Here is a 60948-nt window from a genome sequence, read left to right on the forward strand (position 1 = left end):
AAGGCCTGCCTCTAATAAAAGCCTGCTTCAAATAAAAGCCGGCTACCATCTGCAGTTCAGGTAAATAAAGGCCCCGGCCTTTATTTGAGGAATTACGGTAAGTGCACGTACTGTAAAATAAAATGCGACCAGATTTTCTAAAGAAAATGTAGGGAGTGCTTGCCCACACCAAAACTGAAGAGAAACGATCCAGGGAAGAGTGCGGCATTGAGTGGAGAGAGGGATGTCTAATCCACACTCGTTCCCTTCATAAGCATCACTCATGTCTGACAAATGACCCTCAACGGAGCGCCGGCGGGACAGAGATGTCATCAAACTGCTGTGCTAAATCATGAGAACCATCGCTCACCTTCAAATCTGCAGACCACAGGCTAAGGGGAGCTCCGGGGGAAAGCCCTGGCTTCATGGCATTCACTATTTTAGATAAGAAAAATTAGATTTTTGACCCCTCTAATCTTCCAGGGAAGCATCTGTTGAAGTGTATCCTTTCCCTCCAAGAGGTAATGATGAACCTGGGCCTCTCCTGCGATCTAAAGATAAACAGGAAAATAATGATCAGTGATGCAAACAGAATTCAATTCTGCTGTAAAGAAGCTCTCAAAAAGACACTAGTGCCATTCAGCCGAAGTCAGTTCAGTGTCGATTCAGTTCAGTTCAACAATTCAGTTATCAATTATGAGATAAGATCAGTTCTACGGTAGACACAGTGTCATTATTCACTTTGAGTCAGTTCATCATTGATTCATTTCAGTTCAATAAATGAGTCAATGTAGCAAAAATTCGTCAACCGAAGTTGAATCAATAAAGCAGCAAAAGACATTTTGACTTCTGAGAGATTAGTTAGATTTAGTTTACTTTCGTTTTTTTATTAGGCATGCATATTAAAGTTCTTGCCGATACTGCAAAAGCTGACAATGTTCTGGATACAAAACGATCAATTCCGATAAATTCTATACTATTTTGTAATAAATACAATACAAATTCAATCAGTTTAAATGCTGAATTTAGGCAAACATGTAAATCACATAACAATCGTGTGAATTTATGCATAACGAAATTATAATGTAGTGTACAGTATGAAATTTGTTTTTGAAGTATAAAAATGAGGGCTTTTTAATTCACTTTAATTGAGTGTCAGCAAAGGTAACACAAATGTTGAAATAGAATAAATGAACATGCACAATTAAATAAACAACATAGACCAACACTGATGTCCAGCTGACGTAACCAAGCTCAGCAAGCTGTTTACAAGTGAAAACCGTTGTTGTTGTGGTTAGATTTTTACAATGATATTGTAAAATCATGACATTCATTAAAAAATACATCCAAAGATCTGTTCCAGCATTTAGAATGGCATCTTCATTCTCTCAGTATGCACAGGGGATATAACAGAAGGATCAAATACTAAATTAAATCTGTGCTTTTGATTAAGACATTTAAGATTAATCATCGCAGGACAGCGGTGAACTGAACAGTGTGCCAATCAAATTAAAATTCCGTCAGCAGGACCCAATATATTAAAATTTAATTCAGAAAGGAGTGTGTATTTTAAAAACGCACTCTGAACCCTGGAGGTTTGAGAGAGAGAGAGAGAGAGAGAGAGAGAGAGAGAGAGAGAGAGAGAGAGAGAGAGAGAGAGAGAGAGAGAGAGAGAGAGAGAGAGAGAGAGAGAGAGAGAGAGAGAGAGAGAGAGAGAGAGAGAGAGAGAGAGAGAGAGAGACGGCCAAAAGTAAGCAACAATACCATCAATGAACAGTACATGTGCAAAGTGAATCAGCCTCTTCTAACTGTGTCCTGTCACATCACGTTATCGTCGTCACATAGAAGAATTCCTTCTTTATATTGTCAAGACTTATAATTAGCCATGACATTCAGAAACAGGCGGTTCAAGAATCGTGTCCTTTAGTAAATATAGCTTCAAACTATTTTTGCACACAGACCTAATGAACAAGACTTAAAGGCATATTTCACCCACAAATTAAGGTTCTGTCATAATTTGCTCACCTTAACGTAATTTGCATACTTTCAATGTTACTACAGATTTTGTGTGTGTTCTGTATAAATGGTTCATGAGGACACAAATGTGTATAATGACATGGGTATTACAAAGTAAATGTGGTTTACGAGGACACTTCCTGTGTCCTTTGTTTAATTCAATAAAACTAAATATATATATTTAAAAAATGCCAAAAGTTTTCTGTGATGGGAAGTTTTAGAGGTCTCAGTTTTCAGTGATAGGTACATGACTAGTGGCTGATCTGTGTGTGCAATTCCATAAATCTGGTAAACCTTCTGAAAGTATATAAGCAGTAAGGCCTTGTCCACTCTAAATAAAATGATCCTGCCAGAAGAATGTGCGTGATAACTTTATTATGTCTGTTCGTATCATCTCAGTGAGCTTTTATGAGGTTTTACGCATGCGCTGTAAGGTGAATTTTGATATTTTTTTCCCCACGTTTCAGCGTGGATGAGAAAATTTTGGAAAACGCCTGAAAACGCTTGTGTGGACGGAGAGCGTTTTGAAACGAAAACGCCATTTTCAAAAGTATCCGTCTGAATGTAGACGTAGCCTAAGTGTAACGTGTATATGTTCTCGTTTTGTTCCGTTTTCACTGTTTCCTGTGCTCCCTTGCCTGTGTTATGTGTCAGTTTCCTTGGCTGTTAATGAACCAAGTTCCTAGTTCTGTTTATTATATCAAGTCAGGGGGTAACAGATTTTATCTACATTCAAAACTATATATTATATAACTGTATATTCATGTGTGCCCACTCTGCCCATCTCTAGATGCTCACCAGTGCCAGATGGCCAATAAACACAGGCTTGAACTTACTTGGGAGATTTTGCAACCTCTAGTGTTCAGTTATTAACATAAAGCGAGAAATGGATCATTAACCTTTTAAAGAAATTAAAGTGGATTGCTTCTATAAACGCATATGCTCAATTAATTCTAGTTCATCTGAAAGCGCTGATGATGGTTGTGGGCTATATTCAATTTTGGGTCATGCATCTAGAGGTTTTCTAATCCCTGTCTGCGCTGTTGACCCGTAGACGAGGTTTTAGAAGATTACTAGTTCAAAGGGAGAAAAATGTTTAGAGCAGAAGACTAGCATACTGCTGTAAACACTGTAAAACAAACTGCTATAGGCCTACTCTTACAAATAGTATGTGAAACAGTATGCAATGCTAAACATTTCAAAAAAGCAATACACTGTCCAGTACTACACTCTACAAGGCAGTCTGGATCAATCATCACACTACAAATGACAAAGCTGAGCACATCATGCTCATCATAGGGAACTTTCTCAGAATCAAAGTTATGAACAAACATTCCTCCAGTAACCTTCCTTGAATGTTCATTCAAAGATATCTGGTCTAATAATGTTCTCAAAACATTAGCACAAAAAATATTGTTTATACATTGTTCATGGAAGGTTCTGAAACATTTTAGTTTGACATTCATCTAACATTTTTTTCAGAGAACATTCAAATAATGTTTGTATGTAATCAAATGTATAACAAATGTTTATATATATATATTAGTAGGTCTTCTATGCACAGAGAAGTGTGTGTGTGTGTGTGTGTGTGTGTGTGTGTGTGTGTGTGTGTGTGTGTGTGTGTGTGTGTGTGTGTGTGTGTGTGTGTGTGTGTGTGTGTGTGTGTGTGTGTGTGTGTGTGTGTGTGAAGGAAACGACACCCTTTTAAATTTTATGGTTTTAAGGACGTAACAGGACATAAATAAAAAAATCATCTGGTCTTTAGCAGGTCTAAATATTAGGCAAATACAGCCTCAGACGAACAACAACACATGACATATTACACTGTGTCATTGTTTATTTAACAAAAATAAAGCAAAAATGGAGAAGTGTGTCAAACTAAGTACACCCATATTTATTTGTTCTTACGTTCATCCATTGTAGCCTACATACCATAGACTGTAAAGGTACATACCCTTAGCTGGCGGGTGCATTACATTTCGTTTGGGAGTTTTTCCTGAAGCAATCGGCAACCCAGCATCCCTGGCACAGTTCAACCAGGCATCCTGCCATTTGAGTACCTGCCATTGAGCATGCCAACTTCTTTCTCCAAGTATATAGACACACACTTACGTCTGTGCATCATGAATATGTAACGTTACACGCATACGCAAAATAGCGCTTTAAACAGGTAACTGCGTCTTTAAATGTCTGGCGCGCTAGCCGAACAGGAAGTGGCGTGAAAGGAAAACGCTCTGCATCTGCGGAAGTGTCAGTCTCCGTGTTTTCTGCGATGCGTTGTGTGTGATTGTGAATTTATTGCTTTGATTGTGATGTCGGTGCTCTACATGGATAAAATAAGTCGTGTTTATGAGCGTTATCAGGAGTATGTGAGGACGAACCCGGCGGCCGCGTCTCATCTGGAGAGCACAGTGCGCGCGCTGAGTTACCTGATCGCAGGTGAGACACTGAATGTCTGTCAAAGTGAAAGTAAACATACTCTCTCGCGTCTTGTAAAACAGTGTCGCGCAAGACCGAAGCTAGATGTATGTTTATTCGGTTATTGTATTTCATTCGGCAGTTGTCTGTATTGTGTTGTTATCTTCTGTATTTGGGTCCTTGTTTTTTTATTTCAAAAACATTCAAATTCATCAAATTTATGTGGGATTGGATTTGCATGCCTCGTACACATTTCTAAACGCACAAATATTTCATGTAGCCTAATTAACATGAGATATAAAAACAATGCAGAAAATGTTCTTTTAATAGTTTGAGATTTAACTTTGTCATGCCACAATGTAGAACACAACTGTCACTGTTTGACCTGTCATGCCAAATACCCATTAACTGTATTATGTATTATTTACTATTCAAACCTTTTTGGACACACCTACTCATTCTTTATTATTATCTACTATGTTCCGCATTTTAGAATAAAAGTAATAAAAACTATGAAATAACAGAATTTGGAGTATGGAAACTATGACTAAAAGGGTACGCAAATCTATGTAAATATATATTTTATATTATAACTCTCTAGATTATAACTCTAGATAGTTTTAGGGGACATTTTTTGATTACATAGAATTATAACTTCAATGTATTTTTCTCATTACAGGTCGCTTCTCAGACTCTCATGAAATCTCAGAGTTGGGTAGGATTCACTACTTTATATAGTCTTCTTTGTTTTATTTTTGCATTAATGTCCTTCTAGCCTATATTCTGTTGTGTTTTATGTGTTTCTCACTTTGATTTGCAGTCTACTCAGCATCTAACCTGCTAGTGCTGCTGAATGATGGCATCTTAAGGAAGAATCTTTCTCGGACGTTGACTGTGGTAATGTCCCTTAATCTCACATTATACATTGTATTTTTTTTCTTTACGGTCTTCTTATTGTCAGTGAAGGGTTTTTTGGTTTCATTTTCCACCTCCTCTCTGACTCTTGAAAATAAATGGTCCATTTTTGTTGCCGTGCCTTTAGTAAGTGCCCCTTTCACACATGGTCCACTCACATTGACACATAAAATGATCCACTTTGTATGACGTTGCAAAAACAATTAGTCAGGTTGAAATGATGAAAGACCTTGTTAAAATTAAACTTCAACTGCTAGTTGACATCAAAATATTTGTTTCTAGTGTAGTAGAGAGTAAGTTTTGAGTTCTGACAGTAGGGGTGTGCAATACTGACAAAAAATTATATCTCAATATCATCATGATAATTTTTTTTTTTTTTTTTTGTGCTGGTACCTTGACTTGTTTCGGCCTGTTGTGGACAGCTGACTCACAGCTTTTAATATTTTTCATTTTCTGTGCTGTGTTTAGTTCTCTGCAGTGACTGAAATTATCTTTTTAATTAAGGGGTGACATTTGCTAACCTGACTCCGCCAGATGGATTTGCTCCGCATATCCATCTGGAAACCTTCCGTTGAAGTAGTTTTGGTAAGGGGCGAAAATACTGGTTAGCTGATTGGCCTATGTTGGTGATAGACGGGCCAAATCAACCAATCAGATCAACGAAGCATATGACGTACTAACAGAGCGTATCTTTTCCTCTGAGAAAAGCCTCCAGAGCAGTGTTTTGCTCTTCTTTCAGTGAAGAAATACTCTGTAATTCCGATAAAACTTGCTCGATAGCCACGCTGATGCTAGTTTCATCCGCTGAAGCCGACATGTTCTTTAGACTGAACTGACGCGCTTCTCGTTGCGTCACACCTCAACACGCCTCAAAGCCAACGCTGATTGGACGTTCGTTTGGTGAACTGCTCCCAAATTTTCTTTAACGGAAAGTATCCAGACTGATCTGCGAGTGAAACCTTGAAAGCTCGCGAGATCAGGATGGTCTCACGAGGCTAGACATTTGCCACCTTAAATTGATTTCCATGGGCATTTTTACTTTTGTAAGGGCATTTTTTTTTTGTTCTAACCACCTTACTAGATGTGTGCATCATCGTTAATGCCAAATTCTTGCATTTAATCAATAAGTTAGAATAATGAGACACTACAGGCTGTTACCAGTCAAATGAAATCAGTAACAACGAAATCCATTTTTGCACTGCATCTAAAGCAGCATTTAGATGCATTTACTTTGGAATTATAATTGCATAAATAAATAATGCTATAGTTTTAAATAATTTTGAATATTGAAATATAAATTTAAAAAATATATAATAATAATAATAAACATTTATTTGTATAGCACTTTTCATACATAGAATGCAACTCAAAGTGCTTCACATGCATAAAATCAAATAATACAATCACATAATGTAAATATAAAAATATTCAAAAACAACTATAAAGGTTCAGCGTGTAAAATAAAGTAAATTGGCAATATAGTTCAACCTCAATATCGATATAAAATAAAATAAATAAACATAAAACTGACTTACACACAGCTTTGTTATATTACAACACCATATTATATTGATAAGCAACTTTAAAAAGATATGTCTTAACCCGCTTTTTAAAAATATGAATGCTAGTAGCCTGTTTTACTTCATCTACCATTCCAAATTTTTGGAGCATAGTGGCTAAAAGAAGTACCACCAGATCGCTTATGCTTTACTGTATAATGTGCCAGAAGGCTAGCACTAGAGGATCTTGAACTACGATTTGGGACATATCTCAACAGACAGTCTGTATAGAGTATAGAGGTGCCAGATTGTACAGTGTTTTATAAACTAATAAAATAACCTTAAAATCAATTCTTTGATGAACTGGTAACCAATGCAATTCCATTAAAACCTGTGTAATATGCTCTCTCTTTGTAAATTTCATTAGTACTCTGGCTGCTGCATTTTGTATCAATTGCAACTTCGCTATAGAACCAACTGATATTTAACAGTAATAATAATAATACTTTAAATATATAACTAAAACTGCCACTAGGTGGCAGCAAGTCACTTTCTTAATGAGTGAGTCAGTGGCTGCTGCATCCGAAATTGCGTACTTCTCTACTACGTGGTAGATGAAAAACATCATGTGACAAAAGAAGTATGTCCAAATTCACAGTACTCATAAAAGTGTAGGCAAAAACTACCCAGATGACCTACGACGGACACTTTACTATCCCACGAGGCCACGGGACAGGATTTGTAAATGGCAGTGAAGTGACATAACTGACACGGGTAGGTCAAGTGATCATGACAACATGGCGAATTCCATTCATACAACTCACATTTATACTATATAGAACATACTCAAAAACATACTATAGAAGTTATTCAAAATAACTACCTATTTGAGAGTATGCGATTTCGGACACAGCCTCTGATGAAAAAACAGCATTGCTTAACTATGGCATATACAAATATAAGACACAAACATTTTTGCCCTCAAATATTGAATTTTGAGCTCATTATACATGTTATTGTTGAGTGACACTCAATAATGTCAGCTTCCACATAGTTAAAACAATGTCACTCACTCCTATCTGACAGTTATGTTTTCATGGTACATCAAGTTCTTTTATCTATTTAAAGATCCAGGAAACTTTGATTTCTCATAAAATGACTCTTCTAAGCCAGTTTTCTCTTTCTCTTCTTAATCATCACACTTGCACAAGGGACTGATATGTGCATGTGCAGTTGGCATGGCAACCACCATAAAGTTATCTAGGAATGAGAGCTTTCTATGGTGAAACTTGTGAAACAGCACAGTCTGTGTGTCTGCTTCAAGAGAGAAGATTCAAAGTTGTAGCAAGCTTGATGTGTTCAAAGTCGCTGCCAGCTGCTTTCTTTTGACCGCACATTGTCAAAGAATTTATTTCCCAAGTCTTTCGCCCCAACTCTGCCACTGTGCCGCAATAGATTATTTGTTATCCACATTGTCGCCCCACTGATGACAGCCTCGTATTGCTCGAGGTGGCTTTGAAATGGGCAGCTTGTGAAATACGCCTGACCCCTTCACAGTCTACAAAGATCCATTGTTTTTTTTTCTGCTCTTTTATGTTTGTACTTTAGAGACATATTTGGCTTTGTGGGCTCCATTGGCAGTGCACAGGAATAAACACATTTAAAGACAGGTACTTTCAGAGCAGCTCAGCCACGGGGACAAGAAGAATGAGTTTGCGTTTACAGCCATGGGCTTTCGAGCCGTGACCTCCACGGACCTCCTCAGAGGCTGTTTGACGTTATATTGAGTTTGTGATAGTCCTACTAGTCTAGTATACGACATCAACTCTAGTCCTCTTTCTCATTCTGGCTTATTCTAGCCTAAAACCACCACTTAGAGAGGAAGAGACTGATATTGTAAAGCGCCCATCCACAGTTCATTTTGTCCCATTAGGGAAGTCAATCACCCAAAATTGACACTTCAAAACGTTTATAAAGAGATTGTAAAATAAATCCATACGAATCAAATGTGGTTTAATCCTTAAGTCTCCTGAAGAGATATGATAGCTTTAACACATTTTATACACATTTTATTCACACACATTGATAAGCAAACACACAAAGAGGATTCAAATATGGGATCGAAAGCTCATCCCTTATTGGTTCTCGTGCATCAACAAGCGTTTGAGATGCATGTTGCTGAAAAACAAAAATACTAAATGAAATGTGTTCATTATATAAAGCGTTTGTGTGATTCTTGTCTCTTTAGAAGATGTGGATTAAACCGCTCAATTTATATGGATTTCTTTTACGATCTCTTTATGAATGCTTTAAAGCATCAGAGTTTTGGGTGAACAACAGACTTTCAGTGGAGAACAGAAATCTCTCAAGATGATATCTTCATTTGATGAATGAAAGTCTTATGGGTTTGGAAAGACATGAGGGTAAGTTACTAATTTTCATTTTTGGTTGATCTATCACTTTAATCTAAAATGGATTAAACCACAGTAATAAAGAAATGATGAATTTTAATAATGACACACCAAGGCTGAGACTACAGTACGGCTAACCTCTTTTCTTTTAGACCAAACTGAACAGAAAAATATGAAACATTTCTCTGCATTTTATCCTGATCGTGTGTGTGTGTGTGTGTGTGTGTGTGTGTGTGTGTGTGTGTGTGTGTGTGTGTGTGTAGTCTCTTTCTCAACAGAAGCTGTTAACCTGGCTGTCAGTATTGGAGTATGTGGAGGTTTTCACTGAGATGGGGGCCGCCAAGCTGTGGGGGGACGCTGGACGTTGGCTTGTTATTGTTCTTATTCAGATTGCCAAGTAAGGACCCTGTTTCAGATGTGGTATGCTTACAGGAGTAGTTCACCAAGAGGACATATCGTCATCATTTATGCACCGTCATGTCATTTCATTTATGACTTTCTCTTTTCTGTGGGATGTAAAATGTTTAGCCGAATGTTCTGAGTGCTCTTTTCCATTCAATGAAAGTGCACATGCACTCCAAAACAAGCTCAAAAAAGGACACAAAGAGAACCATTAAAGTATCATAACAATAGTCCATATGACTCCAACACCATTTTCTAAGTTTTCTGAAGCCATACAATAGCTTTGTGTAAAACACAAATATTTAAGTTGTTGTTTTATGAATATTCATATCTGCTGAAGCTCTCATTGATGACAAGAATTGTCATGTTCAGTTGTACTAGCAGTTAATCGAATTATTGCTGCGTCCTCATTTCCATCGTTCCAATTCGTCATTCTCTCCTGTGTTTTCAGAGCGATTCTGCGCTGTCTCCTGCTTTTCTGGTACAAATCAGGCATCCAGACATCACCCCCTATAATTCCTCTGGACAGGGACTCTCAGCTCTGTAGTCAAGGTGAGATTAGACAAGAACCACAGGCAGATTCATATTTCAAAAATAACTAGAAAAGTTCAAGACAAACTATTGAGTCAACAAAGCCTTGGATGAAGATTTTTATTGAGCTGAATATGAAAGAATCAAGTGTGGTCTATGTGAAAATAGCCTTTTTATCCTACAATTATTTCTGATGATCATTCCGGGGCTCTTTAGCACTCGCGCCACCGGCCTCGCTCATGGACTGTAAAAAGAGATGGACGACGCCCCTTCGCTCTTTTCAATCGGAGAGAACTGAAGCCGCCAGTGTCCCGATATGGCGCTGACGTCTTGGGGCTTGAGTTTTGCGCAGTAGCGTTTTCGGGACCAGTCATGCGCAGTCGTGAGCAGGAAGTAAAGCAAAATCAAGGCCCCGCCCTCACTCTCGCTGAATCAATCGCAAGCACACGCCCTGCACTTTTCTTAAGTGGCCTCTGTCTGCTCCGTTCCTCTCCAATGCTGTCTGCTGATTGCAGTACCTCGTTAAAATAAGGTAAATACAACTACTAACCACATAGTCAACATTATGAAAAAAAGTCCGTTGGTGCTTCAGTGACTACTTCGCACAGAGAACCTGTCAATCACAGCTGTCAATCATGATGTCACAGCACCGTTTTTATAGCATCAAATAACTAACTAAAAACAAACTTATTTTAAAAACAAACACTTGAAATTACATCAACGTGATAGAAACTACAGTAAATGACAGAAACTATCTTTGGAAAAGGATATGTGATGAAGTGTAATTTAATTCGCCTTTGGCTAAGCCACACCCTTGAATGTAGATTGACCAATCACAGCGCAGCCAAGAACTAGCTCCCACAGTGCTCCGACATTTTTTCACAGCGCTCCATTGACTTTAACACAGGCGTCTCATATTTTTGGTCTCGGCAGGCTATTACCATCGTAGTTTTATCAAAAATATGGTTAAACGTTGTGGCTGGGGCATTTGTAACACAGATACGCGTTTCCCAGAGAGGTTGGAGGGGGGTGTCTGTTTTTTTCCCTTCCCAAAACCGAAGTCAAATCCTGACAAGTGTAGCTCACGCTGCTAATAAATACAACGTTATACTCGCGTAGTCCGTTTGCGTTGTAATAACGATTATAGAAGTGAATAGAGACCTACCCAGCTTTGCATGAACAGTGTTGCTCCTTGATATTGTTAGTCCCAGCCTCCGTCTCGATTAGTAAGATATGCGGTGGTTCATTTTTTGACTGTGACCGGTATGCTTTTGCCTTTGGATGCCTTGTTGTTCCTTGCGTTTCACCTGTATGTCGTGAATATAGCCTTCGAACGTATTGCAGCCCCTTTTGCCTACTTCTATCGGACACTTTATTTGCTGCTTTATAAAAGTTTGATAAAATTGCAGCAGGAAGAGCTGTCACAGCATAAGCCATGTTGATACCAGAGCCCAGATGAAGTTTGTTTGTCGGACGTAGCAACAGTAACTAAGGGGGGCGGGGCTTAGCCAAAGCCGAATTGTTTAGTTCGTCTCACGTCCCGTTGATTAACACGGGGAGGCGGGGTTTATGACCTATACTAGGGCCGGTCAGTGGGGGGCGATCGAGACATTTTGGCTTCACTTTTGAGGGCTTGTGCGGCACGCTTGGCCTCGCTCTGTTCCCGCGGCTCTCGGCCCCGTCCTGCTTGCCACACTCATTTATAATGAACTGAAGACTCTTTGTGCTACCATCATATGAGAAAGCATGTGATGAACTGAGATCTTTTGTTTTACTTAATATAGTTTTAGAAACACAATAGTGATATAAATGAAATACATTGACTCCACCTTGATTGAAGCGAATGGAAATTTGTATTTAAGGTTGTCTGCACACCAACTCCGCTTTGATGATAAAGTCTGTCTTTAAAAAAAAAACAAGACTTCTAGAGTGACAGAAGCCACAACAAATCCTCTGGGGGTCTTTGGTCATAAAAAAAAAAAGATAATGTTTTACTTCTTTGAAATCTATATAGAGGATAGATAGATCGATCGATCTAAATTGGTCCACTGGTTGGTCCAGTTATCAAGTCGCATCCTCTCTGTTGAGGCAAAATCACAAACGTGTTTCCATTGTTGTTTATGCGCATGTCATCTGATCTGATAAAAAATTATCCACCTTAATCAATTGCATACATTTTTAATGCACAATTGTAGAATTTATGCCGTTTCCATCCAGCTTATTTTTAATGCAATATCCCAAATTTCACATACAAATTGGTGGATGGAAACATAGAAGATCTTAGTTACTAAGCGTTCCTGAAGCTCAAAAATCACAGCACAGTGCTAGCAATGCCAAGTTTAGGTTTAATTCCCAAAGAATGCAAGAACTGAGAAAATACAGTACCTATGAATAAAAGTATGCCAAATGCAAAAATCTAAATATTAACACTATGGTTTCAAATTTAAAAGTCAGAGTTAATTTATTGTTATTTTTCCACGGCATGACAGGATGTTAAACCAACTGAAGTGTCTCTGGAAACCGCTGTGCCGGGCATTTAGCACAGTCACAACAAACAATGAACCCACAACAATAAGCACCAGAACACTCCCACTGATGACAATAAATAAACCGTGCGTGAGACAATAAGAGCAGTGTATGGCCTGTGCAGATAAACTGTCATTGTGTTGTTGAGTGTAATGTAAGGCTGAGTAAGAGCCCATGGAGTTACTGCGGTTTGCCCTTGAGCGAAAGGAAACTGCTCCTGCAGTCGGTGTACTGTGGGTTCTTTATGGCGAAAAGTGATTTCCTGCACACCGCTCATACATTGATCTCCCTACACAGAGAACAATACAGAAGAAGATGATGAGGACACGTCTTTCGTGGGCCAGCGTTCAGGAAGAGTGGTCCGTCCACTGGGAAGCGGTAAGACTTGGCAAAAACAGGTCCAAAGCACGCACATCACCGGCAAAAAATGCTATGGCAAGCCGTTTTAACTTTTATTCATTTCCAGGATATGAATTGTTGATATCAACAATTACATTTTTGATATCAACAATTATATTTTTTGATATCAACAATTGAATTCTTGATATCAACAATTGTATTTTCACTAGTGAAATGTCACCATAGGCTGCCATTCAAAATCAATTGTTGATATCAAGAATTGATTTCTTACTAGTAGAAATATAATTTTTGATATCAATAATTACATTGTTACTAGTAAAAATGTGAATTCCTGATATCAATAATTAAATTGTCACTAGTCTAAATGTCTATTCATGATATCAACAACTGAATTGCTACTAGTAAAATTTTTCATTTTTGATATCTGAAAATGTATTTCTGATATCAATATTATTTCAAATATCTAAAATGGCTTTCTTACTAGTAACAATCACATTCATGATATCAGAAATTAACATTGTCACTAGTGAAAATTGAATTATTGATATCAAAAATGAACATTGTTACTAGTAGCAATTCAATTGTTGATATCAAGATTAGACATTTCAACTAGTGACAATTTAATTCTTGATATCAAAAATAAAGGTTTTTACTAGTAAGAATTGTATTTCTGATATGTGAAATTGGAATTTCAACTAGTAAGAAATCAATTCTTGATATCAAGAATTGATTTTGAATGGCAGCCTATGGTGACATTTCACTAGTGAAAATACAATTACAGATATCAAGAATTATAGTTTTAACTAGTTGAAATTCAATTGTTGATATCAAGAATTATCATTTTAACTAGTGAAAATGTAAATGTTGATATCAAGAATAAGCATTGTTACTAGTGAAAATGTAATTCCTGATATCCAAAATTGCCATTGTTACTAGTAGAAATATTATTCCTGATATCAATAATTATCATTTTAACTAGTGAAAATGTAATTGTTGTTATCAAGGAGTCATATCCTGGAAATTAATAAAAGTTAAAACGGCTTGCCATAAAATGCTCAAATTGGGTGTTTTACAAAGGAAATAATGTGGTATGTTTGAACAACGATTTGTGTACCACCCAGATTGTAACCCTTTCTTACAACATATTGTGCAATGGAAGCGGTACATTGATGTTTTCTGGCTATGGAATGGTACTGAGTCTCAGTAGTTTGAGTTTCATAAACTGTTTAGTGATAACTGCAGTGCACTGAAATTACCATTGAAATACATCAGGAGCATATCAAATTCGTTATCAAATCTGTATCAGGTCTGGAAACCACCTACTGATAGTAATACACTGTTACATGGTACGTTGTATCATCCTGAGTCATTAAAACATTCATTACATATCTTAATTCAGTCGTATGTGCAGTATAGGGGATGATGACTTCCAACATCAAGCAGCAACTTTATCAGATTGGTTTAGAGCAAGAGCATATTAGGAAGAATGGCTTCAGTCTGCTGCGAGTCTTTTTATGAATATGTCACAACGTGTGTGTCTTGTTAAAAGGCCGAAGACTTTTGAACATCGAGTGACCTGCTATATTCAATTCTCACCGTTGGCAAAAGGCATAGAAGGCGTGTTACTTAAACATTGGCATATTGTGGGCAGGGACCCAAATTTCAAGAAATGCTTTGAAAAACCACCGCGTGTAGTATCTAAGACCACCTAATCTACACAATATTTTGGTTTTAGCGGATTTAACCCCTCCCTCACATTTTTTTTTAAATTATTAAAATAAAGTGCCTTTTGACAATTATAGATGTCATTTTGTAATATAGATGTCAACAATGTAATTTTACTTATAAAACTCAAACTTTCAAACATACTGCAAAAAATAAGATGTAAAATAAGAAATCGAGATTTCACAAGTCCGGTAACTCGGCTCTTTGCTACTTTTAGACATTCGGTCTCTACCTTACAATACGTAGCAATAGATTAATCGTGTACTTTTGAAACGTGAAACCTTCTGGATTTACACATTAGAAACTATAGCACCTATGGGATTAAATGAAGATTTTGATAATCGTCCGTTTCTTTAAGATTCTTTCTTGGTTTTCTCTTTATGCAGGTATCATTATTTTCTTAATATTATTAATTTTGCATGTTTAAAATTTTACTTTCACATTTAGTATCTTGTAATTTTCTTTTGCCTTTTTGTTCCATGACTTTCTTATCGTTTCTTTATCTTTCCTTTTTTTTCCTCTTGGCATGTGATCATTCATTAATATGTATTGTTTCCTTTTTTTTCTAGCACCATCATTACAGTCTCGTCTTTGGGGTCTCCCTCAGAAAATGAAAATGAGTAGGAATCAGGAAGAGGATCTCCACTCAAGCCCGACCCCTCTGGGTCTGCAGGAAACCATTGCAGAGTCCCTGTACATCGCACGACCGCTTGTTCATTGTATCCTTTCTGCTAATTCTCTTTTATGACAATTTTCACAACAATATCCCAGTGTAATATTATCCCAGGATAGCCGAATAGTTAATTTATTCCCAGGGGTGTGGGAACAATTGGAAAACTCAAGTGGGAATTGGCTTTTGTAAGATTACTACTTACCGCTTGGTTTTTAAGTGTCATTTTATGTGACCAGCTACACATTTTCTTTACAGCATGGTCAAACAAAATAAACTCTTAAAATATAATGAAATACAATTACTCTAAGCAGTCGTTCTCAACGTTTTTTACTCCAATGCCTCCTATTTTCCAATGCAATATTCGAAGGCCGGCACTGGATTCTGTAAATTACTTTTCAGGATTTCAGAAGTTTTAAGAGCTGAATGTTTTCAATGTTACCACTTTTTAACCAATGAATTTACATGGCTTTTTCCAGTTCGTTGTTTACTGGATTAGGATTAAGGATAAGGATAGTTAAAGTCGGCATGAAACGAAAGTTGCGATAGTCTTTCCTTCCCTATTGTGACGTATATCAGAGTGAAACGGCTTCTCGGAGAGGAAAAAAAGGTAGTGCGGGACTTGAATTTGTCCATATGGAATTGGATGGATGTGGTTTGCTATTGGTCGATCTCATGTGATTGACAGGTTGCCCCGCCCTCGCGCCAGTAAACACATCATCAAAGAGATGTCGCTCCAAAAGGGAGATAGAGATATTTTGATTTGGTGAGCATGCGTCTTTCTGTGCGTCGCATGTGTGTCACATAGCCAGGATATTCACAGACAGCGCGTTTCTCGTTTGTCTTGTAACTTGAATTGTTTGTTGAGCATGGTCATAAAAATATTCAAACAATTTCATCACCACTGATCATATTAAAGCTTCATGAGGATTTTATAATGAACATACATTTTACAAGTTTTAAGATGATGGTGATGAATATTTTTTCAGTTTGTCATCCATCATCCTTAACATTTGCAAGTGGCCAGTCTTGGGATTTGCGGAAAACGTTCCTGGAAGCCTTGGATCATCTCTGGTCTCTTAGAGATAACCAGGTACAGAGTGCTTAAGTTTGCTCCTCTCTCTCTTTGCGGTCTTTGTCAGCCTGTCTGTAAAGATTTAAAGAAGTTCAATCTGATGCTGTTTTCTGTCCAGTTTCAGTTTGTTGAGTGACATGAAGGCGCTGAACCGCAGAGAGCGCGCTGAGATGAGGAGACGGGCCTTCCTTCTGCTCTACTACCTGCTCCGCTCACCCTTCTATGACCGATACTCTGAGTCAGTGTCTCCTTTATTGCATCCTCTGCATTAGTGCAGTCTTCTCATATGATGTGCTTCTGGTAGTGTTTTGTTCAAATCCATTGAGCTTAAATATTTAATCATTGGTGAGCAACTCCGCATGCACAATTTGTGCTACGAACATGAATGATTCCTCAAATTGTGCAGTTTTTGAGAGGAGGTTCTGTTTTCTAAGCAGTCAGTTCAAATTTTCATTTGACAGACAATGAAATTGGTCAAATAAAATCTGATATAGGCTTAGCAACACCCTAGCAACCGATTAAGGCCTGATATACTAACTGCAAAGTTTTCGATCTTCGCTTTTAGGGGTAAAAATATGTTTGCATACGATAACTTTGCAGCAATATACTGTTAGCGAACATCCCAGTGCCGATCATTTAGATGAAAATAGCCAAGTTTTTATCGACAAAGTGTATATACGTTAAAAAGAAGATTGCGAAATTTGCTGTCTCCAGCCTGTTTCCATCCAATTGGCCTATTACCGATAAAATGGTGTGCGTAATGACGTCATCTCTAAAAAAAAAAAAAGTTTTATTGTATCGCTAAAAAAATCAGCCCTCGATTTCGTCGTTTCCATACATGATTTAATTTACTGTGTATCGCAAATTATAGAAAATCTGTCGCATCCCAAATTTTTGTAACATGCAGAGAGGAACGAGACAATTGGAATTTGCCAGTTTACTGCTTACTATTTTCACTTATAATAAGCCTATTACTTAATTAGGAAATATTAGTTAATTAAAAATCACTGCGTAGTGGGACAGCTTGTCTGACAGGACTGCATGTAACAGCCTTTATTTGACGAACCCCATGGGTTTGGACACAGGGCAGCTCATTTGTCCTGTAGCCTATATGCAAAATTTTAGAATCCATAAAAAAAATTGGTACAGTCAAATGTTTGGTCATATAGAAACAATCTTTAACATAGGGATGCTGAATAGGTGTCATGTGACACCACATTAATTTGTGTTAAAGCCCTTTTTCTCGACAAAAAGTGTTTCCAAATTAGTTTTGCTGCACACTTTCCTCTCAATAATAAAATAAACAAAAATGACAGCGGTGAGAAAACATCAGTAAAGAAAGCATCGGCATGAATTGGCCAAATCCATTTCATTTCAAAAATTTCATTTGGATTGTAAGGGGTGGTTTAAAAACCTTTTGTAATCTGATCGAGAGGACATGTAAACACTTGATCGGATTGAAAGTACTGCGCATGTTCAATGATGTAGAAATGACGTATGACCAATACACGAGCTGTTGTTGTTGTTGAATGAAGTGTCATAAATGACTGTCGTGTCATTCTAAAATTCTCCTTCCTCTCATCGTCTGTCCTTGTTTTCGGACTCTCATTCACAGACGCTTTGTTTTGGGTGTGGAAAGAGGTGTTTTTACTGCTTGATTAAATATAAGTCATGTGCTCGTGCTTCGAACTTCACACAAACTTTGTTTTGGCCCGATTTTGCTCAAAATGGAGTCATGCCAGTTCGTCTTCGATTTTTTTTTACACGTCATCTATCTAGATTTCACAATGCACACCCTTGTGAATAATGGGGCTTTTTGTTCCCAGATCTAATGTCTCTTTTACACTCACAGGACGAAGATTCTCTTCCTCCTTCGCTTCTTGGCAGATTATGTTCCCGGAGTTGGTTTGGTTGCACGTAAGTGGCGTATCCATCTCACCCAATGGATGTTCAATGCTGTCACACTAAAAGCTTTAAAAAAGCTCAGAGATATGTGCTGACTGGATTTCTTTTCCTGTCCTCTCAGGTCCGCTGACGGAGTACTTGCCCATTTGGCAGAAGATCTACTTCTATAACTGGGGCTGACGTCAAAGTGAATCTTTCACAGGTCTGCGCCGCCAAAATGTTTGTAGAGAATGAGAGGAAGCCATTTAGAGGATGCTACAGCGACACAAGGACTCAATCACACCTGTGCCAGAACATTACCACATTTATTGAGTCAGTGAGTAACACATGCACTGCTGGTCTCTTGAGATATATATATATCTGGATAGTGATTTTCCGATTGCTGTTTTTCTTATCTCTTTTAGCTTTCACATAATTTTATGCATCTGAGCCTTTTTCCACCACATTTTTTGCACTCATAAACATCTGTTGTCAAATGAATTTTGGCCAAACTTCAAGCTCTCTCATCCCGTTATCTATTCCTAAACATGAATGCCTTCTTTCTAATTTAGATGGTTAATTCCAGGGAACGGTTTTATTGAACACAATAATTGACTGGCTGAAATGAATTAAACAGTCTTCCTCTGTTTCTGTCTGATTCATCCTCAAGAGTTTTGTGGCATGGATGGGATGAAGCTGAATCTGATACTTTTAATTGTTGCTACATTTGCTCATTAAATGGAATAATCCATCAATGATGAAGGTCCACCGTTGTTTCACAGGACTCCAATGAGACTTTGGTATCTAAACCGGCATAATGAGCGTGTTTTTACACTGTGAAATAAACTCATTTGAGTCTCTGTTTGAAAAATGCTGAAAGTGGGAAATTGGATAATTGGTTTTGTATATACTTCTGTGCATTTAATAAATCTTTAAATAATAAGAGTCCTCATGCCTCAAGTGTTTTCCATCAGAGAGCAGAATTTATAATGCTGCTAAGAGCTACTTGTACACATATGGGCCATAACTCAAAGTCTGGTCTCACCGTGTTTTCATTCAGCTTTTCAAATCAATGTTTGAATTAAACATAAATGTGATGCATGTCCTCTAGATTCATGGAGTCTCGGCTGTAGTGTATATGCTCATGAAAAAATCCCTGAACTACAGTATCAGCAACGCTGAAGATGATAAACTGCTTCCGGAAGAAAGGCAAAAAATGTCCTCATGGACCTTAGAGCTAGGAACAGCCAAGCTATCCATTATACGTCCCTGTGGGGTTAAAAAAGACATCTCTCTTGAGTTGTGCCCCTAGATACTCACTAGCTCCCAGTGCAATTTATCTATCTCTTTCGCTCTTTTATCTTTATGCTGTGTGCGTATATTCTGGGGTTTACCTGATCCACCAGTGGTTTTGTAAGTTTGCACATAACATACTCATGTATCCTGTCTAACCACTGTATACTGTAATTAGTATATTAAATTCTAAAGCCTTTTCACCACCAGCAAATTACCTTCCATGTTGCGATGGGATCAATATCTAAATCAATTTAAAAACAATTAAACCTTTATAGAGTTCATTAATCACGCCTAGAATTGATTTTCTGATAAAATGCATTTGCTTTTGTTGTTTCCTATAAATTATTTTATTGACACAAATGAATACATGTAAAGTGACACACAGGTGTGTCAAGTATATACAGTGCCTTCTGGGACACTTATCTGGGCTTTAAGGAAGAGTGGCCAGACTCAAACCTCTCCTCAGTGAAGACCTCATAAAAACCCTACTTGGAATTTGCAGAAAAGCACCTAAAGGACTCTCTCAGACTGTGAAAAACAATATTCTGTGGCCTGATGAACCTCAGTTTCAAGCATTATGTCTGGAGGAAACCACTGCTCATCTCCTGCACAATACCATCCTAACAGTAAAGAGTGGTGGAGGAGCTTCATGCAGGGTCTGAGGGACTCGTCAGGGTAGAAGCAATGCTCAACGCAGCAAAATATACAGATAGAAAACCTAGTCCAGAGTATTCAGACCCTCGGTCTGGGCAGAAGATTTACCTTCCAACAGGACAATGACCCTGAGTACACAGCTAAGACAATATAAGAGTAGCTTATGGACAACTCTGTAGCCAGAGCCCGAACTTGAACTTGAACCCAATCGAACATGTCTGGAGAAACCTGAAAATGTCTGTCTATTGACGGTCCCCATCCAACCTGACAGGAAAAGAATGGCAAAAAAAAAAAGGTGAGGCTGTAAAGGTGCTTCAACTAAGTACTGAGTTAAAGGGGACCTATTATGCAAATTTCACTTTTACATGGTGTCTCAGCACAACCACCCTATAATGGTAAAATAATGGTAAAAAAAAAAAAAATCCACCCACTCCAATTTTTTTAAATCCCCATTATAAATTGTAATCAGTGTCTCAGAACAAGCCGTTTGCAGATTGTAGCTTTTGTGATGTGATGCCCACAACTTCTATCAGAGACCCTGCCCTGAGTGAGTTGTACACAGCCCGCCATGTTTATCTCCTCGCCAGAGCATTTAACAGCAGCATTCAAGAAAGAAATGTATTCTTATTAAAGCTAAGTTAATTCAGTCAAGATCAGTGAGTCTATCTATCTATTCCAGTCTGTCTGTCTGTTTGTTTTGTTTTTGTTTTTACCTATTTTAATAACTTTTAGCAGATAAAACACTTAATATAGTTGCTTTTATAAAACAACGATATAAACATAAACACTATATGCAATATGAAAATGTATTAAATTGAATTTGAGCTGGCATGCAACTCCCATTCTACTCATTTTCTCCCTTGTTCTTTTTAATACAGCTTCTTTCTAAGAAAGAAAAGAAGGTACAACTTTTACAATCTCTTGAAATCTTGCTTTTTTGCTTTTCAAATCGATATCCTACTCTAATATTATTATAATGCTGAAAAGTAAGCACTGGTTTGGTAAATCATAATTAATTTATGCTTTATTTATGGTTACTGCATTCTTTTTAATTAGTGGCGGTAGTTACATAGGCTACTGAACTGATAAACTATACTGTTTGTTTGGTAATACAGCCATAAAACTAGTTATGGGCGGAGCAGGAGACGTACAGTACAGGGTTGTTTTGTCTGATAGCCTGGCTACAGTGAGTGCGTGCGCGAGCTCTAATGTCATAGTAAGTACATGCGTCATTTTGTGACCTTTTTGTGACCATTTTTTGCTTTTTACATTAAACACAGGCTATTAAACAGGAAAACGCTATTTTGGTTTAGTAAATCAATATGAAAATGTCTCTGAGTGCTTGTGTCGTAGTCGCGCCGTTTCAAGTAACGTTAGACAACTGTGTATCGACGTTAGCAGGACAAATTCAGTTAGATTTGTTATTTGTTGTTATATTTTTATGTTTAGTACACTTTTATGTTTGCTGTGCAAATGCTAAAAAGAAGTTCCTCGTCTTAACAGTGTTTGAAACCATTTTTTTCCACAGACTCAGAGCAGTTAAACATGTTTATGCATGTTGCTTTTTCAGCGGAGTCATGTAGTGGAATACGTTTATTTGTGGTGTAATATTTTAACTTTCACCTCATGGATAAGTCAGCATAAAATGGGAAACTTCATGGTGGGTCATTTGGTGGTTTCCGCTGATTATTCGCCTCATCCTGCGTCTGTCACGACAGCACACACACTTACTGAGAATAAACTAACACAAACCACACAGATGCACACTGTGAAACCTGCATCTAATGCATTAATGCTTTATAGATATGGTAACCATAGGCATAACACATTATACGTAACACATCTATTCAGAATACTAGGTTATAATGTAGCCTACCTACATACGTCTATATGCACACTAACGTAACTTATTGTATCATTTTGAGTTTAGTGCATTTAAAATCACAATCATCAGTATATTTCACGTGTTACTGTGTGTTAGGTTACATCACAGACCAATTCTCCACAGGTGCAGTCATGAACATAAGTAAAGTTTAAATGTCATACACAATAATAATACTGTTACAGTTAAAATGTATAATGGAGTGCAATGTGTGTTCTATGGCATTAGGAAAACCTTCAGAATGCTTTATAAATACAAGCTTCACAGAAAATATTTGCATGTTTTTTCCCTCCCATCTGATAGTATAAGTACACAGTCTTTCTGGATAAAAAAGGTATTGACTTTCACTTATATCTTCTCTCTCTCTCTCTCTCTCTCTCTCTCTCTCTCTCTCTCTCTCTCTCTCTCTCTCTCTCTCTCTCACAGAGCATATAAAATGAGTGAGGATGTGTATGAGGTCCCTGAGGGGACAGAGTATCGGTATCTAGTGCAGGACGAAGAGGAGGAACAGATAAGGTACGTCCGTCGCCACTACGTCAGTCCATTCCGGGCAGTGTCACGCAGATGCATGTTCCTCATCGGCTGTGCCGTGGTCAGTCTCCTCTCTCTCGCGGGATACCTGGCTTATGTGGCGAAGACTCCTCCTCCAGGGGTGGCAGAGGTGAAGACGGACTGCGGTTGGTTGCGCGGGCGCTGGGAAGGCGGAGCGTACTCTTTCAAGGGCATCCCGTACGCTGTACCGCCAGTGGGTGAACGTCGTTGGCAACCTCCGGCGGATCTAGTGGAGGCGGGAAAGTGTTGGCATGGCATGTACGATGCTACTCAATTCCGCAGCATCTGTGCGCAGGTGCAACCCCTCCGGAAAGATGGGCAGGTCATGGGACAGGAGGACTGTCTGCATCTCAGCGTGTGGACTCCGAGTCTAGAGCCCGCAAAACTCCTGCCCGTCATGGTGTGGATCCACGGAGGGTACCTCCACATGCTGAGCGGCCAGGAGAGAGGCTACTCCCCCACCGAAGAGCTGGCGGCCCGCACACAGACGGTGTATGTCAGTCTGAATTACAGGCTCAATGCTTTCGGCTTCATGGCCCTGAAGGTGCTCAGAGATGGCTCTCCCACCAACTCCTCAGGTAAGGCCCCGTCCCTGTCCACTGTGTCCAGTTCACTTATGACTGCTGTCCATCTCGGACACTTTCGTTCAGTAAAAGTATTGTCATTTAGAGCATTTATTTGCAGAAAATGAAAACTGGTCAAAATAACAAAAAACATTCCATGTTTTTAGACCTGAAATAATGCAAAGAAAACAAGTTTATACAAATTTTTAAACATGTTTTGAAATCAATATGTTGTGGAAAACCCCAGAATTTCCAATCACAGTTTTCATGTGTCTTGGCATGTTCTATACCAGTCTTTCACATTGATGTTGGGTGACTTTATGCCACTCCTGGCACTAAGATTCAAGCAGCTCGGCTTTGTCTGATGTGCTTGTGACCTTGTGTCCTTCCTCTTGATCACATTCCAGAGGTTTTCAATGGGATTCAAGTCTGGAGATTGGGCTAGCCATGACAGGGTCTTGACCTTTTTTGGCCTGGCTGTGTGGCATAGAACATTGTCCTGCGAGAAAACCCAATCTTTGTAATTGGGGAACATTGTCAGAGCAGAAGAAAGCTATTTTTCTTCCAGGCTAACCTTGTACTGTACGTGACTTGAGTCACGCGTCCTTCAAAAAGACGGATCTGTCCAATTCCAGCCTTCCTGAAGAACCCTCAGATCGTCACCGATCCTCCACCAAATTTCATAGAGGGTACGAGAGACTGGGTTGTAGGCTTCTCCAGATCTCTGTCTAACCATTAGAGGACCAGGTGTTGAGCAAAGCTGAAAACTGGACTCATCAGAGAACATCAGAATCAGGCATATCTGTCTTTGTGAAGGACGCTTGACTCAAGCCACGCACAATGTTATCCTTGGTAATGTAGTTTTTCATCACAAATTAAACTTTTAAACATCATTATTTTAAAAATAAGTTGAAATAACACTGGCTGATGGCGTCAACAAAAGCATATACCATCGATTAACAACCTCAGATCTCACAGTAGGTCTGTCTTTAAAGATTTAAATAAGTTATTTTTTTAAATCCATTTCCTTATGGACTCTGTTAGCTCTCTTCTTGTCACTACAGCATATTGAAATTCATCAAATGTCATCAAGCTGTTTTTTTCTGTCTGCTGTCAAAGGGAATTATGGCTTCATGGACCAGATCCAAGCACTTAAGTGGGTCCAACAGAATATCCATAACTTCGGTGGGGATGCAGGGAGAGTTACCATATTTGGTCAAAGCTCAGGTACAACATACAATGAATGACCTCTCAAAGTATTTGGACACTGAAAATGTCTGTTTGTCATTGCATAATCCTGTACCCTTTACTTTTTGAGAACGTGTTATTATAAGGACAACATGTTTCTAAAATTAAACTAGTTTGTAACATATTTCATATATTATAATATAAATGAAATATTTTATATTTTATATACTATATTTTTACTTTACAATATTATCTGGAAAATATTTACTTTCTAATAAGTTTAATGTACATCTTTTTTTTACACTGACCCAAAGGTTTATTCATGTGTAAACGTTTAAAATGACATCTAAATTTGTATTTATTTCTAAATGTTAAATGTGCTGTCAATAGAAAAAGCCAGTAATCATGATCTAAACTCAATCCCAACCAAAAAGAATTCAACCTTACTGTAAATGTGTTCAAAACTACTATGTTAAATGTATTTCATTATATCTTAAGTTGAAATGGGTGGGTGATTTGATCAAAATCACGATATGAGTTAGCGCTGCATAATATATCGTTTTAGCATCGATATTGCGATGTGCGCATCCGCGATAGTCACACCGAAGGATGTGCGATGTCAAGTTGATCCGTGATCCCTAAGGACCAGGCCCCATGGTCCGAAACGCACATGATTCGTAGATTAAAGGGTTAGTTCCATAGATATCCATAATAAAGGCTAGATGTCTTACGGCGGAGTCTCTGTCGTCCTCACCGGCGGCCATCTTGTTACAGGCAAGCTTTCTGGCGGGCTCTGTGGTACCTGATGTAAGATGAGTGATCAGCACGAACACAAATACTCTCATCTCGTTGAAATCTTGACGGATTTACAAACGGTTTGGTTTCTTACAAACGTTATTAACGTGGCTATAATTCTGGATGATTATTTATTGATACACTTATTATTCATAAGTATGCAGTGTCATAACTACATCTCTGACGTTTATAACAAACCAAACAGTTTGAAAATCGGTAGAAAATTGAGCATGTTATGGTTATTTAAAAAGTACATGCACCATTAAAACACAATGTTACGAGTGAGCGAGCTGCCTGTGACAAGATGGCCGCCAGGTGCGGACGTCGACCTCCATTGGCCAGCAGCGCAGACGAGACATCTAGGCTTTATTATGGATATCTATAGTTAGTTCACCCAAAAATGATTTACTCACTCTCAAATTGTTCCAAACCTGTATACGGTAAATGTCTTTGTTCTGCTGAACACAAAGAAAGATATTTAAAAGAATGTTTGTAACCAAGCAGATCTCAGGCCCCATTGACTTCCATAGTATTTTTTCCCCTACTATGGTAGTCATTAAAAAAATATTTCTTAAGATACTTCTTAAGTACATTACTAGTGCACACTCAATATAATTAAGTGTACTTCTTTTTCACAAGGGTTAGCTTTATAGATGTATAATAAGTATCTCTCTCACTGTGTGATCATGAGGAGGAACTTCGGTTTGGACTTTGATGATGTCTCCACTAGCCAAAGGACTCTTTCATCGTGCGATTGACATGAGCGGCTCGTACGTGTATAATGCTTCCCTGGAGTCAGCAGAAAAAGACAACTTGGAATTCCTGAGGAGAACTGGCTGCAAGGACGCCATCTGCCTGAGAGGACTACACATCGCTCAAGTCCTTCAGGTGAGAAATTTATGGCCGAGCTTGTAACCTTCCACAGCAGAGTCATGGCTGACTAACAACAGCCTCAACCTGTTGGCTTCTTCATCCGTAAACACTCTTTAATAAATCATCGAACCTCAACTTCCTGCCAGAACTCACCGAACGCTCAATGAATTCCCAATGAACATCAGAGGAAGGGGTTTAATTTTTCTAAATGGTGGTAATATATCAGAAATGGACCTGTGGTTGAATTAATGTGTGTGATTTGTATCTGACTCAGGCAATCCCATGGCAGAAGTACCCATCATGGGCAGCCGATGACTTAGTCGATCTTCCAGTCAAAGGTATATTTGTTGGTCCAGTTGCTGTGATTGACGGCTATGTTCTCAAAGCTCCTCCGTTTGAGACCTGGGAGAAAGGGGGAGCCTATAATGATGTCCCATTTGTGGTTGGAACAACTGAACAGGAGACTGATTTTAGGTAACCTGCTTTGTTTGATTTTCAGTCAAAAGTTGTCAAATGAAAATACTGTCAGGAATGTGCGCCATTCAGAATTGAGCCGAGAACTTCTTTAAATCCCAAATTGAGTTCACGAATTGGAATTGAGGTTCAAAGAAATATTGAATTGTCTTTTAATTGTAATTTGTAACTATTCATTACAATTCATTATACAATTCCCATAAACTTTATCATACTCAACATGGAGTATTTCGACTGGAGAATTTCCAGCAAAATTAGATGATATTTGACCTATAGAAATTTGTATTTAATTTATTATTTAGTTATAATTGTTTTATTATTTTATTAGAATTATAAAAAATCTATAAAAAAAATAATATATATCGATTTTTTTTTATACATGTAATAAAAATAAATCTTGTAATTATTAGTTTTGTTGTGAAATGTATGTTGGAATAATGACATTTTTCTAATGCAATTCAGTAAATTTCTCTTCCTGTCATTCCTAGTCAAATTCTGGTTCAAACCGGTGGGGAGTATTTTACCCAACCATGGAAACTACATTGTGACCATGGCATCATATATCATATATTTTCTAGTGCTGCAAAAATTGATTAATCGAGAGTAATTGCATCTAACAAAAGTTTGTTTACATAATATATATGTGTGTGTGTGTGTATATATATTATTAATTATATATATTTACACACGAATATGCTGTATACTGCATATGTGTATAAATATGTGTGTGTGTATATACAGTATATGCACACACACACACAAACATATATACAATATATATATAAATGTAATAATATATATATACACACACATTATGTAAACACAAACTTTTATTTTAGATGCGATTCATCCCAAATAATCGATTTGACAGCACTAATATATCATACATCATTCTCTAGTCCTCCATATGAAAACATCTCCACATGGACATGGGGGGACTATCGGTGGATTGTGACGAGTAAGTCGCTCATAACAGACATTTAAAAAAAGAACATTATGAATGAGAGTCTTTATATAAGTGAATGTGTTTTCCTTCATACAGACAAACTGAGCCCTTTCGGAAAGAACCTGAGCGATCAGGCGCTGAGGCTGTATGATAGTTCAGCACCGTGTCCGACCTCTGACCGCTGTCCAGAGAGACTCTTCACCACCATGGTCTCGGACATGAAGGCCACATGCCCCAGGAACGACCTGGCTAAGAGAGCTGCAGGTTCAAATGAATTTTTCATTTCACAATTCAAGGCAATTGAGCTTTATCAGCACTCTGAATATTTGATCATTTGTGAGCTCCAATAAATATTTCATGGTAAGTGGCTGTGTAATAAGCAGGATAGCGTACAGTCATAATTGCAAAATAAACTCCTTCAGGATGACACAAGACCCCTCTGCCACTGACTGTACATTATCCTCAACTGTCTTGCTTATTTTTACAATGGTGTCACATGTATTCCAGGCGCTTTAACGAGCCCAGTGTACCGTTATCTGGTGACTTACACTCCATCAAAACAGGCGAACGCCTCCAGCTGGCTTCCCTTCCCCAGTCGCTTTGCCTTTCATCTTCTAGACAGCTTGGCCTTCTTCGGGGGTCTTGAAATGGTGCTAGGGACCCTGTCACCAGCTGATATGAACTTCCAGGAAATGATCACCAAGTATTTTGTACATTTTGCCAAAGAAGGTAAGCTTATTGCGAGATTTCCCATAATAATAGCACAACAAGATAATAAATCTAACCTGCTTGATTCTTCAACTAGTTTATGAGACATACAGTACACCACTATTTAAAGGTTTGGAGTCAGTATAATGGTTGTTTTTTTTAAGAAAATAAATTATGGATGCACCCATAGGATTTATTTTGGTCGATACCAATTTTTAGCAACAACTGGCCAATTCCGATACCGACGCAACTTTTGTCATTAAAATAGATTACTGTTTTGATTGTTTTAAATTAGCAACGTTTAAAAAGGTATACTAGATAGTTTATTGCTGCATCATCAAATGTGGTACCAATGGTGCGAGGTACTAATAAATAGTACATCTGAAACCTAAGCTGGTGAAAATAAGGCAGTCGATGTTGTGCTCTGACAAATAACTTTTTTGTGTGTGTGAATAATGTGATCAAATCTTGCCCATAACGTTCCAAACCTCTTCATAACGTCACAGGTAGGATGCCGGAGGAGTGGCCGGAGTTCCCCTCAAGCGTCGCCCTGTTGGACAGGAACATTTCTTTCGTGCTAAACTACTCCCGAGAGAGGTGCGACCTGTGGGAGCAGAACGACTTCTACTCGTACGCCTGGATCAACTGAGCCTCATCATCATCACTGGTTGTATCGATCCATCCACTGCATTTTCAACGAGCAAAGCTTTACTGTGTGATTATACAGTATTGACACATTTATAAGACTTCGCAGAGTATGGGGTGGATATCCAGGAAAATAGGTGAAAGCAAAATCGCAGAAATCTCTTCAGTCTCAATTTCTTTCTCCTAGAGAGCAACGAGATTCAAATGGAGACTCGGGTCTTTCTAATGGGGAAAATATCCTAGAAAGATCTCACACTGTGATCAAATTTGCCTACAAAGTTAGAGACCACAATATGAATTTAAACATTTCTAATTAAAAATTTCCAAGCCCAAATTATGGGCTATTTTATAGATGTTTTTTTCTTACTGTATGTCTTCATGTCTTTTTTTTATTTTGGTTCAAACATCTAAGATAGAGTTGATTGGGATAAAAGGGCATCCATCCATCCATCCATCCATCCCCTAAGCTGTGAATTGATTTTGCAAGGCTGTTTTAAGCCATAAATCCCCATTATTCAGGTTTTTTCTTTGTTTGTTTGTTACACTAATCGGCTCCATTCATATATTTACGGAATATAGACCGTCTACTTTCTAACCTGTTATTCTTTGGTTGTGTGACTAAGTAAATCCAAAGCTTTGACATGGATGAGAAGCCAGGGACACAATGAAAGGGATTTAATGCGGCTCTCTGATCGCCCTCTTTTAATTTAACTGCTATGCAAATAAGACTTACGGTTACATTGATCTTTGGTTTGTTTGTAGATGCTGACGCTATCGATGCAATAACAGGGGGTGACATTTATGTGTGTTTTTGTACCTGTGATCAAAGGGTCTTTTACAACTCATGAACAGACTCTGGAATCAAGGCCTGTGGAATCAGGAACATCACACAACCTGGAGCACTACCAAACTAAATCTGATCCAGGAACAGTTGTGTTTTATAATACAGACCCATTTGCCTTGCATGGTTGAATGAATGGAGAGGTCATAGGTCGCCCTGCCCATGCACAACAGGATGAAAGGTGTCCACTGAATGGGAGCACATGAAAGCCCTGACCCATATACAGACTTTTCTTTAACCCTATAAAGCCTGACATAAAATAAAAAGAATCTTTTTTTTTTTTTAAGGTACACTATTGTATGCAGTTTGCAAAAAAACATTGTTTTGGTTTTATGGCTCATATGATATAGGAGAAAATGAAGCCCATACTCACCCAGGAAAAAACACCCAATTTTATTCAGAGGCCCAAACTGAGCAAAAAATATGCAATTTGCTGCAGTTGCTGCTATTTATATTTCTATGTTTATATGGTAAGATGAAATTCTGATAGCTTATAATGTAAATCAATGAGATAACAGTAAAACAGACTACGAACATGAAATGCTTATGCATATCAGTTGTTACTCCATGTTTCCTTTTATTATCAAAGCTGTAGTTTTTATTGTGGTGGGCAAAACACATGATGATTGAAATGTACAAAATAACATTCTTCTAGAGATTGTTGTATCATATTTGGTACATTTTAACATGATTCTAAAAATGATTATATATAATCAAGTAAACCTAAGTTGCTTCAGTCCAGCAAGTGTTCATCTTGAAATATTACTGACAATATAAAATATATACTGGTTGCTTTAAAATATGTAAATTTCACAGCAAAAAGACACGTCATGATGTTTTTACAATCATACTCTTGCTAAAAAAAAAGTATAAACTGTCAATCGGACGACAGAAAGCAAGAAGTAGAAGATTGTGTACAAATTTTTTTAGCAAAGTTTTTATCATGTTGAAATGTTAGATGCCTTAAAAATGTGCATATCAAATGATACAGTAGGCTTTATAGGGTTAACGTCAGCCAGGCCATTAAAGGGTTAACACCTACTCTACTTTGTACTCCGTCTGAATTAACTATATACCACTCTTGTTTGTTTTGCACTTTATCTGTAATCCTTATGAGATAAAATGATTGTGTCGACTGAATCAAAGTCGTAAACAGCTGTTGTGGGGGATTTCATTCTTTATTCACATAATTCTCAACAGGCCACAATAAAAAGCTTTAATTCCAGGCGGTCGTTGGATTGTTGTTCTTTATTTTTTTAATTTAGCAGACAAATACCATCCACCAGTTCCCAGTCTGACATAAACCCAAAAGAAGAGGAAAGAAAGGCTGTAATGCATGTACTAGAAAACAGACGACATCACATCAGTGGGTGAATTTTAAATAAAAAATCTATTTTGTCAGCTGCTGTTTTATCATCTAAACTGAGAGTCGTATTAAATTGTGTCGATTAGATCACATCACTGTAAACCTCCTCAGTCAGCTTGGTTTCTTGAGCAGTTTATCTGTAAATACGACGAGTGAATGCTGGAAATCTGACTCACTGTACAGCACCAGTGTCTACGGCTTATGCTGGCATGCAAAACAAACGTGATTCAGATTCAAATAATCTGTCCTGAAACTCAAACTCCCAGGTATCACTCACACATCCACAAAAAAGCTCAAGAACTCGTCCTTGACATGCGAGGACATATTGCACAATGTTACTGTTATTTCATCACTTAAATCACTCAAACTTTCTCATAATTACGAACAATGTAAAATTATGATAATGCATCAATTTTAAAGATTGTGTTTAGGAAATGGGCTCAATTTATAAATATACCATATGGGGTTCCCTTTCCTTGTTTACTGAATGCACTGAGGTCTCTGGAGAGCGTTAAAATACAAAAAAGAAAGCCATTAGAACATATTAGCACTAGAAGTTCAGTTATACATTTAATTACAGACAGAACACTTTCAAATCCATAACTATTTGAAATCAAAGACCAGTACATGGCATAGAAAACAGGACTGTTATTTCAAACAGAAAGCACTGTGACTCTGAAAACAGACTTTACACTCTGTCAAGCGCTTCTGTTGTTATCTGAAAATAAAACAAGAGTCTTAAAAAAAAAAAAAAAAAAAAAATACTGTCAGCAAGAGTCTACAGTGGTCTGGGGGAGAGAGAGAGGGAGTTCCCAGGTCTTCGTGTTGCTCTCTCGCTCCCTTCTCTCTCTCTCTGATGTGTGTGTTCATGTAGGAAAGACAGACCAGATCCAATCAGCAGTGAGGCGTGTCCTGTTTGATGCAACTTCCATTTCAGTCGAATGCAGTCCTTTCAGTAAGATCCGTAGCGATCCTGAAACGTGTTCGGAGAGAGTTAATACAGCTGACGTACAAGTGTTAAATCAGAATCTAAAGCAAATGTGTACATTCACCTGAATGGTGTTCATAACCCCATTAGCCAGCACTGCCATCTTGCCTGCCACTGTCTTCACACCTTGCTTGAACTGGGCGATGTCTGGACCAGAGGGAAGCACGTTATCGAATCCTGATGAGCCTACAGGGACAACACACACTGAGCGTCGCAGTCAAAGACTCACTACGGCAACATGGCGAGATGGAGAGGGATGCGTTTACCAGAGGAACGCACACTGCCGTCACCAAACAGGTCGGCAGAGCTGATGGAGGTACTTCCAGACATGCCCTCGAGACGAGTCTTTGCTTCATACTAGTAGAGACATTACATATTTATATAAACAACGAAAGAAGTCTCCATATTCTTTCTTGAGTTAAAGGGATACTTCACTTTTTTTGGAAATAGGCTCATTTTACAACTCCCCCAGAGTTAAACTGTTGAGTTTTACCGGTTTTGAATCCATTCAGCCGATCTCCGGTTCTGGCGGTACCACTTTTAGCATAGCTTAGCATACATCATTGAAGTGGACAAGACCATTAGTATTTCTAAAAAAAAAAAATGACCAAAGAGTTTCGATATTTTTCCTATTTAAAACTTGACCCTTCTGTAGTTACATCGTGCACTAAGACCGACGGAAAATGTAAAGTTGTGATTTTCTAGGCTGATATGGCTAGGAACTATACTCTCATTCCTGCGTAATAATCAAGAAACTTCACTGCCGTACCATGAGTGCAGCAGGCGTAATGATATGACGCAGCGCCTGAAAATAGGCCACCTTCCTTCAACACAACTATTTTCAGGCGCTGCGTCATATCATTACGCCTGCTGCTCTCATGGTACGGCAGTAAAGTTTCTTGATTATTACGCAGGAATGAGAGTATGGTTCCTAGCCATATCAGCCTAGAAAATGGCAACTTTACATTTTCCGTCGGTCTTAGTGCACGATGTAACCAGGCTTCTAAATTAACTTTTTTGATCACCAGCCAATGTGGCTGGTAACTTTCTAAAGTTACCAGCCATTTAGAATTTCCACTAGCCAAATTTTTTCCGGTGAAAATAAGAGAAATTATGAGTGCCACTGAATGCATTTGATAATTTTATTAACATTGTTGGCATGAAAAACACATATAAAGTACAATACAAGACAGAAAGTGCAAACATTTCATTTCAAGTTTGGGATCTATCTCTATTAGGGATGTGCACGAATATTCGAATTTTCGCTCTGTAATTATTATTAAAAAAATAAAATACTAATACTAATACTTTTTTTCTTCAATTTTTTTTCGCAGTTATAATTAAATGCACTGGGTGGAGCATTTAACAAGTGGATTGTGTTTTTGATCACATAATGTCGTTGTCTGCCTCGCGAAGTTTGGAATTACTTAGATGAAAATGATAGCCTATTACAAAATGGAATTACGTTTAATCAATTATTAATTATTATTATTATTATCATAATATCACCACCACAATGAGAAATCACATGAAATCCAAAGAAACAGCCGTCGACTGAGGAAGCAGCTGTCCATCACTGCATTAACGACTGCAGGTCAGCAGCTGTACCCCGATATCTTCTGGTAGCAAAATGATTTTGACATATGCTTCCTTTAAGTTTCGTTGAGGGAGACAGGTTTAAGAACAGAAAACGCAAAGTGCTGTTACTTCACTTTGCACACACACACGTGCGCGCGTCTCTGCAACGACTGTGTGTCAGCGCAGCGCGTTTTCTCACTCGAGCATGTGGATATTATTGTTTTTCTCAACATGAACGTGAAACAATATAAACACGATAATCATATGCTGACTCGAGTATGCTGACTACGTTCTGTACGATAACTGCGCAGTCTGCTTTTTTTTTTTTTTTTTCGTTTTTTCCCCGTTTGCACTGCCTGAGCTTAAATGCTTTTGTTATTTATATATTTTGTTTACACATATTGTTTAATGTTTTCAACTAAAAGAAAACCTTAAGATATATAGTAAGCTTGTTGTGTAGGCTATAGGCTATTGCCTAATGTATAAGCTTGTAAGAAATAATGACAAAAACCTTAAACTTAAAAAAAATAACGTAGGCTATCTCTCGTTAAACGACATTTAAATTTAAACCCAGAAGTCTGTCCCAACCACCGCCGCATTTAGTTTAATCTTAACTTTTTACTTTAGCTACTTTACTAGCTCCCTCCTCTTTCAGTCTGCTTCCTGCTCTGGCTCGTTCTTCATCTTCCTTGTGTTTTCTGGTGGACGGACGCGGACGCTCCGTTTGTTTCCATGATCATTTCTCGCACTGGTTTCACTGCAAACTGCGCGCAGCCAATGGGCGTATGAAACGTCATCACATAGCATTACGGCACAGTGTTTATGGGAAATGTAGGAAGTACTGCCAGGGGGATTAAATGACCGAGAACAGAACCTTATGCATCACCGGCCAAACTGGCTAGTACGTTTTTATCAACACCCGCCAAAATGAATTTTAACCCGCATTTGGCGGGTTGGCGGGTGTTAATTTAGAACCCTGGATGTAACTACAGAAGAGTCAAGTTTTAAATAGGAAAAATATCAAAACTCTTTGGTCATTTTTTTTTTTTAGAAATGCTAATGGTCTTGTCCACTTCAATGATGTATGCTAAGCTATGCTAAAAGTGGTACCGCCAGAACCGGAGATCGGCTGAATGGATTCAAAAACGGTAAAACTCAACAGTTTAACTCTGGGGGAGTTGTAAAATGAGCATATTTCCAAAAAAAGTGGAGTATCCCTTTAAATATGACACATTTTTAAATACACAAATAATTTACATAAAACTGTAGGGGTGGGAATCTTTTGGTACCTCATGATTCGATTCAAATCGATTCTTGATTTTGAATCAAATTTCAATTCGATGTGCGCATATATTTGATTGTAGTTTACCGTTTTGTGTTCCTTTTCTTATTTGACTGCGGTAGACAGTTTAGCAGTTTAAAAAAATAAAACACTGTATAGTCTTCACTGTGTGAATTAAATATAAATTGATTCACATTAAAGATAAAAAAGTGATTCAGTCAAAAGCAGTGTTTTTTTTTAATCAACATTAATGAAACGGATAGCAACCGTTTATGAGGCGGCTGTCCCTTTAAGAATGAACGCACGGATCTGTTACACATCCGATTTTCTCCCATTTGTTTTCGTTCGCGTAGGACATAACAGACTCGCTTTACATTGAACAGTCCACACGATTCGCATTTTGACAGTTGTGTGTGTAGCTGTGAAAGAACTGAATTCGAGATCGCATGCATGTGAGAAGCGCCATCTGTCGCTGAGTCCGTCAGCACGAGCACCGCATTTAGCCCTTGTTCGGAGCTTTTCGTGATTAACGTCAATAATTTTAAGTAACTTTAAGTAGTACTGCGAAGTTAAAGAAGTGAAACACTTTAGAAAATCGATTTTTGAAATTTGTGAATCGATGCAAATCGGAAGATAGAATCAAGAATCGATTTTTTTCCCCACACCCCTATAAAATTGTGCAATATAATTTAACACACAATCTAAGGATTACAGTAAATGAACACCTAAACATGTCCAGTTAGTGTCAAAATGAACTCGATGTACTGAAGGTCTAGTGGGCTCATGGTACCTCTGGGTTGCTCTCGCGGCCGAAGAACATGTCCGATGAGATGGCTTTAGCATTGGCGAACTTCTCTCGTGCTTCGCTAGACTCCGCGGCTGGCACAGACACCTCAGGCTTCCGTCGGCTGGGCAACCTGACAAGCATCCGGTCACCAGTCATGAAAGCGGCCACAGATCAAATCACTGACTACTGGATCAGGACGTTATAAAGACAGACCAACCTTTCTCCGATTGGCTGGATGCTTGAGATGGTGACCTCACTGTCTTTAGGTTCATCCTTCTCCAGAGCCCAGGAGGAGAACGATGATCCTCCATCATTGTCCCACCGTGACCCAAAGCTGTCTCCTGATGTGAACGGGTTGTCCTTGTACCTGAGATCACAACGAATGATACGAATTACAAACACACACACACACACACACACACACAAATGGTGTCCGTCACAAACATACTTTGGTGGTCCCGAGGCAAAGCCAGGCTCATCAAACATGTCCAGCTTGGAGCGAGAGGAGGATTTGACTCCCACCGGGGTCTCCTGCTCGATCACTTGCATCTCAGACATCACGGAATGAGACACGGCACTGCAGAAAAACATCACATTAACAAAACTAACATCTGTTCTGGGCTATTAATCTGCTGGAGACGGTGATGTCATGCTTGAGGGGAGTGATGTAATTAATGTGACAGTGGTGTAATAGAGGTTTCCGCTGGGTCTTTACCTCCTGTTCCCGAATCCCATGCCCAGTCTCTCCGCCTGTTGCTTCTTCTTCCCTTCTAGGTTCTGCATTTTCTTCTCCTCTATCTTCCTGTCAATCTCCAGCTCTTTGTAGGCCAGTCGCATCGAGGCCACCCTGTGAGATAAGGGGGAAAGCAATCAGGGGGGAAAATGCTAAAGCTATAGCTCTGATCGCACTGTTAGAAGAGGCATGAGAATGCAATCGTTTGAAGAGAGGGCAAAATCTTTAAAGGTGAAGTATGTAAGATTTTATGTTAAAATACATTCTATTAACCCTGTTTATTGTTCAATGAACGCTTCAATACCATACACTCATTCAGAAAGACACAATGTGTACCCGTTTAAAAAAAAACAGTCGTGGAGCGTTGTCAAAAACGTGCCCGGTGCAGATACATTGGACAGGTTCATGATGAGAAAAACACTCACGTTCGCTCTAGACTAAGCCAACTCTGTTGCTTACTCATGACACATAGCAACACATCAAAAAGTATTCAGAAAATGTTTGACCTTTTCTTGGAAGTAGCCTACTTTTAAAGGGTTGAGAGATGACTTTACTAGCGCCGTAAGAGCTGGACATGATGTTTGCGTTGGGGAAGGTGTGCCGCTTTGAAAGAGTGTTTGCAAGGCTGTTTGAAATAATGCTTTATTTTTTTGTAATTCCACTAGTGAACTACATTCTTCACCTTTAAATAAAGATTTTTTTAAAAGTTTTCCAGCATCTGCAAACATGTCCAACAGTCCTAATCGGACAGATTTTGAGTTAGACTCACATGGACTCTTCAGCTTGTTTCTTGGCTTCAGCGACCTGTTCCTCTCTCATTTTCTCCGCCACCTGGGCTTGCTTCTCCACCTCAGTGAAGCTCTTGCTGCTCACCTTCTGGGCACCGAGACCCTTTTTAACGCCAAGCTAAAAACCAAAGGAAGACATTTTTTACAAATTACCACCTACAAAGATCTGAAACTTCTGCAGATGGTTTACATGTGAAAAAAAAAAAAATCGGAATAGAAAATTCTTATTTTAAGGAATATTGCAGTGTTTATTATATATGATTTATCCATGATAATCCTTAAAAGTATAAAATATTATCCTATTTGATTCCAAAATTAAATATGACGTGGACATGTTGACAGGTTAGTGCTTAAAACACTTTACTGACCGAAACAAACGTTTCATTGGTCTAACTATAGAAGATTTAACATTCAGATTCTGCCATTCCTTGCACATGTCTGCATTGACTTTTGATTTCCTTTAGCTTGAGGCAGAACCACAGTTCTAGATTCTGTAGTAGAAGTCTGACACCTACTGACAAAAACTGAACACTGCAAAATCAGGACAACAATTCCCTGAATAGGAAGTGACCGAGAGCAATGATTGTTCACCTACCCCTTTCTTTGTAGTGGCTGGCTTCTTCTTTCCAATGATGGAGGATTTAATTTCTGAAAACAGAAAGCATAGTCAGAGAAAAGTAAACAAGCTTTTTCCTCCTAGATTATTCCAGAGAACACAACTTCTCTAGATAAGGATCATTAGTGCATGGCGATAGAGGCCACGGCCAATAACGACCTGGGAAATATCATGCCGGCAAAGCCTGAGGAAAGGCAAGAGGTCACACAAATCAATTAGATTATCAGAGCAAGAGTGTGTTGAAAATGTACATGTGAACATTCATGCTGTATTCATTTTGCAAACTGTATCAATGAGCTACAAAAATTTATAGAAAATTGGGGTGACTGGAAGCTTTTTACTAAGACGATGGTTGAAACTGGTCTTAAAGTCACTGCATCCTGATCAACAATGAAAAGCCGCTCTAATCTCATTACAGGGCATAAATCAATCCAGACCGGAAGTACATATCAGAAATACCACAACATAAGCTCTGTGTCTGCGAGCTCTTTATGAGATCAGAAAACCCTACACCTTTTGTATCAGTGAGTGACTTTACACACTGGCTACACATGCCTTCACTTGTGTTAAATTGCAAAAATTAGATTAACAAAAAATAATAACAACAATAATAATATGGGAATGTGTCAAGGAATTCTTAAGATTAAAAGGTGGCATCAATACTTAAGGCCATATGTCCACCAATTAAAGCATATTTTCCTAAGGACAGTATATATTTGAAATGTTTTAATGGGAGAGCCACATATTTAAAAATGGCAGCAGCGTGACGAGCCAGTGAGGCAGCTGCGCACTTAGCGTTTTATTCTTAAATATCAAGAATCGATTAGTCATCCTGTTTTCATTTGATGAATGAATGGAACATTGTAGCGCGCATCCCATCCAATAAATAGCAATAATCTTTGTGCTTTGTTACTATTGATACTAAATAAAGTCTCAAATTACGTCCATTTTCTTACGAAATTCAAAAACATAAATACCGTTTTGGCGCTGTGGCGTGAGATCGCTCTGGCTCAGCTCAGCTCAAGAGAAGCAGCAGCGCGGAGCGCACATGATCTCCTCTTCTGCCTTAATAATACCAGTTACAGCTAGTGATGGGCGGATCGATCCTAAAGTATCGATACTTCGATACTGACGTGGTATCGAAAAGGATCGATCCTCACATAAAAATATCGATCCAAATGTGTATTTTTTTTACCAGTAATTTTTTATTAATTTTGCACGCAATTCAGTGCGAAAAATAAGCGAATGTTAGCGGGTAATTGTGTAGGATAGAACCTTTTCTTCTAGTCATCTGTATAGGCTACAAGACGAAACCAATCAATCACAAAGAGCGTTCGATGCTGGTGCTTCGCTGAGCTCAGAGGCCCAGTGCGTTTGGGAAACGAAGCCTTGCTTAGATGACAGAGAAACAATCGGGAGTTATTTCGCAATAAACAAACCAAAACTGTACATAACGATTTAAAATGTTGACGTCAGTAAGATCTTTTTTATGAAATTAATATTTTTATTCAACAAGGATCGATGCATTAAATTGATCAAAAGTGACAGTCAAGGGTTTTACACTATTAAAAAAAATCTACTTCATATAAATGCTGTTCTTTCAACTTTGTTCATCAAATAATTCTGCATAAAATGTTTCATAGTTTCCGACAAAATATGAAACGGTTTTCAACATTGATAATAATAAGAAATGTTTCCTGAGCAGCAAATCAGCATATTAAAATGAATTATCATCATGACTGGAGTAATGATGCCCAAAATTCAGCCTTGATCACATGAATAAATTACAGTTTACTATGGCATAGAAAACAGATAGCCTATGTTAAATTGTTAAATTGTAATATTACAGTTTTTACTAAGAGAAATAAAAATCTTACAGACCCCAAACTTTTGAACAGTAGGCTAGTACTAGTAGGCTAGTACTATAATTAGGGTAGTTTTGTAAAAGTCACTGACTAATTAAAGGGGAGTTGAGAGCACAAATCACAAAATAGGACTAGTAGTTATGCAAACGTGTTCAGATTTAGCATATTAATGATGCATTCACCTCATAAATCATGACACACTGCTCTAGCACAGGAAAGTGCATACAAGTTCAAATGCATGCTTTTAAAATGAAAAAGTATCGGTATCGGTAACGGCGATACTGCCCCTGTATTTACTTGGTATCAGATCGATACAGAAATTTGCAGTATCGCCCATCACTAGTTACAGCCATAGACTGTAAAAAAAATATGGACGTAGTATCCGTGACGTCACCCGTAGGTTTCTGAAGAGCGTTTTTGAAGCCTAAAGTGGGCGGGGCTAACCGTCGCCATCTTGGCAGCGCGTCACCTCTCGTCACTACCGGATAAAATAAAATGGGCAAAGAGGCGGAACGTGGGTGGAGCAGAGGTGCTAATGCTATATGCTACTGGCCTCGCGCTAAAGTGACAGCTGATTGAAGATTAAAGCCAATAGTTAAAGTTCATTTTTTTTGCCTTTCGAAATATTATAATAGTTAAAAGACGTAACTAAAAGTGAGACTATTTACTTTACTTTTTTTCTCAACTTTATTAATCCCAAAAGGGGCAATTAGTTAAGAGCATGTAGGCTATACAACAGTACATAACACAGATCACACACATTTCTCACAACATACAAGCAGTCAACTATGTGTATCGTGATGCATTATTATTCTGCTAGTTAAAAATGTATTATCATGCAGACAGTTACTTACAATATTGCTCTGAGCTTGTGCGTGTGACAGTGATTCATGCACATACATGTCAGTCAGCATGGCATCGCACGTCAAGTTCAAGTTCGTAAAAGAGCTTTATTCAGTCTGATTTTCATCTGATATCATCTGATTTGGGCCGCCTCTCAATTTCTCAGATGGGTTAAACCAGCTTTTAAACCAGCAATTAAAGATTTTACCTCAGAAGTTCAGTAAATGCACTAGAAATCCGCGCTCATTTAAAGGAGTCATAATGTAGTATTAACTTTGATACCCACGCTCTATTATAGTCATTTCATGCCCTTCTAAAAAAGAAAAATTGGAAAAAAATAAACACAGAGCTCGTTTGACCCTTATTTCTGAATGCATTATTGTCTCGCGAGATCTGATGCGAGGTTTTGGCTGTCGTGGACGGTCATTTTAATAATGCAAATGAGGGGCGCGTTGATTGGTGGCAGGAAGGAGGGGGCTTGACACCGCAGGTAACTTCAGCATATCATTCCAAAAAGAGATCATGGCGCAAGTTGTGAATGAACCCGACCTGGCCGCGACCTACGGGATTCAACCGTATATGTTTGAGCCAGACTCTGAACCAGAGCTGGAAACGGAAGAGGAACAACAGTCAATTGAAGGACGTCGTCTACATCAACATGTCTCTGAATGGTAAAGACAATTTTTTTGACTGAGACATACATTAACATCAGTAACGAGCTAAAACGTTTTTTTTGCTATTTTCTCCCACATAAGTTTAGCTTTTATTTAATGTAGATTACATTAACGGAGATGTAGTCTACTTTATTTTCAGCTTACAGTGGTTATAGAGATTAACGTTTGCTATAATGTGTTGTTTTTGCCTTTTTTGACGTTGTGGTTTTTTAGATATTTAATAATTTTCATCTGCAGACATGTAACGTTATGTTTTTCTTTATGTTTATTAATTCTTGACTGTTTTTTAAATTTATCTATCCTTATCTATTATATAAAAAAATCAATACAATGATATGTTGTCATTGTTATATTATATACGATTATATTAAATAATAGCTAACGTTACTGTAGTGTAAAACAAAGTGGAAAGATGTGGCTAGCATTCGTAGAGTCCATTCCCCGTGTTTACATCACATACATTAACCGCATTAGTAGTTAGCTGCTGTTTGTTACACAAAATATAGTAATAAAAACACAGTCTTACCGTTTCAAATTCAGGCAAGTCCCTGATTGTTGGAATGGCACCTTTTTCCAAACGTAGCTTCGATGCCAACTTCGCCTGATATTGCCCCAAATTTGTAAAAGATTCTTTTGTGAAATGTTTAGCGCAGCACCTAACGTTGAGCAAGTTGAGATGGTTGTTGGAACAGCGTCATTAAAAATAAATTTCATCCACTTGTCCCTTGTAGTTTGGTCAGTTTTGGGTAAAGAAAAAACATTAGAATGTGGATTATGACAGTCAACCACAGAGCAACTCACGTGTGCACTACGTTTCTGCATCTTTCTTGACTGAATATCGCTGAATATGATGGGGAGAGGGGCAGGGCGGGCCTCCTCTGCGGTGTCCATATATGGTATATCCGGCCCCGTCTTGACGTCAAGCCGGGGGAGAAATTGAAATCTCGTATTTGAGTGCGCGTGCACGTTGGCTAGTTTAAGAACCCTGGGGTAAACAAACGCTTCACTTTTGAATATCGACATCCCGGCCAATGTATAATCGTTAGTCAATCATAACATACATTGATTCTCATGGAAAAGTGAAAATTGCACATTATGACTCCTTTAAGTGTGGATGGACGAAGAGAAAGCTCTGACACCTGCAGGATTTCATCTGACGGTACTTTTTATTTTACACTACAAAGTTAAATAAGCATATTTGTTCCGTGAGAGCAACAGTACCGCATGAGTGTGGTCTCTATATCTACAGACGTTTTTAAATCTAAACTCAAAAAAGCAATGAAATTGTCAGACATCCAGATTAGTGCATGCGAGGGAAACAACTGGAAATACAGCGCTGGTTGTTCTCTCCATCCTCGACAACGACGGAATCCAACGGCGTGCATGGGCGAAGGTATAATACGTGTATTAAATTGTATGAAATAATCCCGAAAAAAAGCACAAACACAGCTGAGGGTGACGCTAACAGACAGCAGACAAACGACTAGCAGTGAAAGCAGCGGCAATCCACCTGTCACTCAAGTGGCCACGCCCTTAATTATGCAGAACTTTAAGGCTTAATATAATTTCAACGGATGAGTTGTAAAAAAAATTCACCCCCCTCACAGTCGTCATGAAGGGCAAAATTAGCGATATAGACCAAAAAAACTATTTGCCACCAGGCTGTAAACATGTTTTTTTCTGCTGTGAAGTGAGGCATTTTAACATAGGGGAGATACAGATTTGACTCGCTTTTGCAGTCAGCCTCAAGCGGCCACTCGATGAATTGCAGTTTAATTCACTTCCGTGTTGGTTTCAAGAGAGAGACGGGGAGGTTGAAGCGCGAAATAAACACGAATGAACGTCTGAAAGTGTGTTAAAAGATAGAGTACAACTTATCGAAATCCGTATCATGTCACATGGAATCGCTCAATCAGTGTTTCAACCGTGGAAAGACGTCAGTAAAACAACTTGTAAACAATGTCATGTAACGTCACATTTACCTCAGAAAAAACATATGTGACCATAAACTCGTTAGTCAGCTAGAAAAATTTACTCTAAAAAGGAGCATTTTGCTAAATATATGCACTATATTACATATTCATTATAATTTTTAATGTTCTTCGATATTTAATGCATGTTTGAATAAATCTGGCAAGTTTTTATGACAGCCACCATTTAAATGTTTATATTTCATATAACTTTATTATTATAAAAATAAATAAAAGTGTAATTAAAGTGTTTGTATAGATACAAATCAGTTAATTTTTACCTTCAATATTATAGTAGGCTAATGAAGCCTAGTAGGCTACAACTGACTCCCATAGTTACAGCATTAGTTAAGAGATTTGTTTTCCTTGAGAAAACTTGCCATGTATTGTACCTGATATCCAAAATAATCAATATTGAATCGGAATCGAATTGCAAGCTTGTGAATCGAAATCGAATTGTGAAATTTGTGTCAATAATACCCAGCCCTAATAAATTGTAGAACTTTGTGTCACTGTCACTTTTTACCCAGCTGTCCACAGTGAAAGAGGGGCGGGACAAATACCACACTGACCAAATGTCACATCCTGCTTCTACAATGACAACAACAAGCAGCACAAGAACGGCACAATGGAGGAGAAATTAATATTGCTGGTCTCAGAATATACATAGTATGTATTCAGAAGCAAACTATCTGTGAAATCAGATACTAGTAACACTTCCACGGATATTGCGTATAACCGCAACCAAAGCGTCTCAACTGAAAAAACACTGTGCCACCAAAGTGTACAAATTCTCTCAATCGCCCGCAGCTAGGCGTTTTCAGAAGAGTGCCTGTCGTTTTCAGACAGCTAAAAACACTTGAGGACAATTTTTTGGACAAAAAGCGGTCCAGTGACAAATTGCCGCACCTTAGGAATACGAATTGACAAATCCTTTGTGAATAATAATAGTTTTATAGCATGCAAGTTAGTTCTGCTTTTACATTCAATTACTAAGGATGTCACGTTCTGGCAATTTTTCTAGTTGACTCCTTAAGGCAGGTTAGGTGATTTGCTTCATTTTTTGTTATGCTGCTTGAAAGTCTCTTCACATTTCAATAGCAATCACTAAGATAAGTGGTCTAAATGTATCATCTGTGGAAGGCGTAGGACCATAACATGATAGTCCAATCACAGATCTCATTCCGAGGGCTACGACAGGATGTCCAATCTGCCTGTCAACGTATGTTTTTACATACCCTTGCGCACTCTGTTCGCGCAGACATCATGCGTCATCAGCACGCTTCATGCTATGCAGAGTTAGACAGACGTCAGTCACTGAGCAGCGCAACCGAAACACCAGTCGTCTTTTACAGTTCCTCCTGAACCAAAACAACGAGCTTATGCAGCGTACACAATTGAAAGAGTTGGAAACCTGTAACGTTATACTCGAGGTTGTCCGTGACTCAAATTTATGCGTTTCCATGGCAACACCATCAACGGTGAAATGAACCTGCAGCAGTCAGGTGGTACAGGTCAGTGTTTATGTTCATTATTATTGTAATGGTATGTGCTTTGAGACATGAGGTAGTTTAATGCCATCTCTCGTGAAGCTTTTGTTTGCTCCCTACTGAATGCGTTCATGTGTTTTGGAGGAGGTGTGGCTTTGGAGACGCTCTGAAAGGAGGGTGGGATCTTATGCTTTCAAAGCTAGCTCGCTATTGCTAGCCTCTCCGAAAATCGCCTACCCTACCTTTAAAATGATCAATTCCAAGCAATGTTCAAGGTACAAGAGAAGCCCAAAGTTTATGTGTCCACTAAGGTATATTTACAGCGTGTGTGATGCAATTTTTTCATCATCACAGTATGCATGTATCCATATTTTTCTATACATCCGTGAATTTCGTTTGCACTAATTAGGGGCATTAACAGGCAGCATTCAAAAAATAATTAACAACAATGGATGGCAAAAACAATAGATGGTTGAAGAATACTTTGGGCTTTAAGCTCGATCAACAGCATTTGTTTCATAATGTTGATTAGCACTGAATATCTCAATTTTAAATAAAATAAATTAAATCCCAGCGAACAATTGTCAGTGCACTATATACACTGTCCCTGATGACACCCTGAATAGATTTGAAGCAGTAAGAATTTTTTTTTAAAATGTATATAAGCAGTAAAGACAACTTTTAAATACGAGCAGCTTTGCAGTAAATATATATCAAAGAGGAAGGGGCGGAGCCAAAGCGGCACACACACTCAAATTAAGTGTCAGTCAAGCGCAGAACCATGCTGCTACTTTCTGATCAGCCAATCGGCATTTCAAAATCATTCAAATCACCTTCAGGAGTTTGACACTCTTCAGACGCCAATCTCATTGAGTTCTCAATCTCTACATTAACAGAACAGACAGGACAGCAGGCTCTGAATTCATTTGCAATAAATGTCGCAGAACTACATTTACTGGCTTGCTATTACACATAGATATGATTTTAAAAAGACTTAAGTACATACATAGTCATGAGTTTGTCATTATAATGTTTATAAAATATGGTGTTTTAGTACCATAGCACTTTTTTGCTTTTTTATTATTTGCTGTTGTCCATAAAAAGGTTGATATACAGGTCCCAAACAGGTCCTGGAGCTTGACTTGCTTACAGGATTCATTCATGTGTGGTGATATTATCTCAAAAAAACACTTCAAAAATAATATGGGGAATTGGGTGGTGAAGGGAGAAATAGACACATGGGGATGTTCTGATGATAATGTACATTCTGCCAGAGCACTAACACACACACACACACACACACACACACACAAATCAGCAAACACTCACCTATTGTGGCTTTAGGACTGGTGCTCAGTCCTTCAATGCTCGGACCCTCTTCAGGCACTGGATCACATGGACAAGAAATGTTTGCATGTAAAAGTAATGACAATGATGTATACATGCATTAATGGTGTGCAATGCGACACACTCACAAGTGCTGGTAGTCTCTGAACTCTTAAGACTGCTCTGCTCCAGTTGAGGGCTAACAGTTACAGCTCCATTCAGATCTGTTAGGGATGGGGACGCCATGTCCCAACTGTTGGCAGGCTACAGGTAAGAAAACACAATTATTAAATATTACAAATCAAGTCATAATAATAATGGCATATCTGCATGAGCACAATTTTAAAGAGAGAGCGAAACTTTTGACACTATTTTCAGTCGTTCCCAATAACAGAATAAGGAATTTAAAAGATCAAAATGCAATTACTGATTAAATATTTTAGAGAACCAGAAAAACTAACTTTAAATTAAAATATGTCATTTATTTTCTTGACTCTCACAATTATAATTAACAAAATTCCATGATATTTTTAGGTTTCCAAGACTGAGGGAATCCTGTTTCTGGCACACACACAAAAAAAAAATACAGTAAACAAACAAAAAACAGGTAAACTGTTCCCTCCTGATGCACTGTTCAGCTAAATGTTTAGTAAAACTTTTTTAAAAATAAATACAAATAAAAGTGTTCCTTAAGACATAACTCAGCATTTACTAGTAAAAAATAAATGCACAATTCTATACCTGAATCCGATATGCTACAAGAATGCAGAACTCATAAAAGAGTAGGCAAAAGAGTATGACCTTCTACTTCTGCCAATATTCGGAAGTGTGCATACGATGGACACTTTACTATCCCATAAGGCATGGGGAGAGGATTTATGAATGGCAGAGAAGTGACGTAACTGATGCTGGTAGGTCACGTGATAATAACATCATGGCGAAGGTAGTACGTCTCAATTACATTCATACTACACACTATACTATATAGAACATACTTTTTTAGTGGACGCAAAGTAAGACCTTATTCAAAATAAGTACCTACTCAAGAGAGTATGAGATTTCAGATGCAGCGTGTGTGTCCTACCTGTGTGAGCTCTTCAAAGAAGTCAGTCTCTCTCTTCTCTACAGGTGATGGCTGAGCACAGCCGGAGCTGTCGATCCACAGCTGAACGATGAGAAAATAAAGGGGGTCAGAAAGCAGAATAAAAGTTCTGAATGCAACTCTCCAGACACACTGGACGTCAGGTGTGCTTTCATAACAAGCGAGTCTGTGAAGATAAAGCTAACGAATACTGATGAAACGTGGAGTTTGTTCAGTGACTCAAGTTCAAAGTTTATTTAATATCACAAACACCACAGCTGCATTAAAAAAAAGTGCAATCCAAATCTCTTTTTGCTTTACATAACTAAACAGCAACATGGAACTATTAAAATAATATATAAAGTTAAAAAAATAATAGTAATACAAGTAATAATATAAAATAATCCAAAACAAAAATATTTTTAGAATATGTGGTTTGCAATTATTATTAGGTTGTACATCTGTTGTTATAGATTCACAGTAAGTGTGTGTGTGTGTGTGTGTGTGTGTGTGTGTGTGTGTGTGTGTGTGTGTGTGTGTGTGTGTGTGTGTGTGTGTGTGTGTGTGTGTGTGTGTGTGTTGGGGAATTAACCATAAAGTCATTAAATAAACAATACATAATTGGGATACACTTGTCCATGAAGAAAATGCTTGACATTTGTTGCTGACAACAAAAAGCATGCATTCAATCAAACTCATCCATGAAAAAGAATAATATTTTTGCAGAACTGCTTTAGATAAAATGAACTAATTTAATAATTGCTGATCTTTACCAACACTGAACTGACTTCTGCTGAACAACAGCTTAAATGCACCATTTCCCTGTTATCACTGTAAACCTGCTTTGAAACAATCTGTATTGTGTCTTGACTTGCAACAGAGATAAAACATGGTTTGTGATGATATGCACAATATGTGCAGTTCTGTGAATTATTGGCATTTAGAACCCAAACATTCAGACTAGACTACTTATAAAAACATGCCTGTTGTAATATCAATAAAGTTTATTTTAATAAATTTCGATACACATTTTGTTTCATTTTGTTACTTTTATTAAAAAACGATTTTTTTTAGTATATAGTGTTGGGTTTGCCATAAAATGTCTTATGTCTTACAATGTCTTACAAACCTGCACACATATATTCAAACGAATATAACTATAGAATCAATTTTTAATGCGCATGTGAACGCCATCAGGTCACAGGTTCGCGTTTAAAGTCTGTTTAGAGAGAACGCCGTCGTCTTAGTGGCCCCTAATGTAATAACAAATGATAATTTTGCTGGAAGTGAATCAATCAAAACTAACTTTAGCTGGAAATAACATTATTCAAAAATCGCTATAAAGCCAAAACAATCTCTGTTACCGTAAATTGTATGTTTATCTCTGTAAAGCTGCTTTTAAATCTCCATTGTTAAAAGCGCTATATAAATGAAGATGACTTGACATGTAAAATCTGGTCTTGAAACTAAGCTGGATGGCAGGCCCTGCCTTTAGAGCATGTTAACAGCATGACAGTACAACATCTTTTAATAACGAATGCTGACAACAAACCCAAGGAGCATAGTTCACTTTCTAGGCAGTGATAACGCTGGAACAGAATGAGGTTTGTATACTAACCTCAGTGCCATACTTGGAGAGCGCAGCGTTGGCAAGCTGTCGAATCTTCTCTCTGTACATCTGAGCCGCACGACTGTTATACTTCGCATTGGTGTCATTGGTGGTACAGCCATGTTGGCGGAAAAACCCCATCTGTGCACAAAGAAAAGTATATTGAGTCTACAGTATTGGCTCATGCAAATAGCTGAATTAAGAGGCTATGTTTTAAAGGAAGAACTGAGGCAATGCTTATTATAGGGTAGGAAAAAGAAGAACTAACCGCATTAGCATTTCCTCCAACCTGCATACATCTCAGCTGAAACCAGCTCCAGTTGTTATCCAGCTCTGTGGATCTGAAAAGACAATACTCCTCAACTCTTGCCTTGTAATTAGCAAATGAATGTGGCATTCTGGAACACCACGGATGACTAAAAACTTTACCTGACATTTGCATGACAGCATAATATAATTAAAGAGAAAGACAATAGAGAGTCAGACCAACCTGATAAAGCTCAAGTGTACTCCCAAAGAGCGATGGATCCCAGAACAGTCAATGCACAGAAATACTCCATATGGAATACTGGCCCAGCTCGGGTTCTTAGCGGAGCAGTCAAAGCAGGCCTAGACACAAAACAAATCATTTCATTCAAAAACCGTTTCATAAATAAACCTCTGTAAACAAATGTTTGCAATGACTTAAAGACTGCAGACAGACAGAAAAGAGTCCCAACATATGGTTCACAAACCATATGTTCATAAAAACTCAGTAATGTGTACATTCGGAAAATCGAGATATAAAAGGAAAGTACAAAACCTTCACCAAAACGCTCAATTTTAAGTCAATAACAAACATTTTGTAAACTTAAAAGATCTGATCGTACAATAATTTACGATTCCATGCCCCAATATCCAGATTTTACCATATAAATGAGTTTGATCCATCTATGGGACAGTACAGACAGACAACTCCGTGGATTTTGAGGCACATTATAACAGGATGAGTCATTTTTCCATCGCCACTGCGTCATTCTCATATAACAGACAGAGCATGTAAACCTGCAATCATCTGATTTCTTTTTAAGACAGCTGATTTAGTCATAATAGCTCGTTAATACGATATAATTAGTGTTTGATAGTTTAGTACTGGTCTGTTTTTGAGATGTGGTGTTGATAGTAAACATATATATGTGTTTAGACGGCACTAAGGCCCCATCAGCACCGGCTTAGCGACTAACAAATGACACGTAATCCCAAATGAAACACACATAAGGATGTCTCTGAATAAGTTATAACGATAATGAAAACAGTCACAGGTAGGTTTTAATAAGACCTCACGTGTTACCTTGTTTGTAGGTATAGAGCGCAAACGTTTAAAAATGGTTAGAATTTCTGTCTTGTTCGGTTCCGACGCCATCTTGCCAACTGAGCAGGGGGAAAACAGAAACCAGACATTAAAGACCAGGCGGAAGTGATGTTTCTGGAAAAATAAAGGTCCCTTGAGACAAACGTTTGTGAACAGAAACGTGAAAATGCACACTATCCGTGACTGAAAACCATGTGAAAACACATGTATAATAGACCGTTCGTATAATATGTAAATATTGATACAAAAACAAAAATTGGAGCATTAGTATATTAGTAAAATGTACTTTTAGACGTACGCACCTAGTTTAAAAAATTTTTTTTATAAATAAAATATTTTATTAAGAGTAATTAATTTATTAATTACACAAATCTGGATTTTGTTAATCTAATATGAATCCATAAATTCGATCAAATGTAAAATTAAGAGTGCAACTTTAAGCCCTGATTTTTTTTATAAATGCATAAACAACAATTACATATATAAATATAAAAATACTACATGATAACTATATATAGTTATATCACTATATTATATCTATATTGTATTATATTACATTACTATTTTATAATTCCTTAAGCACCTCAGAGAAAAACAATGTTACTGATTACTGAAATTACCGCGATAAAAAAGATATCAATCACAAGATTAACAATGTATGCCTCGTTTTTCAAAATTTTATCATAATTTAAAATACCAAAAAGTACATCTTCATATATAAAAGAAAATCGCACAAAAAAATGCCAAATACTTCAGTAAAAGAAATACTTCATATGAGCCGGAAGTTACATCATTTCCGCATTATGCCACTGACGTGTCTGATCGTGAGTTGAGTGTTGATTCTCACGGCAGGCAGCACTGCGTGTGCACGTTAACTCAAGCGCAGGGCAACTTTGGAGTACTAATTTATTTTTTTTACACGTTTTCGTTTTTGTTGAACGTTGTTTGTTCTTTCCTAACCTAGAATTGGGTTGTTTCGTGTTTGGCAAAGATGCTGGACTTCTTCGCCATCTTCAGTAAAGGGGGAATCGTGTTGTGGTGTTTCCAGGGGGCCGGAGTCTCTGAATCCTTTACCGGGCCTGTCAACGCTCTCATCCGCTCCGTCATCCTCCAGGTAAAGTCCCTGCTCGGCCTGCTGTGGATTATTGTTTAATTCAGTAACGTTATATAGGCAGGGCAGATATCGCCATCTTAGCCCAGCTAACACATGGGTTAGTTAGGCTGTGAGGGTGTAATGTAGGCAGGTTACTATGGGAACTATGTTAGATGATGTAAGAGAGCACGAATATTGACCTACAGATGATGCAATAGGTGGCATCTGAGTTTTAGTTTTGGATTGTACATGTTGGACAGTCAAATGCGTTGCGTAATACTGCACATGCCAGCTTAGACAAACAGAGAGCTGAATATAGACACCTTTCATGTTTAGTTTATAACTATTTTAGTGCTATTACTCCTTGCATACATTCATAATTGTAAATAGTATTTTTTTTTTTTTCAAGAAAAAAATATACATATGACTTCTTTAAAGAAATGACTTGTAGGAGGAATCTTATCTTAATCTTTCTGTTTGCAGGAGAGGAGTGGGAATAACTCTTTCAACCACAATAGCATCAGTCTTAAATACAAGCTGGACAATGAGTTTGAGCTTGTGTTTGTGGTGAGTTTTATTAAAAAATTTCAGTGCGAATAAAGTTCAGTCAGTGTCCCATGGCTCAACCGTCCATATGCCTGATCGTGTGCTTCTGGTGTCCCAGGTGGGTTTTCAAAACATCCTGACGCTGAAATACGTGGATAAGTTCATAGATGATGTCCAGCTTCAGTTCAGAGATCGATACAAGAATGAGCTGGGGCAGAGAGGTGCCCTAAAGTTTCTGCTCAATAATTTTGAGTTTGGAGAGGACTTCCACAATCTTCTACGGTGAGAAAATACCCTTTTCCTGGGTCGATAGATATGAATGGCTGTCAGAATTATTCTTTTTTTGTTAAATGTATTTTTGTCTGCAAAACTGATTTCACACCCTTAAGAGTAAACCTTTGAATCAAAATATTTTTTTCAGGTATACAGGGCTCAACACTAAAAAATTTTATGTGCCCTGCCAAGATTTTCACTGGCCCCACCACAAAAAAGTATAAAAAATAAAATAGGCCTAGTTATTGTCTTCAATGTTATTGACCTAAAAAAAAGTTATTCAGCCAAGAGCAGCGATTGTTGTTTTATTAACGTTTAAACAAAGACAGTAGCAGGTTTGACTGGCTGCTGTCACTTACAGAGCTGCACCTATCCAAAATATATTTTACGTTAATGTTTTTATTCCGCAAAGATGAATTAAATTGATTAAGATTTGTATTTCAAATAAATGTTCTTTTGAACTTTCTTCAAACAATCTTTTTAAAAAATGTATCATGGTTTCCACAAAAAATATGAAGCAGCACAACTGTTTTCAACATTAATAATAATAAGAAATTCTTCTTGATGCACCAAATCATCATATTAGAATTATTTCTGAAGGATCATGTGACACTAAGGACTGGAGTAATGATGCTGAAAATGTAGCTTTGCATCTCAGGAATAAATGACGTTTTAAAATATACTTGCTTTAGTTATTTTAAATTGTCACAATGTTACTGTTTTTTAGTGTATTTTTGATAAAAGAAATGTAGCCTTGGTAACCAGAAGAGACTACCGTACTACTAGTTTAAATAAAAGATTACAATTTTTGCAGGGAGGCGGAGGACAGCAGCAAAGCCAAGGCCCCCGCCCCTATGAAGAATTTCACAGAGTCCCAGAAATCCCAGAAAACTGTGAAGTCTTTGATTGAGACGAAGGATGGAGACAAAAGCAAGGAGCAAGGAGGCAAGAAAAGTAAAAATGCCAAGAAGGAAGGTGAGAAATGTGAAAGACAGGGCAGTGGGGAGTAAGTGGCGCTTTCAGTGCTTATAAGTTTGTTAGTGTGACGGTTTCGTTCTTTTTCATCTATTCTCAGGAGGAGATCAGACTAAAGCTGCTTCACAGACGGGCTCTAAAAAGACTGTGGAGAATGGAGGTGACGGTCTGACCGCAGAGGAGATTATTGAGAGGAACCGTGCCAAGTTCATCAGCAAGCAGTTGGGTGGGGGAAAACCAGAGAAGACCACCAGGTAGGAGACATGATGAACTGTGTGAAAATGCATTGCAGATGAAGCCACTTTTGAGCAGTTGGGTGGGGGAAAACCAGAGAAGACCACCAGGTAGGAGACATGATGAACTGTGTGAAAATGCATTGCAGATGAAGCCACTTTTGAGCAGTTGGGTGGGGGAAAACCAGAGAAGACCACCAGATAGGAGACATGATGAACTGTGTGAAAATGCATTGCAGATGAAGCCACTTTTGATCACAGATCACTAAATGACTTGCACTTTAACCCTCAAGTTGAGTTCTACACTACATTATTCCATCCGATTACTTTGACAACAGAAGCAAGGTTATAATAAACTATGGAAGCTTGTTTCCGCCACAGAATAGAAAATAAAAAGGTAATTGGGACTTTTTCATCTCACAATTCTGACTTTTTTCTCGCAATTGCGAGTTTACATCTAGCAGTTCTGCAGAACCGTGTGATTAAAAAGTCGCAAGTTTGAGGAAAAAAGTCAGTGCACAAATGCACTTTGGACTCATCAGAATTGGACTTTATAACTTGCAATTGCAATTTTTATATCTCACAATTCTGAGGGGGGAAAAAGTCGCAATTATCTTTTAAATTTGTTTTATTTCATGTCCGAAACAAGCTTCCTGAAAGCTGCAGTCGGCAAGTCTGGCAGATTGAGTGGACTTAGGCAAAATTTTGAATGTTTACAACTCTCATGCCCCTCCCCCACTATCAACGAATACCCTCGCACCGAGTTCGTGCTCGTCAGTGCGTGTGCACCAGGTTATCTGTGAACGCGCCCGTCTCATCAGCATCCATCAACACCATGGAGTATTTGGAGGTATGCTGTCCTGGCTAATCTACCGATAGATTGCAATTGCTAACGTCATTTATACTCTAAATGAGCTTACTTGATTTTCCGCCATCACTCTTCGTTACTGCGCGAACTTCCGCGAACTTCAGGCGTGTGCGTGTGATGGTAACGTGCGCGAGGGGTGGCGTGTGCCCGATCTGTGATTGACATGCGCTGCGCTGATTGGACCCGATGATCCGGGAGCTGTGGATTCTTGCAAAACAAATAACACGCTCCAGGTGGAGTTAGAAGCTCGGGTTTTTTTCTAAAACCACTTTATTTATGTTGTTCTGTCGGATTATAGTGTCGATTTCACTGAATATGATCAAAAAAATGCTTTAATAAACTCTCCTGATCTTTAAAGATTTTATTGCTGTTTTATTTCACAGTAAGTCCCCTAAACCCCAGAAGCCAAAGGGGAAGGCCAAGCGGGTGTGGGATATGGGTGGGAGGAACACTGGAGATCTGGACTACAGTGGAAGCAATGGCAACAACTACAGTGACGCTCAGACACAAGACCATGAGGCCTCAGCTGAACCGGTGAGCAGTCCAGATTTTTAGGGTTTGGGTCATTTATATAGCGCTTTTTACAATACAGATTGTTTCAAAGCGATAATAGGAAATTATTGCAACACAGATTGTTGTGGCTGTACAGCAGCTCTTGAAGAAAGCCATTGTCTAGCTTAAGTAAGTCTTGGATTGATTCATTTCCATTGTAAAAATTAACTTGGGGGCCGCTTACATGATACCGGTTTCAACTGAAAACAGAAAACTTTGAATGCCTTCTGGCTGTTCATTTACTCGACAACGGTGTTTTGGTGGCCTGAGAGCGCAAACTTTGAAGTAGTTTTTGAAAACGGGTTTTGAAAGCTATGTCATCTCCACTTAAACTTCAGAAACGTGAATCTGTGACACAATGCGTATTACGTGTTTAGTCTATAGATATGCACGTGCGCGTAGACTTTCTTTACAAAGTGACATTGCCAATTACTTGTCCGGCATGCATAATACAGCGTTTTTAGTCGTTTCCGTGGATCTGTGTGAATGGGAAATTATTTTGATAACGTTTTCATCTGTACAGAGGAAAAAACGTTTGTTGTGAACTTCTGCCGTGTTGATGAGGGTATCGCAGGGTATAGTCTAGTTGACACGGTCTCTGCTGATACTTCAGGTCTGTAATGTGGTCGTGTCCAGGTGCAGGTCCTTCATCTGATCTGGATACGGCCCGGATCCGGCTGACTACAGTAAAGAGACTAATATTAGCGTAGATGCCATTCTTCCCAGGTTTACTCCTATTAAAAAATGTATTCAAATTCACTGCACCGTCTTTTTTCTAGCATGCACAAATTCTTCATATTCGATATTATAGAGATAGTTCACCTCAAAATGTTACGAGTTTGGAATGACGAGAGAGTAATGAATGATTTTTGGGTGAACTATCCCTTTATAGGCTCCCAAAAGTTTCATTTAGGGTGGTTTAACACTTTTAAATGAATTGCAGATGAAATTGTCTGTGTTCCTCTCAGTTGATCCAGGTGGATTCAATGAAAGGTGACCTGAGGGGTGTCGATTATGAGTCCTCAGATGAGGATGAGGATGAGGATGAAGAAGTGGAGGAGGAGAGAGTTGTGGTGCCAGACACTAACAAGAAAGGGTAACATTTTAAAATCTCGATTCTGTTCTTTCAACACTCAATTTCTTCATCTGAACTTACTGAATGTGTCTTGGTTTGAATCCTTAGATAGTGATTCTGTGTGTGTTTCTCTGCAGAGCTAAAAAGAGTGGTTTTGGGGGAATGTTTGGGATGCTGAAAGGCCTGGTGGGATCTAAGAACCTGACTCAGGAGGACATGGAGCCAGTTCTGGACAAGATGAGGGACCACCTTATTGGTATGACATCGCTCTTGCTCCATGGCACCTCATTCAATACACTTGTTTACAATTTGTTTTTAATGAAATTGTTACAGGGTTCCTACAGTCATGGACAAACTGGAAATATTGAGGTTATTAAATAAAATAAAATATTGAGATTTTTTTTTAGATGGTGTTTTCCAGGCCTGGAAAAGTCAATGAATGAGACATTTTGATTTTGACTGTACATATTTCTAGTTAAATTTCTACTAACATATTAAATTACACAAAGGTGTGCTAGGGAATTTGTGTAAAAGATTACAGAAAAACAGTGTAAAAATGTTAACTAGAATAAATAAAAATAAAAGGATTCAATTAAATAAAAGGGTAAAAATGAAGAAGTAAAAATGCAGGTATTATAGGTTGAAAAGGGCAGAGAAATATGTGATAAAAATATGATATAATAAAGACCTCTTTAAATAATAATTGATATATTAAATGCATCCAAAAAAACTGTACTATAGGTAGAGAAAGTATAATAAAAATTAAAGTTAATAAGAATTTGAGTTAAATAAATAAAAAATAAAATGTATATTAATAAATACATCCAACAATACGGGGATATAGGTAGAAAAAGGTGAAACAAAATGTGTTTAAATAAACAGATTAAATTAATAAAAAATATTAAAATAAATAATAATTGATATAAATAAATACATCTACAAGTACAGGTAGAATAAAGGTTGAAAAGGTAGAAAACAAATGGAAAAAATATGATGAAAGTAGATTTTAATAATAAAAATAGTAAATCGCTCTTACAGGACTATAGGTAGAAAAATCTGATTAAATGGTGATTAAATTAATAAAAAATAATATAAATAGATATTGATATAAGTAAATAAAAAACAATAAAAATTAGTTGAATGTTAATTAAAATGTGAGTAAAATAAATAACATTTGATTTAAATGTTTGATTTAAACATTTGATTTAAATAAATAAAAATAAAATTTGATTTAAAAAAATGATACATCGAACAGTACAGTAACATAGGTAGAAAAAAAGTATAATAAAAATGTAGTTAAAATAAATAATTTAAAGGTGCACTATGTAACTTTTGGTGTCTCTAGCGGTTAATAAACAAAATTGCATGTATAAAACCAGTAAATTATGCATAATTACATGCAACTAACCCTGTCTGTAACAAGGACAGCTTAAATTGAAATATAACCCTGCCTACATTTATAACTGGATCAAGCTAGCTGCAATTTGAATTTTGTCTCTTGTTCTTCTAGCCAAGAATGTAGCAGCTGAAATATCCTCCCAGCTCTGTGAGTCTGTGGCCAAGAAGCTGGAAGGCAAAGTCATGGGCACTTTCACCAGTGAGTACAACACACACACCTGCTGAACAGCCCGTCCAAACAAGAGCCTTCCCACAGACATGTGCACGTTCTCACGCCAGCACCTCGAGTGCATGTCTCTTCTCTTGCTTCCTGGTCTTCCTGGATGGTGTTGTAAATGTTCCTCTGCTGTCTCCTGTCCAGCTGTGGCCTCTACAGTAAAGCAGGCTCTACAGGACTCTCTGGTGCAGATCCTGCAGCCCAAGCGGCGTGTGGACATCCTGAGGGACGTGCTGGACGCTCGATCTCAGCGCAAACCCTTCGTCATCACCTTCTGTGGGGTCAACGGCGTCGGCAAGTCCACCAACCTCGCCAAGGTGAAGTCAGTTTTTTGTTTAAAAAACTGTGCTTGTAGAAATTTAAGGTCTGGAATACCTGGAAAGCTTTTGTTGAAAAGTGCTATTTAAATGTACCAAATTATTATTAATTTGATCATTAAAGCTGAATTGTCAGCATTATCATTACTCCAGTCTTCAGTGTCACATGATCCTTCAGAAATCGTTCTAATATGCCGATTTGCTGCTCAATTATTATCGGTGTTAAATTATTAATTGTTTTTTATTATCTATGTTAAAAAGTAAAAACAATATTTATATTAACAAAAAATGGTAAAACTTTACAATAAGTTTTCATTAGTTCATGTTAACTAATGTTAAGAATGAACTTCTACAGCATTTATTAATCTTAGTTAATATTAATTTCAAGATTTACTAATACATTATTCAAATCAAAGTTTGTATCAGTTAACATTTGTTACCACTTTTAATCTAACATGAACAAACAATGAACAACTGTATTTTTATTAACTAACATTAACAAAGATTAATAAATACTGTTACAAATGTATTGATCATGGTTAGTTCATGTTAGTTGGTTAATTAACTAATGTTAACTAATGAACCTTATTGTAAAGTGTTACCACAAAAATATATATATTATTGATGATAAAATAACAGATTTTTGTAGAAACCAGATTCTTTGATGAATAGATCGTTTAATGAACAGGATTTATTTGAAAAAGTCTTTCGCACCATTACTCATTTCTTTACTGCCACTTGATCAATTTAATTCATCCTTGCTGAGTAAAAGTATGAATTAATTCATTTATTGTTTTATTTTTAATGGTAGTGCATCACAATTTCCGCAAAAACATTAAGCAGCGAAAACTGTCTTCAATATTGCTAATAATAACAAATGTTTCTTGAGCAGTAAATCAGCATATTGAATCGAATCTAACGGTCATGTGCCTTTTTCTTCTTGTACAGATCTCTTATTGGCTGATTGAGAACGGCTTCTCTGTGCTCATCGCGGCGTGCGACACGTTCCGCGCGGGTGCGGTGGAGCAGCTGAGGACTCACCAGCGGCGTCTGAACGCTCTGCACCCGCCGGAGAAACACGCGGGACGCCCCGCCGTACAGCTCTTCGAGAAGGGTTACGGCAAGGACGCTGCTGGGATCGCCATGGAAGCCATTGCCTTTGGTAAACCCCACGTGATTTTAATGAAAGACATGAAACCTTTCCAAGGACTCATTGGTTAACGTATCTCTTTCTCCAGCTCGTAACCAGGGTTTTGAAGTGGTGTTGATCGATACAGCTGGCCGTATGCAGGACAACACCCCTCTGATGACGGCTCTGGCGAAGCTGATCGCCGTCAACACCCCGGACCTGGTCCTGTTTGTGGGAGAAGCACTGGTGGGCAATGAGGCTGTGGATCAGCTGGTAGGTGTAATGCCGGATATAGTCTATAGGTGGCACTGCTTTATAGTGTTGTATAGAGTGGTGCAGGTATGATGCGTAGGCCAAAATGCGGAAGTGAGTTAGCATTTTAGCACTTCCGGTTCCCTCGTCCGAATGGAGTTTTGGTTAAATGGCTGAAATAAGGTCTGTGGTAAACACAAGCCCAAAACACTTACACGTTTTATTCTAATACATCCGTATTACCCCACGCATGATTTTAAGCTGTTATGTGTCTTGGGGAAAAAAGCGCCAGTCTGTTCAAATTGTATGTTTCTGGTTAATAACTAGGAGACAAAAAGTGTTCTTGCACTAGGGGGCGCTTGATGGTTCAAGGGTTAACAGCTCACCGGAGGAGTATTTCAGTGAATTATGACTTAAATGAGGCTTTTGCTGCTTTTATTACGTTAAAACTGTTTTTAAATAAACGTTGTTCTTTTGAACTTTCTATTCATCAAAGAAACCTGAAAAAAATGTATCGCGGTTTCCAGAGAATATGAAGCAGCACAACTCTGCAACATTCATAATAATCAGAAATGTTCAGTATATTAGAATGCTTTCTGAAGGATCATGTGACACTGAAGACTGGAGCAGTGCTATTTTAGTATTATTTTGAGTTATATATATATATAATTTTATTTTTATTTTAACGTTTTAGAAATATTGTTGAGGGGGGGTTATAAAATGTCTGTAGTATTCTTTTTTTTTAATTCATTTTAGTACATCTACCGGTAGTTTAACTAAATAAAAATGGGAAATGTTCATTTTAATTTATTTTAAGTGAAAATATTTTCATTCTAATTGTTAAATTGTAAAAAATATTTAGCAATATTGCTGTTTTTATAGTATTTTTAATCAAATAAATAAATAAACCTTGAGAGATTCCACATGGCAACTTACATGTATAATAATCCTATTGATAGCCTTTAATAATTCGTTAAATTGAACACACAAGGAAAAGCAGGATAATTCAACCAATTACAAACCGTGTCTGGCCTGCTAAGCCCCACCCATTTTTAGGTCATCCTGATATGTTCTGTTTCTATTGGATCCACTTAAATGTGGGAAGTCGATGTCAGAAACCAGTCCTGACATTCATAACACACATTTCAGATCTGTTAATATTAATATTCAGTCTGTTTACTGCATTTTTGTAGGTGAAATTTAATCAAGCCCTGGCTGATCATTCCAAGACTGACAAACCCAGGCTTATCGATGGCATTGTTCTCACCAAGTTCGACACCATCGATGACAAGGTATGACAGTTTGAATCCTTAAGTTTTACGTTCTTGTGAAATGAACCTTGGTTAAGAACTTCCCATGTGTCCTGCAGGTGGGCGCTGCCATCTCCATGACCTACATCACGGGTCAGCCCATCGTGTTTGTGGGCACCGGGCAGACGTACAGCGATCTGCGCAGCCTCAACGCCAGGGCTGTGGTCAGCGCGCTCATGAAGGCCTGAGCTACACCACCTCGCTACAGCTACCCCTCTCAGCTTCCTGTGAATGCAGACAAGCCTATGTGTTGTTTTGGTTTACTACAGGTTTAACTGAAATTCAGTTTATATTTAGGAGCCCTCTTGTGTTTTGTTCCTGGAAAAAAAGTGTTTTGATTCAGTTTAATGAGTGGAAGAAATAACATTTGACTTGATCTCACCTCAGCAACCATTTTTGATTGACATGCAACACAGCCAATCAGAGAGCAGCAGCTTCAAATGCTCATTTAGATCTTTTCATTCAAGATGAGAATGAGATGAGGAAAGTATTTTTGCACTTTTCCGCCTCTCTTCGCTACGATCAAGTGTTCTCA

At 38.0% G+C, this 60948-nt stretch overlaps 4 protein-coding genes across 5 annotated transcripts; 3 read left to right on the forward strand and 1 right to left on the reverse strand.

The window, feature by feature from the left end:
- The first annotated feature begins 4222 nt into the window (after positions 1–4222).
- pex16 (peroxisomal biogenesis factor 16) lies at positions 4223–18750 on the forward strand. The gene is made up of 11 exons (XM_056234265.1): positions 4223–4434; positions 5093–5128; positions 5234–5310; positions 9502–9635; positions 10092–10192; positions 12995–13075; positions 15352–15501; positions 16473–16545; positions 16646–16765; positions 18380–18444; positions 18554–18750. Exons 1-11 carry the CDS (start codon positions 4308–4310, stop codon positions 18610–18612), a joined length of 1023 nt encoding a protein of 340 aa, XP_056090240.1. The 5' UTR covers positions 4223–4307; the 3' UTR covers positions 18613–18750.
- Positions 18751–21463: 2713 nt separating this feature from the next.
- si:ch211-71n6.4 (para-nitrobenzyl esterase) lies at positions 21464–29035 on the forward strand. Its single transcript, XM_056234233.1, has 9 exons — positions 21464–21577; positions 22670–23373; positions 24478–24585; positions 26033–26229; positions 26489–26688; positions 27588–27646; positions 27731–27898; positions 28142–28363; positions 28849–29035. Exons 2-9 carry the CDS (start codon positions 22680–22682, stop codon positions 28989–28991), a joined length of 1791 nt encoding a protein of 596 aa, XP_056090208.1. The 5' UTR covers positions 21464–21577; positions 22670–22679; the 3' UTR covers positions 28992–29035.
- Positions 29036–30992: 1957 nt separating this feature from the next.
- arfgap2 (ADP-ribosylation factor GTPase activating protein 2) lies at positions 30993–50276 on the reverse strand. 2 transcript variants are annotated; one of them, XM_056234199.1, is made up of 17 exons: positions 50155–50276; positions 49315–49433; positions 49093–49165; positions 48834–48965; positions 47219–47299; positions 46284–46398; positions 46138–46194; positions 45642–45692; positions 37946–37998; positions 37332–37468; positions 36545–36676; positions 36278–36406; positions 36047–36196; positions 35833–35959; positions 32449–32539; positions 32247–32368; positions 30993–32167 (listed from the first exon to the last, which is right to left on the reverse strand). In XM_056234199.1, the coding sequence occupies exons 1-17, from the start codon at positions 50224–50226 to the stop codon at positions 32147–32149; spliced, it is 1662 nt and encodes a 553-aa protein (XP_056090174.1). In that variant the 5' UTR covers positions 50227–50276; the 3' UTR covers positions 30993–32146. The 2 variants fall into 2 exon arrangements, with proteins under 2 accessions (XP_056090174.1, XP_056090175.1); XM_056234200.1 differs by lacking the exon at positions 45642–45692.
- A 715-nt stretch (positions 50277–50991) lies between these two features.
- srpra (SRP receptor subunit alpha) lies at positions 50992–60605 on the forward strand. The gene is made up of 14 exons (XM_056234203.1): positions 50992–51289; positions 51752–51835; positions 51933–52096; positions 52902–53062; positions 53163–53316; positions 54547–54697; positions 55684–55811; positions 55928–56046; positions 57301–57387; positions 57550–57722; positions 58671–58884; positions 58961–59124; positions 60297–60395; positions 60473–60605. Exons 1-14 carry the CDS (start codon positions 51167–51169, stop codon positions 60599–60601), a joined length of 1950 nt encoding a protein of 649 aa, XP_056090178.1. The 5' UTR covers positions 50992–51166; the 3' UTR covers positions 60602–60605.
- The last annotated feature ends 343 nt before the right edge of the window (positions 60606–60948 follow it).

The sequence above is a fragment of the Rhinichthys klamathensis genome, unplaced genomic scaffold (genome assembly GCF_029890125.1).
Source record: "Rhinichthys klamathensis goyatoka isolate OS25496 unplaced genomic scaffold, OSU_Roscu_1.1 h1tg000391l_1, whole genome shotgun sequence".
In the NCBI taxonomy this organism is placed as follows: Eukaryota; Metazoa; Chordata; class Actinopteri; order Cypriniformes; family Leuciscidae; genus Rhinichthys; species Rhinichthys klamathensis.

Coding starts and splice junctions, on each gene's coding strand:
- pex16 (XM_056234265.1), top strand. CDS start 4,308: ATGTCGGTGCTCTACATGGATAAAATAAGTCGTGTTTATGAGCGTTAT. Junction 9,636..10,091: donor GTTCTTATTCAGATTGCCAA/GTAAGGACCCTG, acceptor CTGTGTTTTCAG/AGCGATTCTGCGCTGTCTCC. Junction 18,445..18,553: donor CGGAGTTGGTTTGGTTGCAC/GTAAGTGGCGTA, acceptor CTGTCCTCTCAG/GTCCGCTGACGGAGTACTTG.
- si:ch211-71n6.4 (XM_056234233.1), top strand. CDS start 22,680: ATGAGTGAGGATGTGTATGAGGTCCCTGAGGGGACAGAGTATCGGTAT. Junction 24,586..26,032: donor CATATTTGGTCAAAGCTCAG/GTACAACATACA, acceptor TGTGATCATGAG/GAGGAACTTCGGTTTGGACT. Junction 27,647..27,730: donor CTATCGGTGGATTGTGACGA/GTAAGTCGCTCA, acceptor TCCTTCATACAG/ACAAACTGAGCCCTTTCGGA.
- srpra (XM_056234203.1), top strand. CDS start 51,167: ATGCTGGACTTCTTCGCCATCTTCAGTAAAGGGGGAATCGTGTTGTGG. Junction 58,885..58,960: donor CATGGAAGCCATTGCCTTTG/GTAAACCCCACG, acceptor CTCTTTCTCCAG/CTCGTAACCAGGGTTTTGAA. Junction 60,396..60,472: donor TCGACACCATCGATGACAAG/GTATGACAGTTT, acceptor TGTGTCCTGCAG/GTGGGCGCTGCCATCTCCAT.
- arfgap2 (XM_056234199.1), bottom strand. CDS start 50,226: ATGGCGTCGGAACCGAACAAGACAGAAATTCTAACCATTTTTAAACGT. Junction 49,434..50,154: donor GCTCTATACCTACAAACAAG/GTAACACGTGAG, acceptor TTTTGTGTCTAG/GCCTGCTTTGACTGCTCCGC. Junction 36,677..37,331: donor AAACAAGCTGAAGAGTCCAT/GTGAGTCTAACT, acceptor CTTATCTCACAG/GGTGGCCTCGATGCGACTGG.